The sequence below is a fragment of the Silurus aristotelis genome (assembly GCF_946808225.1).
Source record: "Silurus aristotelis genome assembly, chromosome: 9".
Classification (NCBI taxonomy): domain Eukaryota; kingdom Metazoa; phylum Chordata; class Actinopteri; order Siluriformes; family Siluridae; genus Silurus; species Silurus aristotelis.
Genome location: NC_139582.1, coordinates 28,222,050 through 28,294,138, shown reverse-complemented (window position 1 = coordinate 28,294,138; position 72,089 = coordinate 28,222,050). Strand labels below are relative to the sequence as shown.

The window sequence follows — 72,089 nt, the reverse complement described above, 5'->3', positions numbered from 1 at the left end:
ATCAGAGCCTGCCGACATCCAGACAACCACCATCACACACACACCACACGCATTCACACACGCCATGAAATGTACAGTACTCAGTAGTGATAAAAAAGGACTCTGTTTAAACAAGGCCTCAGGCTGCATCCAAATAATCAAAATTTGGGAATTTCCACTGAGATGACACAGACTGCTAGCATCCGTCCCCATGAGGCCACAAAGGGGAATCTAGCTGTGTTTGTGTGGAGGTTTTGGCTTCTGAAGCAGTAGCTCTGCTCTTTTCTGCAGAAATACTGGCTCCATCCCAAAATGTCATTTGTATTTCTTATTCAGAAGAAACGTCAGTGATTTTCCCATCAGTCCTCGGCATGCACACTGCTCAAGGCATATCCATCCATCTATAGGAATGTCAGTGTGCTTTTGTAATCTTTTAAATAAAATAATATCTGCACTTTAAACATCTTTTATTTTTAGGGGCCTGAGCACCAAGCGAAGTGCTAAGCCTCCCACGTCTTATCCTGTATCTTAAGATCTCTCCTAGAGACACACTACTCTTCGGCAAATGAATTCTGTGCCGTTTTTTGTTGTTGTTGTTAATTAAGCTCCACCCTCTTGTGTAGAATTAGCATTTATGGCTTTACACTACACACTAGAAACGTAACTTCAATAATCCTTAAAAACATTCTGCTATTCATAATGACATGGCCGCCCCACGCTTATCGCCTCTTCTGGGGCGTATTTTGATTAAACACATGGATTAACACTACACCAGTTCAAGCTCGTGAGGCTGTGTGCAAAAAAATAAGGTATGGTCATTTATAGGGGCTGGGTTTAGCTTTGAATTAGCTGTCAGTTTTAATTGAGCTGAAATTGAGTGTACCATCTGGTGTATCATCATGGTAATTTGTCGATTTCTAATCCCAAATGGGTTTCCTTAAATACATCGCGTTCTATTACCCAATCAGCTTTTAGTAAGGCATTTCGCAGGGTCACCACTGAGCCAGGAAACCTGAACAGTATGTTCATCCATGGTCTCAGAAGTATGCGATGTCACTTGGCAAGAACTAGTCATTTGGGCTTGCTATTTCCGAAAGGTGTTTGGACCCCGCTGATCACTGCTTCTTCACTTTAGGGTCATACAGTATGAAGAAACAGATTCTGAACTTATGACAAATGGAAGTGACAGGTGCTGACCATTTCTTCCCAGACAACAAGAACTCTTCCAGAGTACCACTTGGACAGCGCTACAGATTGTGATTTGGATTGAGTAGCCAGGTTTTTTTTCTTCACCTCGCTGTGATTCAGGTTCTCACTGCTCACTTTTTCCCATACTATGTCACAAAGGATCTAGCTATCCCAGATGGACGATGAATAGGAGCGATGTTTTCTGATTCAGTTCTCAGATACTCTGAGTACTTCCTTGTAATTTTCTTTTTCTCACACAACACAATCGCTATATACATAGGAACATGGAAAGTGAGTCAGGTGTTTTATGACTTGAGCCTCAAGTTGTATCCTAAATCTATTTCTGAGGTAACACAGAGCGAAACTGCTGGTAATGGACGAGTTATTTGGCCAAGACCCAAATAAACCGCCGGGAAGCGGTGGGCTCCATTAAACATGGCCATATTTGGCTGCTACTGTTGTTCTCTGTTTGTGCAGATATGTGTGTGTGTGTGTGTGTGTGTGTGTAGCCAGTGAGGCAAAGCGAAATAGTTTGTGTGAGTGAATGAGCAAGAATGTGTTTGAAAGCATGAATGAGTGAGTGGCCGATTTAATAGAAAAACCAATAATCTGCTCTTGATGGCAGAGAACCTTACATTTTCTAGATGCTTTTCATCTTACCACGGGTTACAAAGTGTGGTAATGTCCTAGTTACTATAGCCATCCTGTCAGCTTGAACCAAACCAGTCATTTTGTCATCAGCCTGATTTCACTCAAGGACAAGGAAGCAGGACTGCCATTCCCTCTTGTTTTTTGTTTTGCGCACCATCCTGTGACTGTTGTGGGTGAAAATTCCCAGGAGACTCTCACAAGGAAGAGTGCAGGGGCCAGTAAATGTATCAGATTGAATGTCAGCATACATGTGTGTAAAAGAATAAATGAGTGAGTTAATATACATATGAAGCGAAGGGTTGGGTGAGTGGAAAAGTGAAGATGAGTGCAGCAACAACAAATGAGTGCAGAGTGTAAAAAAAATGAATGAGTGATTAAGTAAATGAGGGCAATGTGATATTCTCATGCTCAGCATGATGGGAAGGAAAGAATTTTTTTTTTGTTTTGGCACTAACCCCAGAGAAGCTTGGCATGTTTGGCTAGAATTAGCTGTGTATGTGTACTGTGTGTGTGTGTGTGTGTGTGTGTGTGTGTTTGTGTATATGCAAGTATATGTGTTGTGTTCTTTCCCACAGTTGTGCTTGTTGCGGTTGTGTGCTGTGCTTCATTCTTTTTGGCAGTGTCGAATCTCAGGGGAGTCCAACTCCCATGATCCTTTGGTCCCTGGCTATTTTTGCCACAGTCATAATGAAGGCGATTTGCTTTCTGTGCCCCCCCCCCCCCCCCCCCTCTGTCACACTGCTTCCAGTCATGCATGAATAAATTTATAAACAAATTCATCAACGCTTATGCCTTTCATTTAGCCGCCTCCCGCCCTCCCACTGAGAATGCCTGGCATGTCTTACAGGATATGAAAACGTATCAAGGGTATTTTATATATATATTTCTGAACCCACCAAGCTAAAGAAGCACTGCTTGTGATTTGAATTTTAATTGCAATTAAAATACCTGTCTCTGAATTGTCTGCCTGTCTGTCGGGCTATGTATGTATGTACAAACTTCATAATTCAGTTTGCCTAAAGACATTAACCTGTGTACATCGGGAGCTGTGCAACTGGTTCTATTCTGTTCCCATAGAAGAAGATCCAGTTCAGTTTTGACACCATTGCTGAGATCCATGCTTCCAACAGAAGACTTCCAGGACACATTTCAGAAGTGGCAGGAACGTTGGGATTAGTGTGTTGCTGTGTAAGTGGACTATTTGAAAGGTGATGGTGTGTAAGTGTAGATTAATAAAGTACTTTCTCATAAACAGAGATGATGATACACAGATTTTGATACCACCTCGTATGCATCTATCTATCTATCTATCTATCTATCTATCTATCTATCTATCTATCTATCTATCTATCTATCTATCTATCTATCTATCTATCTATCTATCTATCTATCTATCTATCTATCTATCGATAATGAAACTATAAATGGAAATGATTATGAAATGGAAATCTCCTCCATCTTGGCTGATGGTCCAGGGATCTTGTTCTTGCGATTTTGCAAGTGGTGTCAGAGTTGTTTTGCAGCTAGATGTGGGTGAAAGGAAGAGTTTTTGTTTTGAGTGATGATTGTTCACAGTTTTTCCCAGACATAAAAGAATGCATGGCAAAAAAAAATTTACACAAAAATAGAATCCAGGGTCACAGGTTTAGTAGAGATTATGGGTTTGATGTCTGATGTCTAGAGCGAATTGCTCCTATTAGAGTTTGTTATGGTTTTGGGTCCAAAGACTTATGTTGTGTAGCCACCTTAACTATACCCATAGTTCTTCTACCTTTGTTTGCCTATTCTTTTTACTAATATTCTGAAATTTGTCAGACTGATTACTGAGGACCTCAGAAAAAATCTGACAAAAATTGGGCATAATTAATATATTCATGATAAATTATAAATAAGAAAGTTTCTTTTCGGCTTCTCCCGTTAGGGGTCGCCACAGCGGATCCTCCGCACGTTTGATTTGGCACATGTTTTACGCTGGATGCCCTTCCTAACGCAACCCTCCCCAATTTATCCGGGCTTGGGACCGGCACTAAGAGTGGCTGGGGATGGTTCCCTGACCGGGAATCGAACCCGGGTCGCAGCGGTGGGAGCGCTGCATCTTAACCACTAGACCACCAGGGGACCCTGATAAATTATAAATATGAATTATAATTAATTAAAATATCAATTAATAATGTGTCGATAAAGTTTTAATATTTAAACCGTGTATCCAAAATAGTAGAGCCATCCCTGGATTCCTTGGTTAACATGAATTTCTGCTTAATTGTTTTTTTCTGCCAACTTTCTCGCTACTCCACCTATAATTTTTGTCTAATCACCACCCAATTTGGCATCTTCAGTCTAATTGTCACAAAAACTATTAAAATATTTTTTTTCTGGTTTGCCTGTAATTGACAAATGAATGCATTGGGACCAAACTTGGAGAACATCTCTTCAGGACCATGCCCTGAGGTTATGTAATAAATGTCTTAAAAGCACAACCTACTGGTCAAAAGTTACAATAGTACAATCAAAATGCTTGACCAAATTTTGTCCAATCATCACCTGATTTGGGTTACACCTTCTCGACAGCTTGCAGTCCATTTGTTCATTTAGAATGTTCCACCGCTGTCCAATTTTGAAAATCCAACATGCTTTAAATACAAATCCCATCACTAAAAGTTGTGGCTCTGCCAAACATGCTTATAGAGATGATGCAAAGATGGCTTGTTCACTATATATTTGGCCTGGTTTTCGTATAAATCAGGCTACCAAGCTACCCAAACCACTAGCGCCTCTCCACCCACCACCTAAGCCCGTAAAAAAACAAGGGGTTCGCTTGTATTTAAAGTATTACCTTGACACTTATGCACAGTAAGACTTGTTGAAGTCCTAAAAATCTTTGATGTGGAGTGGTTTAGTGGTTACAGCTTATTTTGTGAGACTTCGTTGACATGAAATAAATTCCTTTCACTTCTCTTACCTTTGAATTTCACACCGAAAGACGAACTGGAGCTGTCGATTCTTGGGTGGCCATTTCTTTTTTTTCTTCTCTTTTCGTGAGTGTCAGGATCAGATGTTTTAGTGGATTCTTCCAGGTGAACCAGAATGTCATTTGCGTCAGTTGTGGTAACATCGCTGTGTAGACAAAACAGCATCTAACACGAAAGAATGTTGTGTAATGTGAGTCAGGTAGTGTGCACTTCAGAGAAGGAACATGGTGGCATCTTAAAAGCTTCAGAAAAAGTGGATAAAGTGTGTGTGTGTGTGTGTGTGTGTGTGTGTGTGTGTGTGTGTGTGTGTGTGTGTGTGTGTGTGTGTGTGTGTGTGTGTGTGTGTGTGTGTGTGTATGTGTGTACCTGCCCTGCCTTATCTACTGTTGTTTCAGTTACGGGACATTGCCTTCACCTCTTGATGGCCTTTCTCCTTCATCCCCATTTTCCTTCTACTATTGTCTAAGCTCACTTTTTTTCCTCTCCTCACATCACCTCTCTCCAATGGCTAAGTGTCTCTGGAGCTTCCTGTCTGGACCGAAGGGCACTGATTAAAGGCTCACTCATCCAAAATGGAGAAAGGGAGGGAGGGAGGGTGGATGGATGGATAGACAGATGGATAGATGGTGAAAGAGATGTACTCTGACACCCACTCCCTCTTCATTCCCCAGTTAGTCATTAGTCTTCTGGGGCCTAGTTATGATGTAAACACCAACTCAGATCTCAGCTATTAACACTCTCTTGTCCCTACGGAGACACTGTTAGTGACAGTAATGGGTCATCTGGACTGACTGTTTTTTTTTTTAATGGGTCAATACTCAAAACATCACTTAGTGTGCTGTTCATTTTGAGATGCCTTTTGTGCACAACACGATTGTAAAGAGTGGCTATTCGACATAACGTACCCCCATTTAAACCAGTCAGCTTGAAACATTTTGGCCTCAACTGCGATATCTGGATGATGTTATATGTACACAAACGTTCCTATTAAATTTGCCTCCTGGTGTAGCAAATTTTCTCAGAAATGTCCTTAAGGCTTGGGTGGTACCATCAAGAGGACATCATTTGTGCATGTATGTATATGTATATATACACATCATATACAATTTTCTCTCAGGATGAAAGGTGAGATATTGAAAGACCAATTTCTAAACTAACAGTTCAAGCTCAAATGAAGGCCATAAATCATGTACTTCACCTCCGCAACATAGAACTAACAACATAAAGAATCTATAGGCAGATGGTATCAATTTGGGGCTTTTATTATTTGCGCTTGTAATGTCATTCCTTCAAATTGGATATTTTCTCTTCAAGCCTGGAACACTAAAAGTTCAGCCATGATGTAGATGAATTTTCTTTCATTCGATGCTAGAAACTATAATTCAGGGGGAGGTCTCAAGCTCGTGAACGTTACAGGTATGCTGAGTGAGAGGCTGCGGGGGCGCGCACGCGTTAAGAACGGGAGCGCGCTTTCGTCACGGTTTTTTTATTTGGAGCCACGAAGCGTTCAGAGTTCATTCAGGACCAGACGGAGCTCAGTGAGCGCGCGCTGCGCGGCACGGCACGGGAAAACCCCCCTCCGTCTGAATAACAATCAGCAGACGCGCGCTCGCACCTCTGACCAAATTCCCAATTTATTCTGGATTTACAGCAAAGAGGAAAGATCGCTCTTCGTTACCAGAAGGATTCTTGAACACTCCTTTTATTTTTATTTTAATACATTACTTTCAATCACTCTGACGGCGCGCGCCATGCAGCGAAGATAAAAAAAAATTGGGAGCCTGCAGATAGATTTCTTCACTCCGGATCGCTCGGAACGCGATGAGAATCGATTGTGTCGCGTTCCGGGGATCTCGTGTGTTCGCCAGCGACCGTGTGTGCGGTCCGATCCTCCATGGGAAGCAGTGAAAGCGCGCGAGAGCGGAGATGAGAGCCGCGCTCTGCTGCCTCCTCGCGTGCTGCTGCTGCTGCTTCTCCGTGCCGCACGCCGCCGCAACCGCCGCCGCAACCGGGGTGAGAACGCGCTTCCGCACCGCGCGCTCCACCTGCGCGCCTCACTTCGTTCCGACGCACGGAACAACTCGTGTACCCGTGGCTCTAATGCGCGAGCTCGCGCGCGCGCGCGTGTGTGTTTGTTTGTTTGTGTGCCGATTAGGTATCTTAGACGCATAGACACTCATAAAAGGGTTCCTCGTTTTATGTAGAACCATATCTGTGTTTAACCTAGAACCTGTTCACTAAGTGTTCATAACCGACTATATGACTACATAGGGTCTAAATAATTATTAAGGCTTATCAAGTACAAATAAATCACCAGATGCATGTACAAGTATTTATATATTACTTAAAGTAAACACAAACACATGCAGAAAATATGCATTAGTTTAGAAGGCTTAAAGTACTTCTCTAGTGCTAATAAAGATAACTGTGAAAGTACCGATAATTGACTATATGCATGTAAGCTATAGTTTTGAAGGCCTTCCCTAATACTTATAACTATTATTAAAGTATGAAAGTATTTATCTATAACTGATAATTTACCATATGCATGTAATCAATTGTTTGGAAGGCTTGGATTAGGTATCTAGAACTAATAACTGTAATTAACTGTGAGAGTATTCTCTAGTACTAAATATCTACTATGTGCATTTAACCTATAGTTCTGAAGGCTTAAAGTACTTCTCTAGTGCTTATAACCATACTTAACTATAAAAGTACTTCTCTAGTACTAATAACTGTAATTAACCATAACAGTACTTCTCTAATACCGATCATTTATTGTATGCATGTAAGCCATAGCTTTAAAGGCTTCTCTAATACTATTAACTATTATTTAAGTATGAACGTATTTATCTATTTCTGATCATTTACCATATGCATGTAATCAATTGTTTGGAAGGCTTGTAGTAGGTGTACTGACTTGTACTGACTTGATGTACTCCTCTCATACTAATTTCCATTCTACTATATGCATTTGGCGTATAGTTTTGGTATTGAATACCTATCAAGTACCAATAACCTAGTAATAACAAAGACTAACAATACTTATACAGTACCTAAACAATTGTGTATATACCATAGGGTATTAGTCTACTTACCTAGTATTGCTAACTTTACTTAGTGCCAGATTGTACCACTATTATAATTCTAATGGTACTTGTTTAGTGCTAATTCCATATATGTGTGTACACAATCGATTTGTAGTCTAGTAGTACTAGCATCAGTAAACTACTAAATAGGTGTAGACCATACTTCTATAGGCTAATACTACGTAGCTAGTGCTAATAACATATTACATACCCCCAGGTCGTTAAGCTAACGGTGTCCGTAAGCTTTCTTAGTGCTAATAACCTATGATGCATGTGTAGACAGTATTTCAGGAGGCTAACAGTAACATCTACTTATCCTTAAGTGAAAGGTTTGTATACCCCTTTCATTACAAGGCATGACTAATGTCAGGCAAGTTTCCATGCAGCATAGGTAGGCACCGATGAGTCGTCGTTTTTTTCTGTCCAGAAACACCCAAACAATTACCCATGTTTTGGTTAAGCATGAAAAGTAACAGTCAGGTCAGCACTTTGGGGTTTTTCCACTTGCCGTTCACTCAGGCTGAAAATAGGCAGTTTATTACCTTCGCAAAGTGCAAAAATGTGGTGGTGGTGTCTAAGAGCCCCCTTTAAAGGTAACAAACGAAAGGTTTTCAAAATGTATAAATAATCCAAAGATGACTATAGATACGCCCCATAATGGTACTCAAGTACTGCAATCGAAGACATTTTAGCCAGCTGTGTGATAACTGAATTGCCAAGACTCCCATTTTTAGCCTTCACACTATTACATTTATAAATACACTGCACTTTATGTTAAGGGCCACGTCTGTCAGTGATCATCCATGCTAATTTAACAGTGTTTGCTTTTCAAGGAGGCGTTGATTCCTCGAGAGCTCATCGAGAGACTGTCCAACAGCGAGATCCGCACCATGAGTGACCTCCAGCAGCTTCTGGAGTTACAATCGGCCGGTAGGTTTTCTAGGCAATCTGCAAAGTTTGATCCGAATCAGTACATGCTGAGGGGCAGAGCACATACTGGAATCTAGGAGATGACATCACACATGAGTTATGGGAACTGCTGGCTGCATGCCATTGTGGGCACTTGTTTTCTATCTAGGAGGTGCATAGGGTTCTGTATATCAATTGCTAGCGTGTCTTAAATGGTCAGCATATCACACAAATACACACCTTCGAAGCATACACAAAGCTCTTCTTTTGTTATGATGTGCTTTTGTCCTTACTGATTTTTTTCCCCTCTATTTTCTTTTTTTTGGTTTCTTTGCATTATCTGTCACCTGAATCACCAGTCTTTCTATGTATAGATTCTTGCGTGTGCAACCTGTTCGTCGTCTATTCTTTTCTTGAAACTCTGTTCAAGTGCAAATCCTTGAACGTATTAACAAGTGTACCAGTACCCAAAATGCAAGTCTCCAAGAAGGACCTGTCTTTTCTCATCTAACCACATGTTGAAAAAACTTCACAGAACCGTCCAGTTGTGTTGATGCCAAGCGCCTTGTGGACTGTTGCCCGGTGACAGGGACTTCTGTGTTGCCTCTCAAGGCGCCGCAAGTACTGCCTGCGTGTGAACGTGTTTGACGGATGTCACCGTTTTGGCTGCTCCTCTGTTGTCGTCCTAGATTAGTTAGTGGCTGAGAAAGAAAGCGTGATGACAGGACGAAACAAAGAGGTGATTTAGAGTTGCAAAGAAGCAGTCTGACCTTTGGCGACGGTTGATGAGGCAAGAATTCTTTGAACTTAGCTACAGCTTTGAGAACTGAAGTCCTATCAGGTTTGTGTTGATGGTAAAACAAGAAATTAAACCTGCCAGCAGGGAGGTAGTGTTTTTGTAATTTTGGGGTTGCTTGTGTTACCAGGACGGTTGCTCTGATTCGGCTATCCAGCAAGTACCCTCAAGTAAAGCAAATGGTTTGGAGCAGGATAATGATGGCGCACACCAAAATTACGGCGCCTAAATAGCTGGGTTTTACTTAATTATCACTCACAGCAGGATGGCCCCAAAAGAAGGTAGAGTATTGTTTGCTTGAGAATGAGTCAGGAACTTTCCATTGTCAGCGACTACAGACATGTTAACAGTGATATGCCTGAATGATCTCAATTAACGTTCCTAAGAGCTGCAGTGGCGTCTTCTTCAAGAGTGAAGAGTGGACTAGGTTCAACCTGCGACACTTTGCTTGCACTCTTGATGAAAAAGTTCCACTCAAAACCTTCTATTCCCTGAAAACTGTCCTGTACCGATTAAGGACGTTTGGATAATGCTAACCAGAAGCAGTCGAGATCTTCACGAGCATCTGATAAAGAAAAGTGCACAGCGTCACCTCTCAGATTTCGCCTCTGGACGTGTAATTGAAATGCAAACGACTGCATGCGTAGCGGTGTTGCAGCTTGAGGGAGGTCAAGAGACTCTCTCCATTATGGCGTTGTCATGCGGCCTTTATGAGCTTAACAGGGCTGAATGCCAGCACTGTAATGTATTATTCATGTCGGATTCCTAGCGGGTGTGTGCGTCTGTGAGATTCCCGCGGGCAGTGGGTTTCTGGAGTCTGCTAACGAGTGTGTGAAAGGCTCAGCTAGTGTGCTAGAGTACTGAATCAAAGCTACCCTCCCTTTTACCATGCTGGGGGGTTGGGATGACGGTGACAACAGGGGCGTCGAACCTCGAAACCCCCATCCCCTCAACTCCGAAGTGGATCTGCTCTGGTTAGGCGTGTGATCGTGCTTATTTACCGGACTCGCTCTTCTGGGCTCGTTTTACACGCATAAAGTAAGGCGGATAAAGTTTCCAGTGAAGAATCCCTTTACACAGAGGCTGATGTTGAACCCCATTTGGAGCCAGTCACTCAAAGTCACCACCGTGGTGGTAATGGAATTCCATTGAGCTCCATCCACGGCATCTGCTCATCTCTGGAAATAGTTTTTCAACAACCATATTTTAGTCTGTCCCCAGGAAGAGCAGACACTTCTTTTGGTGATTTCTTGTGGAAATTTTATACTCAGTTGATGTCTGTAAGCACCAGGCAGCTACATAATCTCTTCAGTAAGATTTAACACGATGATTTATAATACAAACATTTCATTATTATTGAAGTGCTAATCATCCGAAGTACAAAGACTCTGGATTCTGAAGTTGATTGAATGCATTACAGTTTCTATAGTGACAGAACAGTGACATACAGACCAATCTCTCTAAAAAAAAGCTGATAAAGTGATAAAGTAAACCTCAGCAAACACTCAGGAGCATATTAAGGGGAATTAAACTTATAAACCGTTTAAAGGTTTACACCTTTATAGCTGTGACTTTGGCCCTCTGAATCTGAAACGCAGAAGCCTCGATAACGTGAGGTTAGGCGCTGCTGAAAATGTGACACTTAACACAAACTCGGCGTAACGATCGACGTCACGGTAACGGTAAAAGAATTTCGAATACGAATTGATCCGTAGCTATGAAATGAAAACAAGCCCATGTTCTATAGGCCCACGTAACCGCGTGCCAGCTGTTGCCCAGGCCTGTTCTTCGTGTGTCTGATACATATCTAATTGTTGTCAAGTCTAGACATGCGTAATATGATCTTTTATGACTGAGAGCTTATTCATGTGGTTTTTGGTCGACAATAAAAAAAAAAAAAAAACTAGAAGATTTGAAGCTCGTCAAAAGCGCACTAATCGCATGTCCTCGGGTTACAGAAACATAAACTCGTATCTGATTTAAGTGCGCTGTCTGATCGTGTCCTGAAGCCAAAATCTACATGATATGGGCGTGGCTGTCCTAACAAGCGATGTACCTGATAAAGGGTGCAGAAAGGTGCTCTAATTAGTGACTAAACAGAATCGACTGAAAAATGTTTACAAAGTATTACGCTTCATAAAGAAAAAAGACAAGGTGTTAATTGGACATCTATTGTGTTCTGTTTGTTCTGATTGGCGCAGAGAATGAGATGGTTCAGACGAAACGACGCTACGGCAAAGAACTTCTCGACCACAACAGCAAGAGAGTACACACACGGCTGAGACACAAGAGAAGCATTGGTAAGACACGCACATACACACACACACTCACATGCAAACACACACACGCACATGCAAACACACACACACACACACACCGAGCCTAGTAGGTGAAGATTCCGTACATGTCAGCGTTCATGCTGCAGCCTGTCAGACTCTGAACCGAATAACCTCCTTAGATAAGCACCGAATCTCTGTTAGATTAATGCGATGTGTTGATTCAGCTGGATGTTTGTGAAGCGATGCAAGCGTGTGCCATGCGTACGCGTCTCTCTTGAGGATATTACGGTATTAGTGAACGGGTGGAATTTCTTGCCCCTCATGCTCCTTCAGATTAACTTTTTTAATTCAAATATATTGTAGCGAAGTACATGGAGTAAGTTAGTTTGTGTATGTGTGTGTAGAGGATGCAGTCCCGGCCGCGTGCAAGACTCGGACAGAGGTGTACGAGATCCCGCGCTCTCAAGTGGACCCTACGGCGGCCAACTTTCTCGTCTGGCCACCGTGCGTTGAGGTGGCACGGTGCTCGGGCTGCTGCAACACCAGCACTATGCGCTGTCATGCTTCCAAAAAACAACACCGGAATGTCAAGGTAAAGAGAAAAACACACACACAATTACCTAACTACCTTGTACACAGACACAGAGCAAACTATACTGGCGGTACAAAGGTGAGCGCTCTCCTGTGTGCACACGCCCACTATATACTTATAGAAAACAGATAACAGCGTACTTTACGGTTTCCTCCCTCCTTCCCTCCTTTTATGATTCCCTCCTCTCATCTTTCCTTTGCTCTCGTTCTCCCCATACGCCTTTCATACGCAACCGGCTGCGCGGGTGCTCGGTTTACCGGCCCATAAAGAACCCTTGCGCATACACCCACGGCTCTGGGTTGTATCCCAGAGCCGGTTTTCTGGCGAAGGCGAGGCCGCCGATAAAGGTAGAACCTGACACGCAATTACACGAGCGGAGGACAAAAGCAAGAGATGGATATCATCTTCTTACACTGTACACTTACTTTCTCTTCTCTCCATCCCCCTATCGCAGGCAACTGTTATATTGGGCAGCTAATAAAGCCTTGACGTGGGCCATAGAAACCACAGCTTTACTGCTAGTTCTTTTTCAAATAGTTGAGACCGAAATACGCTACTCATGCTAGTTCTGTGTAGCACAACCAGCATTAGCTTAGATGCCACATTCCTTTATTTGACAGCAGCAGAATTAGCTTGGGATATATAATGTCCCATTTTTCACCTTGACAGGGTTAGCATGGACACAGTCCTGGCGCTAATTCTCCTTCCAACAGCTTTTATGCTAGGTTCGGCTTTCAACCTAAACAGAATTAGCTGGGGTCAAACAATGTTGCTAGTTCTCTTTTTCACAGAATTAGTTTGGATAGAGTCCTGTTGCTAATTCTCCTTTTAGCACTGACAAACTAGTTTGGATACAGACATAGTTTTATTTTAGATTGGGTACAATACAGATTTACCTTAGACAGAAATCTTCTTTTGACAGACACTGAAATGCAACTCTTATGATAGCTCTGTATTTAACATTGACAAAATTAGCTTGGACTCTGTGTTTAGCCATATAACGAAGGCAGAATTAGCTGGGGCTAAATCATGTTGCAAGTTCTCCTTTCAGTACCGAGTTAGCATGACTGCCCTGATGATTTATTATGACACGGTGGTACAAGAATATTTATTCTGTCAGGATTTTGGGGCTGTTTGATGATTACCCATTAAGTGGATCGCCACAGTGGATCATCCGTATTCATGATCCGCATGTTTGATTTGGCACATGTTTTTACGCTGGATGCCCTTTCTAACGCCACCCTCCCCATTTATCCGGGCTTGGGACCGGCACTAAAAGTGCACTGGATTGTGCAACCTTAATGGCTGGTTTCCTGACCTGGGATCAAACCCGGGCCGAAGGTAGAAGGTTGTCAATAATGTAAGTGAAGAAAAGGTAGTACGATGCAAGCCGCTAGTCATCGATGCGTCATTGTCTCTTACAATACGCCCATATACTAACTGTGGCTGTCGACAGCCACTCAGGCCTTGGGTTTGTCTGGTGTGTTAGAGCTAAGCCTTTTTTCATAGAGCCTGAAAGGGTTTGTTTGCATTTAGCGTAATCGATTACGCCGCTTTCAATAAGCGCTCCAGTTTGCTTACAGTCCTGACATGAGTGCTTCTCTTGGCTTCCGACATGTTGACGCTTGTTCTGCAGGCTTGTACTACTGTAGAGACTTTTTCTTTTTTTGAAACTCAAGTGGAAAGGCTTTATATGTCTGGCAGAGGAAAGGGAGGAACGCGAGGATTTCATGGCTGCTGAACTTACTGGGTTTCAGGCCAAAACTTCCCCTCGGGAACGTTCAATAGCGTTAACCTCGCTTGAACCGCGGGGGCCTGTCTGTCTCTTTCTGTGTTTTCCAGAGCTGTTCTCTGGTTTGTGTGTGTGTGTGTGTGTGTGTGTGTGTGTGTGTGTGTGTGTGTGTGTGTGTGTGTGTGTGTGTGTGTGTGTGTGTGTGTTGAGACATGAATGGAGTTCTGTATAATCAGGCCTTCAGGGGGTTGGCGCAAGTAGTTCAGGAGTGCTTCAGTACATGGTGTGTGTGTGTGTGTGTGTGTGTGTGTGTGTGTGTGTGTGTGTGTGTGTTAGAGAGAGAAAACTCACTTGAGGTAGATTCTGCTGCATACCATGTGCTTTTTCTCACCTGGACTTACCTCTCTACAACACCAGAAATAAATACGGGTGTGCATGTGCATGTGCATGTGTGTGTGTGTGTGTGTGTGTGTGTGTGTGTGTGTGTGTGTGTGTGTGTGTGTGTGTGTGTGTGTTCTTCACACAGCTTTGATACTTACAAACTCTCTCTCTCTTTTTCTCTCACTCCCCGTCTCAGGTGGTTAAGATCGAGTATGTGCGTCGCAAGCCGAAGCTGCGGGAGGTGCAGGTGCAGCTGGAGGATCATCTGGAGTGTGTGTGCGTGTCCAAACACCACACAGAGTCACGCTTACACACAGGTATACAAACTTTGCTCAACCCACAACCCATTTTCTTCACCCCTTCAAACCTGTTCGGTTCCACAAAGCATTAAAGTCTCTGCTTTCCTGTAGCTCTGCTATTTCTACACTTCTTATGTTTGACTATTGAGTAGACTCCAGTCTGTCTTTCCTTCTCTTCCCTCGTCTTCCCCACCATCCCTCCATCCACAGGCCACTCTAGGGCAAGGGCTAAAAAGAGGAAAAGGAAACAGGAAAAGTCAGAGACAAACTCGGAAAAACTCGCACACACTCTCTCTTTAATCTAGCCTTGCCGCTGGACTGAGGGGAGCAGGTAGGAGCAGGTAGCGAGTGCGGGTGTTTTCCAATCGACCAGATCGGGTGCTCAGTTGGAGGGAACGTTCTGCAATTTCGACGGGTTTCATCCGTAACTCGTAACATATAAAAAAACGATGATTGAGGTGGTTTAATTACTAATGGGTGACTACTTGATGCTGACGTTGGTGGTACTTTTCACACTTGAGTCCACTTGGGGGCGGGGCTTATAAGCTGAATTTTAGCAAAATTTGTGGATAAACCATTTACAAATTTACCAATAATGAGCCCAGGGATGGACCGTCAATTTCCATTGAATGTGTAGAGCAGGCAAAGATTCGCTTGGTCTCAAAAAAGTGTGAAAACATCCTCTTTCATTTATCAATACTTAATTTCGATGTGTGTTTGCGTGGCCACACCCACTGTGAAAAACTAAAATGCTTTGTTAAAGAATTACAAAAATACAGTAATACTATATTCTCTGTGTTTTTTTTTCGTTGGCTTTTACAGATGTTCGATGAACCTAACTGGATAAATTTACAGAGTGTGTGGTGATGATGAAGGGCCAGCCATCGTTTGTCCAATCAAAATCTTGCAGCAAGAAAATAGGCGGGCCCCAGCATACCATCACCGCAATTCACTCTACCTGGCCTGGATTAAACAAAACAGAAAGTTGCAGGGCTTTCAGATTGTTGGACTAGATGTCTCTTGGACTTGAAAAAAACTGAGACATAAAAAAAAAGACATAAAGGAAGCGGAATTCGGATCACGGATGGATTGTTTTCTTTCTCGGCTTCAGCATGGAGTCTGAACGCTCAGAATGGACGCTCCCAGGCTTGGATCTTGGATCTACCTTATATAACGGACAGACACAATTATTCACTTTTATAGCAAGATTTCTTTTTTCCAGCAAACACTTTTTTGTTTTTTTGTTTTTCAGTTATACACACTTATTTTTGTAGCCCCATTTTCTATTGAGACTCATTTGCTGTATGTACAGTAGAAAAACAGCCTTTATTAGCCTTTAATAAACTATTTATAATTGCAGTGATGTTTTGATATACATTCATAAATACACAGACTATAAAATCTTAATGGTTTTTGAGCATCCCATCCCACATTGTAGACCCCATTGTAGCCTTCACTTTTTTGGGAAGAGATCTGTGCTCATTTAGCTACAAATGTGTTAACTTGTAAGTCAGGTACTGATGCACGTGAAGTGAAGAGGTATTAGGTGCAGTCAGTATTCACATTCATTGTGTACAATTGGGATGAGCTCTACAGCAGGAGATCTTCCACTCCAACCCATGTAAAGCATATGTTCATAGAGCTGGCATATATTCATGGAGATGGCTTTGTGCACAGGGGCATTGGCATGCTGGAACAGGTTTGTGTGTCCTAGTTCAAGTAAAGGGACAATTTCACACTACCTCATCCATAAACACATCCTATACAATTTTTTGCCTCCAAATTTGGGTTGAAATTAAAGATCTCCTGCTATAGAGCTCAACCCTATTCCAGTGTCCCAATCTTTTAGTCCAAGCTTTGCTTTAGTAGATAACATCAGGCTACTGATGCTTTTACTGACTCAAGTACAAACTGAAGATGTTTCACATAGCCAAGTAGAGTGCTTCTTTTGCCCCCTATGAATGGTCCTGTAATGTCTGGAGTATCAGACCTACCGTAAATACAACACATCTACCATAAACAGTGTTAGATATAAATAATTTCATTATGTCATATATCATTATGTGCAAGTCACAAATGGGCATGCCTTACAGTCTGGAAAAATGTTGTAACTGTCAATGAGTCAACGAACAAGAAAAGAACGATAGGCAATAGAAAGAAAAAAAAAGAGCGCAGAATTCCTGTGTGTTAATGTCATGCAGTTCAGCTTGCACACCTGTATGTGTGTGTGATTGATGTGAGATGGTAAAGCCTATAATCTGTAAAGCTTGGAAGATTGGGACTCTCTCCACACACACATACACACATTTCTGAAGAAAGAGGAAAAAAAAACACAACCAGGATGTCGTGCTTCCCAGTACACAAAGCCATGTAATCAGTGTGCATAATTAAATTAGCACTGCTAACAGGATTTACGCGGCAAATGCAAATCGTGACATCGCTGACCAGCTGCGTGTTCGCAACCGGACGTTATGTGGATGTGTTAGCATGTGGTTAGGAGCCTGAAACCCCAAACAGTTGGAGCGCCATAATGTCAGCGCAAACGATTTAGCATGTTTTCCCACACACTGCTGTGCGGAGACGCGTTATGTTTCTGAGCATATCCCCTTCACACACTTTTTTTCAAGGATGAAATGTGTGTTTTCTTTTTTTTTCTTCCCAAAAAGCCACAATAGAGCCTGTGTGCTTGTGGATGTGTGTAAAGGGCCGTTTTCATAGCTGGCACTGGCTTTGTGGATCTGCACCAGTGTGTGTGTGTGTGTGTGTGTGTGTGTGTGTGTGTGTGTGTGTGTGTGTGTGTGTGTACCAGCTGACCCTCTTATGATAGGAAAACTTGAATATACAGCGCATTCAGAAAGTATTTACACCCCATCACTTTTTCCTCACTTTGGAACAATAGAGCCTTACTAAAAAAGTTCTGGTGGGTTTCTTTCACTTTTTTCCCCTTTATTCTTCCATGAAGCGAAAAAGACAAGGTTGTGCACGTTTATTAAAAGCGAAATGTCACACTTCAATTTGAGTTTAGGGATCATTCTTGAGTTCCTGAAAATTTTAAGAGAAGGAACAGCTGTTTGAGTTCCAATCGTTACAGCAATAAAATAGTTTTCAGGCTACACCAGGGGGAGATTTACACTAAATTAACAAAAGTTTGTGGACACCTGAGCATAAGACTGGTGTATGATTTTTATTTTTTTTAGCAAATCCCATTCCACATTTGCTGTTGTAATAACCTTGACTCTTCTGGGAAGATGTTCAGGTTCAAGTCAGGTACTAATGTATGTTCAAATAAATTCTGATAAATTGTATTTCTAGAGCGCTTTAAACAATTGACATTGTTTCAAAGCAGCTTTACAGAGATATAAAAGAGGTTATAAAGAATGAACAAGATCATTCCTCATAATTGCAAGTTTGCCCCTAATGTGGCGACTGTGGCAAGTAAAACCTCCCTGAAACGATATAATAAAGAAACTTTGAGAGGAACCGGACTCAAAACGGAACCCATCCTCATCTGGGTGACACCAAATGTCCATTCCTCAGAGTTTCATCATTGTAAGGTGATGCAGGAGGAGGCCTGGGTAGGTGTTCACATTCAACCCAGTAGGTTTGGACTTCTTTCACTCCAAACCATGCAAAACATATCTTCATGGAGCTGGCTTTGTGCAAAAGGCCAATGTCATGCTGGAACAGGTTTGGGTCTTCTAGCTCAAGTGAATGTGAAAAGGTAATGCCATCTAAAGACGTCCTATACAATTGTGCGCCTCTGACTTTGTGATAAAAGTTTGGGAATGAACCACATATGGGTGGAAATGTCAGTCATCACAATACTTCTGGTCTAATAGTGTATATTGTTCCATGATGCTTGTTTAATTAAAGCTGTAGTGAATCTCATTAGGACACATTTTCTAGTGCAGTGAAAGTGAAAAGCAGGTTCAGTGAAATCTATCTCACAGATAACATGATTACACAGACAGTTGTGCTTCTCAAGGATACATATTTTTTTTTTTTCATTTAGGGAGATCTATTCTATACTTTCGCCAGTCTCCTCTCTTCTCTTTCTCCGCAGCAGATGGTGTGAATAAGTTCGAACCGATCAGGCTCCCGGGATCGGTTTCTAACCTCCGAAACCGGACAAAAGGCAGAATTTGTTTCTCATACTCGCATTTCAAGACCACGCTCTTTTCCTCTGCGTGACCGGTTTTCAGACAGGCTGCAGAATGAAGGCTGTGCCAAGGATAAGCAGATAAGAGCTAGCGCCTGTGCTGCAGTGCAGAGGTGGTAAAAGCACACCAGCTCGCTACGCTGGTAAAAAGAGTGATTCAGTGAATTCAGTGAGCAGGAAAGAATCCCAAAAGGTACATTATTAAATGGTACAAGTAACAATTTAAAAGTTTCAGTTTTCATCAGGCTAGATTATATTTGATAAAGTAAGTGGCAAGCAAGCGAAAACATTCTTATGTTGATCTAGAAGTACTGTAGCTAGATTGTTACCTTTCATTTACAACATAACAAAGTAAAGATTTAGTAGCTGAAATTATTAAACTGTTATTTTAAATGAAGTAACAAGTTAGCTATGTTTGAAACATTTCTAATGTTATCATAGAAATTAAAGAAATAATTACTTTAAAACAAACTGACTAAGAAGTTTACAGACATTAAGCGTAAGTAGCTAGCTTGTTACCAATACCTACATCAATTTTCAACATAGCAAAGATGAGATTTAATAGTTGAAAGTTTTTAAGATAATATGTTAGCTTATTAAAATTCAGCTTAAAGCTAAAAAGTTTAAATGCAGTTTAACAAGGAGCTAGCTCGTTACAAATAACGGAACTGGTTACATTCAATTTCATTCAAGATTCAGTAGCTGAAGTTATCCAGCAACAATGTTAAACTAAGCTAGAATGCCTAGAATGAATATATAAAGGCTTACAAGATGCTAGCTTGTTATACATAGCTAAATATTTTACCCTTAACCAATAACATGGCAAAGTAAATATTCAGTAGCAGAAATTCAATTATCAAGCTATAATTTTAACTAATAAGCTAACTATCTTTAAAAGTCAGAAGAATTATAGTTAAAATATTATAAAATATAATATAAAAGTTATAATATTAAATAAAAAACAACAACTCAGAAACAAACAGGCTAAAGTTAAGAAGTTTATAGACTGTTATACAAGGAACTGGCTTGTCTTCATTACCTAACATTTTAAGCTACAATTTCAACCATAAAAAAGTGGAAATTTAGTAGCTGAAAATACAAGTTCTCAAGCTAATAGGTTAACTTAGTACAAACTAGGTAATTCTTGAAAAACTAGGTAATTAGCTGAAATATGTTAATAGGCTACACATTAAATTTAACTATCAAGCAAATTATCTGAAAATCATTTACAATAATAATAAAAAATATTTTTTAAACAATTCACTTGGGCTAAAGATATTCAAACATTTATAAACACTATACAAGGAGGTAGCTTGGTATAAATAACTAAACTGGTTATAATAAATTTTTTACAGCACAAGCAGAGATTTTGTAGCTGAAAATACGTTTAAGCTTCAAGCTAAGATATTGACCAAGGTAACTAAGACATTTGCATGAAATTATGAAGATAGGATCATTTGGAACAATCTAGATCAATCTAAAAATATTATTTACAGATTTTCAAGTAGCTAACTTGTTATAAATAGCTAAACGTCTTACCTTCAATTTTCAACATAGCAAGAAAGAGATTTAGTACGTGAATTAAAATGATTACCAAGCTGTTGGTTACTACCTTGTTGTAAATCGCTAAACATGTGAATTATCAAAATTAGTAGCTGATTCATAAACTATTAAGCTAAGTTAGCTTAGTAACAAACTAAGAAGTTTCTATCCAGTAGCTAGCTTGCCAAACAATATATCAACTAGCTGTTTTTTGTTTTTTTTTTATGTTAGAGTGTACAGGGTTGAAACAGGGGGAAGTATGTGTAAGAAATGCACCTTGTATTCAAGCTTATACCTACTTATGCCCTTGGTATTGGATTCTGCAAACACAATGTTCACAATATGACCCTGTGGGAAAGTTGCCCGAACTGGTCCAAAATCTCGAGTTCACGTTTGAATGGACAAAGATAAACGGCTCCTACAGTTCCTACCAAAGGAAGACATCCGGAGAGCTACTTTTCAATCGCACTGCGGAATGTGCTGGAGCTGTTGAGGCAAGATTGGGTTGCTTAAGTTTGAAAACTCAAGGCAGAGTGTACTGAGCGTGAGTTTTAAGCCCCTGGGGCCAGGTTAAGTCCATTTCCTGTTTCCTAAGATCACACCTGCCCATTTCCTGCAATGGCAGGAAGGTGGAAATGCAGTCCGCTAGAGATGAAATCACTATCTAATACACTGTTAAACATGTCTGCTTCATAGGTCATGCCCTGTCTCATGCTCAAGCTGTTTCTCTTCTGCATTAATTGAAAATCAGTATGACACTGGCTTGACATGGTGAAGTAATTGCACACACCCAGTGGAAATCCCTTTCCAGATGTTCCTCGAGGAAGCAGAGGCGAATCAATCTGGTGTGGCTTTATCTCTGAAAGAATGCAGAATCATGCACGGACACGTGCGAACACAACGGCACGATCAAGCGGCTTTCTATATGTTTACGTAGCTGCCTGTCTTGGTCGGGGATTTGACAGCTCTCAAAAGAAGAAAGAGGAAATCCTGGAGAAGGCTGTTGCTCAAGAATGGGGGCGTTTTTTTTTTTTTGTTTGTTTTTGTTTTTTTTTTTGGGGGGGGGGGGGGTATTTCTATTTACACATCCAGCCGCTTATATTTATCTGTCTGTTCTTCAACCTGTACCTATACTATGTGGAAAACGTAATGGCAAATCAGACAGATCCAGACATGTGTAGTTCTTACTCAAACTGCTATCACAAAGTTGGATAAACACAACTGTAATGGACATATTTTGGTGTGGCAGCATGACATTTTCCATTCGCTTGAACTAGGAGATCCAAACCATTCCAGCATTACAATGCCTTTGTGCACAAAGCCTGCTCCATAAACAGATGCACATATGCACATTACATGGATTGGAGTGGAAGATCTCCTGCTATAGAGCTCTGACCCTCAACCCTATTGAATAATGAATTGGAACACATACTGCACCCGCAGGCCCCCACACATCACCTGCATCAGTACCTTACCTCACTAACTGGCTGAATGAGCACAAATCTCCACAAAATGTAGTGGAACATCTCCCCAGAAGAGTGGAGGTTATTATAACAAATGGGGACTAAATATGGAACATGATGTTCAAGAAAGCACATAATCCTATGGTTAGGTGTCCACAAAATTTCGTCCACAAAGTGTATGTACAAGAGATCTTTTCCGTTGTATCCCTGACTATTTTTTGTGTATCAATGTGCTTTTTCTAATACTTTCTTTTAATACGGATAAAAATATGGTTGGAAGGAGTCTCCAGTGTCAGTGCAAAATACTGAAAAAATATTCCTAAAAGCAATTGTATAAAATGGTAATCAGTGATTAATTATTAAGGTGAAACAGGAATAAAACATTTAAACCGTTCATGTTTTTCTGACAGTGACACCACCAGGCTTATTTATTTTTCCTCCACACCTCTGACTTCATAACATCCTAATGGGGTTAAAGTGGGGACGAAACCAAGTGCAGGCTGTGAATGGAAGCAGGACTGACAGGTAATGAGCGGGTACCGAGTGAGTGTTTACACCTGTGTGTGGTTAAGCAGAAGATTATTTAAACTACTTGTTTTCAATTGAGTGCTGGAACACCAGCAAGTGTGTGCAAGTGTGTGCTGGTGTTTCCCATGGAGTGTGATGCTGTATGCATGTTTCTCGGTGATCCTGGCTCTGAGTCTCCGCTGGCACAAATTCGGCGCTTCCGTTTTGTAAGCCTTGTGAAACCTGATTTGTTACGGGCAAATCAGGATCGGGGTTTCCTTTGGTTCTGCTTTATATATATATAAAATACTAAATGGATCCTTTTATGGTTTTGCAATCACAAAGTAAACAATCCACCAATGGTCCTAAACTACCCAGATTGCATCTAAGTATATACACACACACATATACATACGTACATACATACACTCTCTCACACACACACACTCCATTTAGGGATTACAGGGTGCGTCTCGGACCTCTTTTGTTCATCTTTAGATTTAATCCTGCGGATTCTCCAGCACAGAGCCATTAAAAGCCAGCATGACACGAGTGCTATTCCCACACCGAGCAAAAGATAAAGAAGCCTTGCATAACTCAAAAAATACTATGTTGCACATGTTTGCATCTCTGGAATTTAGTTTGCACATTTGCATGCCTGAGCACCAATGATGCTAATGTACAGTAGCTGTGGGACAAAGACATGCATACTGTATAGAATATAAAAAACAACTTTTGAATTGCATTGAATTCTATTTAATAGTTGGCATTGGCACAAAGCAGCTTTGCATATGTCTAGGCTGCTATTACAAATTTTGCACGGCTCAAATCATAGCTGTGTGGAAATGTTTTTTTTTCCTCCTCCCCTCGGGGACAATAGAACGAAGGAGTCGGTTTGAGAAGGAAGGATGGCCAGAGCAGACAAAGGGGAAGGGAGGAGGAATGAGAGGTAAAGGAATGAGTGGGCATGGCTTGGGGTATCTGGGGCAACGGTGTGTGTGTTTTTCCTGCTGAGTTATAGCCAAGGGTCAGTTTTTACTTTGCTGAATGGACAAAAGAAATAGCTTACGAGCTGACAAGAGGAGTCTCTAAATCACTGCACTCTCCCTTTTTCACACACCGAGCAGTTGCAAGGAGTTTGTTGTACAATGAGATGGGGAGAGCGATGACCTTTCCAGACATACATTCTGTCAGATTCTAATGCTTAGCAGGAAAATAAGAAAGGAATAAAACACTTGGTGGTAATGTAACCAACATAGAGTTGTTTTTTTAAGAGACTAGAAAGTCACAGAGTCCTTACCATGCTATAGAAAGATTTGCCCCTTCTTTTAAAAATGGGTTGCTGACACTGAAGACTCCTTCCACAAATGTAAAGTAAACATCTCCTTAAGCATGTTTTTCATCTACTTATGGGGAGCACCCAGAACATGCACCCCAAACTACCATCACATTTACAGTACAGAACATTATTTAGCATGTTGACCAATCCAAATCAAAAACTCGGCAGCACTATGGTATACTGTAATTCTGATATAACCAAAAAAGACCCGTTTTCTCTTTCTTATTGCTGCCACACCAGCTCTACATTCCCTTCTCTGGTCTCCCCCACCTTCATACTTAGGTTTCATTTCTCCGTGGTGGCTTTAAGTGCTGGACCCAGTTGAAGGGCAGAAAGAATAAAAGAAAAGAAGACAGGAACCGAGCGGAGGAAGAAAGGTGAATCAGCCAGAGAGAAAGAGAGAGAGAGCCTGCATCCTTTTAGAAGACACCTTGAAACAGCACCTCATCTCAAAGGAGATGCAGAAAGACAAAGAGAGAGAATAAAGTGGCCACTTCACAGAACAAGGGAGTCATGTTTAAAATGAACAACAAAAAAAACAGGTTGGGTGGAAAAGAAAAGCAAAAACATTACACAATTCAAAGCAAGCAAAGTGTGAACTTCCTGAACTCCCCGATTGCCTGAGGCAAAGGAAACCGCAGGCCAGATAGGCAAGGACAAAAGAGGGAAACGACAAAAAAGACTCAATCAATCCAGACCTGCATATGATTCTTTAAAATGTAACTGTATTGCGGCTATTTCATGGCAGAGTTTTGTGCCGATAACATTAGCGCGTCTATATTGTCCTTGAGGTCAGTCAGGTCCAATGATAAAGTTCTGGGTGGTCAGAAAAGGACTAAACCATCTGCTTTCTTGCAGCATCAATGGTGGAGGCCAAGTGTCCATTTTGCACTGCTTTCCATATATATCACGCAGACAGAAAAGAGCAGAGTGAGAAATAGAGAGAGATGGAAATAAAGGGCAGTTAAAAAGACATAAAGACTGATTTTACTGCCATATATTCTTTGCCTCCCCCCACATAAGGGTTCTATTCGTGACATCTGACCTTTGACCTGTGACACCGGCTTTTGTCGAGCAGTCAGGTGCCGACTAGCCCCTGCATTGGGATCAGATTCCAGCTTGACATACACACACACAAATGCCAACACAATGCATAGCTTTGCTATATATACATTTACTTTGTGTATATTATCGTTTGTGGGGGCATTTTTCACATTTCACATTCTGTGTTGACAGAAATCGGCCCCAGGCACAAGTTAACACTATCTCTTCCCATCATGATGGGCCTTTTTTTTTTTTTTTCAAAGAAGTCAGTCAGAAATCCCGGCATCGTCCATAAGCCACAAGTGTGGACTTGTGAGCTTTTTAGAACAAAGGTTCTGATTTAAGTGGCTCATCTTTGCTCTCATCCGGGTTCGGCTGCACTCTCTGACTCTTTGTTGTGCGTTTACCCCCGCCTCATCCACCCCGTACTCCTCTGGGCCCCTTGAGGAGGATCTGAGGGCTTACTGAGAGGGATCAAACAGTGGCAAGAACGGAGCCTTTCAACTCTTCATCGCAGCTAAGATTAGGGGAGAGACGTCTGGGGGTTTATAATAAAAGAGTTTGGGAGCGCCTACAGGGTACAGCAGAAAGAAATAAAAAGAGGAACAGATCGCAAGAAACATGCCAGCTGTTGTTTTTATATTATACATCATTTTCTTGAAAGAACTTGCTGAAGTCTTCGTGGAACTACACAACTTGCTGCTGGCTAGCAACCACAAACTACGACTTTGGGTACTTCAGTAACCTAAGAGGAAAATTCTGATGCAGTGCAAAAATGATATATACTTCAAAGTTACAGGAGTAGCAACACTTTGGATTTGTTGAGAATTGCGGATCCATCTAGCACCCTTATGGGCTGCTTATCCCTCTGGGGCACAGATTCAAACTTGAGGTCTACACTGCCTTGTTTTATTTTGACCTTCGGAACACAAAAATATAATAAGACGGCCTATTATTGCAGCTGCCTTCATTGTGTATGCAGGCATGGAGTGCAATGCTGACCCAACAAATAAATGTTTGCCATAGAAATCATGACTTGCCCATGGATGCCCACAAGTATATGTGGGAAGGATTCAAAAGAGCAATAGTTGACCATGCAAAACCATGCATGACCATGACCATTAAGGTTTCATCACTTCAATCAGTCAGAATGACAATTTAATATTGGATGTAATGCTGCAAAACACACAAAACTTGGCTTCATGTGTCTCTGAGGAAGCATGTTTGCCCCACCCTTTCCAGTTATTAGTTATTGTGTGGTAGCAAGACCGAATTGGGGTTAAAAATGATTAATTTGACTGTATTGTTGAGTTTGACGCTCTTGCTTAGCCAGAACCCTAAGGTTTTATGTAGAACACTTTCCCATTCCGCTTTCCAAATAGAATCCCTTTACGAACTCATGACTATCCATACCCTGGAGTATTCTTCAGAAAACTAAAAGCCAATAGTCTGTACAAAGCATACTACTTTACTATTCCTGAACCATAAAATCATTCTGGCTGGCAATTTCTGCCAATGTGTTAAGCCTCTGTTGGAGAGATTCCTGAAGTCTTAGTCATTACAGACGATTTGTCTTTGATAAGAGGAGGCACATGAAGAGATAAGCTCCTGACTTATGTCTAATATGCCAAAACTGCCGAGCACACATACCGTATATTTGTAATGCAGGCACGATATCCTGTGATTTGAAATGGCTTACACTTCAAAGGGGCAAAAACGTGTGCTTATATAATGATTCTGAAAAGGTGAGACAGGTGAATTTATTTGGCAAAGTTGTAGGGGTATTGAAAGGAAAAGCCCGGGGATGCAGATGTAAGAGAGGGTGCGAAGTGAGAGATTGTAGTGAGTGGTAGTTAAAAGTAGGGGAAAAAAGAGCAGTAAAATAAACAGCACACATAGAGTTGAAAGGAGGCATGTGTATAGAAGTCTGAGGTAAGGTTTAATAGGGAGCAAATATTGGTGAACTGGGAGAGGAATTATGAGGTGGGGTAGGGAAAAAATAGATTGAAGCAGGCATGTAAAGGTGGGATAGAGTTACATTTGAGTACGGGCAGGTATGTGGCAAGCCACACTTTTAATTTCCTCTAGAGAGTCTGGTACATTTCATCATTAAACATTAACTAAAGAAGTGACTAGCTTCGTAGGACTGACCTTGCAAATGGCAAACTACATTAACTCACCAGTCATTTTTGTTAACAAAATTCTCATGTACCATTAGAGATTTAATGCTGTAAATTTGTCTTTTTGATTTAGTGACTATATCTTGCTCTGAGAAGATGTGCCACAAGCTGGATCAAAGGTTTCAGGTTCCAGCATGTAAATATGGCTAGCAAATCAGATTTGCAACCTGAAAGATTTAAGGCTTGTGGAGCTGTCAGTTGCTTTATGAGTTATAAAAGATTCTGAGGCTAGGAAGAAGGTGAAGATACAAGAGGTGGTTGGGAGTTTGAATCTGGACTGGTCCGAGATAGAAGAAGAACAAACAGCCTAAGAAACAGAGAGAAGTACAGTCAGATGGTGGAAGGTATAAAAGTCTGTAATAGTGGTACAGTCAGTTGGGCAGTCTAAAACAAATAAAATTAGATGGGGGACGTGTATAAGTTTGAGACAAAGGTACAGTCAAAAGGACATGCATATAAGAATGGGAAAACGTTAGAAGTTAGACAGAGCAGATAGGTAAAACTGGTTTAGAGACAAAGTATGGAAGTATGGGTAAAGGTGGGGTGAAATAAAAAAAAATTTAATCAAGTACACAAGGATAAATGTCTGGATAGGAGCAAATTCTAAAGTTTGTAATCAATGGGGGTGAATGAGATCATATATTTTATGGTTAGACAGGGCAGATATAAAGTCTGTGATAAAAGTAAAGCTGGATGGGGCAGTGGTTTTGGGGAGACCCAGACTTAATATAGAGGTATAAATTCTTGGTAAGAGTAATGTTTGATGGGGCAAGAGATAAAGTAGAATAGAGTTCATTGGGGTGTGGGATGACTAAAGGGGTAAAGAAGATCTGGTGGAGAAAGATAAAGCAGAGATCTACAGTAAATAGCTTTGCAGTAGGGAGCAGTTAAAGTTGGGCTGGGGCAATTGATGGGGATAGTTTAGGGGGAGTTGGAGTCCTAAAGGTTTTCGATTTATTTTCCCACCAGTTTTCTGTACATGGTCACGGTCAGCCGTGGTTGTTACAAGTCTCTCTCCAATGTCATTTTTATTTATTTTGGAGAGCTTTGTGATGAATACCATTTAAATTAACAGAAGACAGCACTACTGCAGAAACATTCCATTGTGACCAGACCCTTAGCCATATAAACTAAAGAATTTGTGAAAGCTCTTAGCCCCCCAAGAGTGTATGTGTGTGTTGGTGGGTGGTCCAGCCAAGGCTCTCTTCTCGGTTTTGTCTCGCCTCAGCTGCTCTCTTCCTCGCCGCTAGTTTTAGTCTTCATCGGGAACTGCAGCCGCTATTACAGCCACTTCAGATTTTATAATGGAATGTAAAAAGGTCCCTGGTGTAAAACCTTGGCAAGCTTAAAAAGGTATCTAAAAGCAAGACTCCTGCCCGAAAGCGTTGAACACATCGCAGAGGCTGATCCTTCTTTGGAGAGCTGAATCCACAAATCTCATGTTTGAGAAAGAGAGATAAACCCAGGATAATGATGAAGATGATGATTAAAAGATTAGAAGATGGAAAGGATCCAAGGTTCAGCTTTTGAACACCTGTAGATGATCTCTACCTGTATCTTTCATCTTATCTTACCAAGACAAGCATCAAATAAAAGCAAATGATTTTAACACATTAGCTTTATATGAGGTATGTCAGCTGTTAGCAGGTGTGCTTGTCCAAAAATCCTCCATACATTGCCATCATTCACTTAACCTGGGTCGCTGTGGTGATTTTGAGGGATTGGCCCCAGGCTTGGGCTAGTACGGCTGTCTCCTGCATATACAGCTCTGTATTAAGGGCTTACATTTTATGGCCTGCCGTTAACCCGGGGGTCACCTTCTTCTCACATACCTAGCCTCGGCCAGCTAATCCGGCTCACCTGTGCTGCCTAGATTGTCCGAGCACCTGCGAGCCTGGACGGAGAGGAGGACCTCTGTTCAAAGGTATAAAGTGTTTCTGACTTAAGTTCCTTTTCGTTTGTCCACTATCAACAACCTGTATTGTTTCATTCTCAAACAACCATTAAAATAATATTTGCCCGAAAGCAGTAGCAACGATAACACTTAATGCACAACGCTTTCCATTAATGGAGTTCATATCAGGTGTAAAGTGTTGACATATAAAAAGCAAGTTAAGCTGTATATTAGGAGCAGCTGTGCGAACATTTTAGGAAAATATACAACGCACTTTTCAGATCTTTGTCATTAGAAAATGCGATATCAGTGAGTTTGACTTTGGCCTGATAGTTGGTGCTGTTTTTTGAGCGCTTCAGAAACTGCTGACCACTGTATATTTTCACACATTTTACACATGCAAAAAAAACAAAAAAAGTTGTCCAAGCGAAAAATACCATTTTGGTTCGATAAGAGGGATTAGAGGAAGGCGGCCAGATTGGTTGAAGGCTACAGTAACTCAAATAGCCACTCTATACAGCTGTGTTGTCAGTGGCAGTGTTCATTCCTCAGGGGGTTGATGGTACCACAAGAGACCTTTTGTGCGTTAGTGTATGATTTCAACATTCCTCTATAGGAAAAAGTAATATCATAAATTTTTTTTAATGACGCCTTCTTGCTCATAAGAGAACCCTCTAGAAATATATTTTTTAACTAAATGTTAAAGCACACACACTCAAATAGCTCCTTTTATGAAATTTTCCTTTACGCTCATAGACGACTTGGGTCACAGAGCCTCAAGTTTACGTTTGGAAGGTTTTTTTTTTTATTGGTTTGCACTTTTGCTGTATTTCATATACAATTGCTCACACTTGCAGGGCTGGTTGGTGGTAACGATGGCCCGTGCCTTGATCAGAATGCTATGGTTATGTGGAAAAGCTGTCATTAAGCAGAGCAGAGATATATATCAGACTGTAGTAAGTGCGTATGTATGCTTAATGAGAACAGGGCTGCATTGGGTATACAGCCAGGGACAACCACTTTGTTACTCACCCTAATGCACCCTAAAACCCCATATGCGATAGCTGACACACACAAACACACACACACACACACACACACACACACACACACACACACACATACATTTCCACCAGAACGAACCATCAGTGGTGATTCTGTAGATTTTTTTTGATGTAATAAGCCTCACAAAGGACTCTTTCTCCCCTGGAAAGTTTAAGTCTGCCCGAAATGCCAGCAGTGCCTTGAGCATGTTCTCCGCATCGGAACACACGCTGCTATTCAGGGCTGCCTGGTGATGTCAGAAAAAAACGACTGGGATAATGACGCAGAGACAAATGTACTGCGTGCAAACTAAAAAAAAAAAAGACAACAAAAACATACGCCCCTTTTTGCCCTTTAATTGATCCATCATTTACCTTGTATCTGTTTACGCAGGAGTTTAAAAGCTTACTTTGCTTATCTGTAGCACTATTACCCTAGAAATCCAGGTCTAAAACCCCTATTGAATGACTTAAAGGTGAGACCGATTACTGTATAGCTTTAAAGACCCAAAGACGAAAGCCGAGCTTAGGGGTACAACCGGAGAAATCTTGTCATCTGACCCCTTAAAGCTCGATCCCTTCATGTGATGGTGGAAATGATGTCACCGTTTACCTCAGCTTAAAAAAAAAAAAATTAAATAGTGCAAACACTTATATAAGAAAACAGATCTCGACATGCAGGACACTGTTGCCACTGTTCGGCTGTAGCGCTGCTTTCAATACCTCTGTGTTTTTCTTGTTCCTCTGAGGGACTGCCCGTATTTTAAACGCTGGATACACTGATGACAGAGACAATCTCAAGTGAAACCTTCTCAAGTGATTCCTACCTACAAGAATTCAGAATCAAAATCATGCCCGGCTCCAGCAGAGAAGCCAAAGCAGAGTTCAAGTATAAAGTACAAGTTTAATGCCTGGACTTTGCCCAGATGGAGTAAAGACCACAGAGATATGACACATAACTGTGTTAGAGGTCTGTGAGAAAACCGTTAACCTGAAAAAACACCACCACCAACAACAACTGTTTGACGTTTATAAACTGGCACAGTGGGTAGCGGGTAGTGTTGGGTCTCTCAGAGATCCAGGGTCGAAAGTTTGAGCTTTTTTAGAGGTTCAATTGTAATCCATGTACCTGGGTGAGACAGAACCAGGATCAGGTGGTTACTGATGATGAGGAAATGAAAGATAATAAAAGTAATGATTAAACACTAGGTGGGGAAGCTGTTCCAAAAAATTGATCCATAACAAACCATAAAAATGTTATGTGATGCAGGCTGACAAAGTTGTCAAAGTGGAGTAAATGTCGGGGGTTACACTTGACTGTGTTTTTACAGTCTCCATTACGCTATAGAAGCTATAAACGCCTGGTCTTCTACTACGAAAAAGCAAACACCCCCCCCCCCCAAATATATATTTTATATATATATATATATATATATATATATATATATAAAATCCAAAGCAGGAGCAAATATTCCGTGATAGCGTTTCAACTTTTGAGACACATAAACCTTACAGTGCGACAACAGAATACCACAGTGTACAGTGTCTAGGCTGCCAATTTAAAGCCATTGGTAGAGAACATTTTCTTCATTCATAGATTTTCCACCGTTTTATGGTTCCCTCTTTCTCAATCTCGCTCTCGGGCACCTGGTTAGCCTCAATGCTAAGCTGCTCAACGTCTGGCGCGCAGCCAGATAAAAATAGACAGCTTCAGAGGAGACACAGGCACTACACACCTACTGTTTTGGAGACAAGCTCAGTTTGGGTTTATACACAAGAGCTCCTACAGTATTTGATGTCCCATAACCTCACGGCTATAAAAATTTTTTAAAAAGCCAGACCCAAGCCCAGTTTAGCCCGAACCCATGAAAAGAACCTTTAAGAACTTTTTTCGCTCCCATGGAAAATGAAACCTTTGACCCTTAAGCTTTCTGTCTATGAAAAGTACAGGATCCTAAGGCGTGAAAAAACCTCTGAATTGATAGTTTGCTTTGGGCCTGAGCAAACTGAAGCTTTCGTTTATTTTGAGACATGAAGAGTTGGTTTAAAAAGGGATGAATTCAGAACATTTAAGACATTTATCTCCAAAAACAAGGTAGCTAGGCAAGCGCAGGTAACTAGCTGTAAAAAAGAAAATTACATAAATTAAGTAATTGAAATATTTGTTTACTTTTTCAGAACATACATATAGATATATCCTTAGGGATTGTAGCAACCATTTTTTAAATACTTGACAAATTAAAAAACTGTTATGATTATATTTCTGACATAAAAATGCATTACATGTGGAATAAAACCACAAATTATATAAGTCAGTCAAATTCAGGGCTGACAAGACGAATCTGAATCGTTTGTGGACGAGTCGACTCTTCGAAGCGGCTCTTTCAAATGACACTTGGGCGTCGACTCATGACTCGTGTGATATTACTTAGCATTTAGCACATTTTTGAGGTGTACGGAGGACAATTACTCACTCTTTCATTCATACGTGTTCTATAAACGCTTAAATGCTTCAACTTGGAGACATCTTAATGGACTTAGGTCAAGTGACGAGTCAAATAATTTGACTAATTGGAAAGATCCGTAATTCCTTCAAATATGTTGAGTAACCAATGTCTTTGCCATATTCATTTAGGTTAATGGTTGTTTCGTTTCGTTTCTTTTCTTTTCTCGGCTTTATGCCGTGCAGAAGCAAGTGCGCCACCTAGTGGAGCTAAAAGTGAACCCCAACTTCCAAAGGCTATTCTAAATTCTAATTCAAAATCAGAATCATTGACTTACATTTGAATATATTTTTGTTTATGAATATGTATTAAAAGATTCTCAATAGTCTATTATCAATTTTTTCTTCTCATTTCAGGCCTTTTCAATTGGTTGCCCAATGGTATGTTTTGCTAATGTGGGTAAAAATCAGAACCTAGTTTTAAGGTGGACAAATGTGCTGAATGAAGTATATTTTTTTTGCAGACACCCTGTATACTTAACATTCAATGGAGGAAACCTGACAGCGAGAAGAACATGTCCACAGTCCACACAAACCTGTAACCTGAGCTCAGGATCGACCTGGGAGCCCTGAATCTTTCCCATGTGCTTGGAAATGAAAGATGACTGTGTCAGTCACAGCTGCTCAGCCAAACCTCCAAAAATAAATAAAAAACAAGCACCGAACCGTGTAAACAAGCCCCATGGTATGCGAGTACATGCCAATAAAGATGTAGGTGGGATAATTTTCTTTTCCTACCCCTAGACCTATTCCAAGCAACACTATAAAGAAAAACACTTGGAAACAGGCCAGCATTTTTTCCCCCTTTTCCCTGGTGACCACTGAACACTCAACACTCAGGTTTTTCCTCCTCTACACACCCAATAGATGAAAAATTCCAGTGTTATCTTGCTGACATTTGGACACATTACGGTTAAGTTTTTTTCCAGTACTGAACAACAAATTTGCTTTATTTATTTTTTGCATAAAGACATCAGCTACATTAATGAATGCCTAAACGCAAATTTTATCGATATGAAAATTTAGGAACGCCCCCTCCCTACAAAGACATGCCCCACATACGAAGAGACGCCCCCCTTTATTAGCAAAAATGATTTTCGTAGGAAATTTTTGATGATGCAATAACGGCGCGTGTTTTATTTAGGAAGTTTGAAGTATCGCTTCAAATCAGAGTAGAAAAAATATATACCTTTTGTCCTTTTAATCGACTTTGTTCGGGTTATATAAAGTCTACCATTCAGAAATATATAATAACCCATTCAGAAATTTTTTTTTTCCAGCCCATTTGATGATATTTTCACCTCTTCCACGTCAAAGCTACAATCAGCCGATTACTTGTGGTTATATGCCACATCACCTGGAACTACAGCAACAGTGTAATTTGTAATTTTGGAAAACATTAAGCGAAGGAGAACAAGCAGATGGCTTGTGTCCTGATTCCTCTACGCTACCAAAGCACAGGATGTGGTCTGAGTCTGTGTGTGGGTGTGTAAAATTATTTTTAAGCCAGATATACTTGCATTACTCAAGCGCAAAGCTCAAAAAGCAAACACTACACTGTGTGGACAAAAGTTTGTGGGCACCTGACCATAAGATTATGTGCTTATTTGAACATTCCACATTTAGTCCCTATTTACTTGTATAAAAAAAAAACTTTTCTGGGAAGATGTTTCTCTAGATTTGTGGAGATTTTGTACAAAAATATAACATGGTCTTTTTTTTTTTTTTTTTGCTGAGTGGGCGGAGCTTAAAGCCTAGCGAGCAGAACAAATTCGTAAAATGAAAATTTTTTTTAATTAATTTATTTATTAACCAAGCCATCATCCAGCAAACACATCATACTTTATTCTTCGGAAAAACATTTAAAGTTGTCGAACATCTGGGGGGGAAAAAAATCGTAGTTCCAGTTACGTCATTCTTTTATAGATTAGAAAAATTCCTGTTAACCGGCAGTTTTTTTGAACATGTGTGATTCCATTAATCATAAATAAACTATTTATTGCGTTTTGCAAACAGTTACATCTCTCTTTCTCTGTCTCTCTCAATCACTGTCCTTTCTTTGTCTTCTTGGACACCTGACTGGACAGGACTTCTGTGCATCCGAGCTCTTTCAGGTATTTGAATGCTTTTCACCTGGATACAGCAAACACCACTGAGACTGAAGTTTAACATAAAGACTGCGTTTGAGACACGACCGTCTTTACAGGCAGCCTCCTTAATCCCCTTCAGGAAAACATCTTTTTCAGTTTGGAAAAAAATCCACCTTCCTCCTCCTTCTCTGGCTGCTTCTCGTCACTTTTCGGATCCACTGTGGATTCCTTGGATGTATGCTGGGAACTTGCTAAATGCACACACACACACACACACACACACACACACACACACACACACACACACGTTGGTTCGTTTCAGTGTCTTGTTCTGTCCTGTGCACTCAGGATACTGGGTCACATCACTGAAACACTAGATTTATTTATTTAAATTTTATCATTGGCAATCTGAAAAAATGTTGCATCATTTTAATTTAATAAATGAACACACACATACACACCGTACCTGGTGCAGATCGGGTCACTCCATTCACTGTTCCCTCTACGTCTGTCTCCTCCTCAGCGTAGCTCAGGACCAGATCCCGCTGTCTCCGGCTTAACGTCCTTCCAAAGATTAAAAAGAAAGGCCGGTTTTATTACAGAGAGTAAACTTTCAGGAGGAAACTATTATACGATTCTTACGATTTTAGGATGTCATATTTAAACCGTGTGTGTGGGTGTAGAAGTGTCTTACTTGGGCACTTTGACCTTGATGTGGACGTAGTGGTCTCCGTAGCCGTAGCCGTTCAGCCGGGCGATCCCTTTACCACCCAGACGGATCTTCTGGTCCACTTGAATGCCAGAAGGAATCTGAACGACAAAAAAAACAACACATGAGTGCGATGGCACTTGGTGTCCTCCCGCACCCTGATGGCTTACTAAACATTTCCATAGCGGTTTTTGTTACATAGTTGGGTTGCTAGCCCAAAGCCCAGGTCTCAGACTGTCCACGGTGGAGTACTTTATCCCCACTCCTACAACTGAGCAAACATGGGGGGTTAAGGGCCTTGCTCAAGGACCCAAGAGTGGCAGCCTGTTATGGCCAAGACTCAAACCCACAACCCCGGGGTCCAAAGTCCAATGCCTTAACCACTAAGCTACCACAATTAATATCTTTCCTGCAAAGCTGGCACTTCATGTGGAATTCATTTTGGATAAAATAACTATAAATGTAAAAAATAAATATATTATAATAATAATTATAACAGTGTAACATTTATAGGAACCTGCAACTTAACCCAATACTACCCTCTAGTGGCCATATGGGTCACTGCACAGAGATAGATGAGGTCACGTGTGCGACGGCATAAAAATGATGTAATGCATTGATTTAAAAAAAATAATAATAATAATAAAAAGGGCATCAGGTGTAGATTTGTTCCTGCTAAATAAATTATTTTCCGCTTCTGCTATGTGAAAAATGCATCTTAGTGAAGACAGAACAGGAAAAGAACGTATGGTTAATTTAACCCTTTTCTTTTTGCACTACAAACGCGTGTTTGTGAAAGGGCCACTTGTTAGAAGCCACTGATGATTTGCTGTCTGTCTGAACCAAAGCAAGGAAATTGAACGGTACCAATACTCAATTGCAAAGCACCATATTTTCTCCGTATTCCATTGAATCGCATTGTGTTGAATCAAATCAAAAATAGATCGCTCTGCATCGTAATAGGGGTGAATCTGAGAGTGAACACATCTCACCGCGATGTCCACCGTCCCGTAGAGCCCCTGAGCTCGAGCCGTCCCTCCCAGGATGGCCTGAGCAACAGAGATCATCACATCGGAGTGGATGTCGGGTCCGTCACGCCGAAACACGGGACTCCTCTGGACCTGGGATGCACATAAACACAAATCTTAAACACTGGTCCTACTTTTCTAATTGCTCAAAATATAGAAATATATGATTTTGACAGTTCTGTGTTTGAGGAAACGGCTAGACGTGGCTAGGAACTCACTCGAAATGTGATGTAGATCTGCTTGTTTCCTAAAGCCATTTTGACCGTCTGGCCGTCCTCCACTCCTACACACACAGTTACATTTACACAATTATTGAAAATTAAAGAAGGAGTCTCCCGTGTCAGGAGCGATGATGTTGCCTGGATGATAGAAGGTGATCAAAAGTACATAAAACAACATGACTATATATAAAAACGATAATAACCTGCTGCAAGTGCACTGACCTGCAGGTACAGGCACCATGAGGCTCTTTTTCTGTTTGGTGAGGCCTGTTCCCCGACACATCACACAAGGTGTGATGATGATGGACCCCCGCCCACCGCAGCGCCGACACGTGGAGCGCATCATGAACGGTCCTGTGTTCACCGACTCCTGCATTCACACACACATGCGGTATTAAGTCACGACAAAAATAAGTGCAATATTCGAAATGTTCTGTGGAGACGGTTGCTACGGCGCTCTCACCATGCCCGTGCCGTTGCAGTAGTGGCAGTGTGTGACTTTGGTGCCCGGCTCGTACCCTTTGCCATGGCAACGCGGACAGTCGTCCTCTATGTTCACTGTGATCTCCTTGTTCACTCCTTTGGCTGCCTGGGTAAATGTCAGCTCCATGACATACTACACACACACACACACACACACACACACACACACACACACAATTATTCATGTCCAGCACATGAAATTAACGCATTCTGGTGAACGAATGTTCAGGAGCCGACCTCGAGCGGATGTTCGAAAATAGAGCTGAAGTTTCCAAAGCCTTGAGCACCACTAAACTCCCCAAAGATCTTCCTGAAAAGCTCCTCTGGGTCCACGGTGGTGCCGGCCCGCCAGTACTGCTGCCCTGCCCCACTTGCGCTCGGCCCCGCCGACCCGTACGTATCGTACTGCTTTCGTTTCACCTCGTCACTCAGGACCTGCTCACACACAGGTTAAATCGGGGTAATTACCATATTCGAGGTGGTATCAAAAAGTAGTTTTGTAACCCGCCAACAGATGGCAGCACAGGGTCGCACGCACAGTCACACAGGGTTAACCGACCTTCATAAGTCCTGTGTACAGTGGAAGCTGTGCAACCAGTGCCATCTGACCACCAACATGACCTCTGGACTGATACCACCTCAAATAGAATGTGCGTTTAATTCAATTCGAAACTCCTTGAACCTGACCTCATACGCTTCCGCTAGCTTGGCGAACTTCTCCTTAGCCTGCGGGTCGTCTTGGTTTGTGTCGGGATGGTATTTCTTCGCCAGCTGCAAGAAAACAAAGAGCAACACTCTTTACGAAACACTGAGAAAATTCCTGTTCAAGATTTTCAGCCCCGGTTTACAGAGTTGCGTTAACCCCACATTCAAATATATTGGAATCTACGAACCAGGTGGGGGAAAAAAACAACTGCAAAATCAATCATGATCTGACGACTCATTCAACAAATCACTTTGACAACTCCAACATCCTTTCCACACACTTGGTTGTCACCTGACCTGATAGTACGCTTTCTTGATCTCTTTCTGCGTGGCGGTGCGCGGGATTCCCAGCACGCTGTAGAAATCCTGCTGCTCATGACGTGCCGAGCTGGCGTGGAAGGAGCGTGAGCTGAAAATACGGAAACTCTTAGAGCCTGTAAAACACACACACACACACACACACACACACACTTCAAGTACCTGACAATGAATCTGGTGTACAATGCGAGAAGAATTGCATTATTATTATGATATACTTTCATTATGGAATGCATAAGTATTCACCAGTGACTAATTCATTAGTGAATACTAATCTGGACATTTTATATCATGCAATAAAAATCACTTTGAGGTTTTAACAGAACAGAATGTGTCAAGTGAATTATAAATTGCTGTCAAATATCAAGAGGAAAATAAAAGGTAATTGGGGATCAATTGCATCATCCTTTTGCACAATCCCTGCTTTCCAGACTCAAGAGAAAAACATAAGTATTCGTGGTAAAATTACACTTTCAAAGACATTTCTTTCCATCAAAAATGTCATAATGGCACAAAAATGCAAAAAAAAAAAAAAAACACATTTTCCAGTTGCTCCGAGTCAATGCTGTCTAAATCCAAATTGCGCCAACTATTAAATCTAGTGCACTAGGGTAGGGCGCGAGCCGCCATTACTGCCTGTAAAGAAAGAGTGCACCTAGTTAGTGCGTATCGATCCGTTTGCTATTGAGCCCGTGTTCAGCGCTTACCTGCACACCCCCTCAATGTCACACTGTTTTCTTCTCTCCTTCGACTCGTGTCCAATCCAGAAACGTAAAAACGACACCACGTTAATGTCGGACCGGAGACGTTTCCATTTTTACACGAGGTGACTGGCGGCCAACATGTTTTAAACCGGGGTAAAGCGTTCGACACGCAGCGAACTGAACGGCACACTGTGGACGCCGCCATGTTGGTTTTTCCAAACGCCTCTTCCAACGCCGGCTCGCTGCTACGCATGCGCAAGAACAAAACACTCGATATAAGGAAATTAACATGGCCACAAGATGGCGGTGTGCGCACGATTATTGAAGTTGCATTAATCCCCATTAAGCCTGATATGAAATAAAAAACAGAAAAGTATGTTGAAATTTAGATGTTTTTACAAACTCTTTAAACAAATAATAATATCAATTATTATCATTTACAAATCAGATTGTATCATATTTGATACTCTGGACATTTATGGACATTTGCCATCCATAAGCGTGCCGATTACAATTGTCAAAAATCACATAAATATTTCATATCCACTAGTATGAAATCGGTTGAAAATTATTTGAAGATGACCATAAAATTTGAAAATAGCTTAATAAATTATAAAAAAAACTTTGTATACTTTGAAATTGTGGCAGGAATAATGCAGATTGCATCATGAAATTCAATACATTGACTAAGCTAAATTACCTAAAATACCTGCTGTATCATAGTTGATACCCATATTTTCAACACGATTTTACTATAACATTCTTTAAAAAAATATAAATTAATTATTAGATGCTTTCAAAAAAAAATCTGTAACAGCATAAACTTCCTTTTTACCACTACTTTTTTTAAAATCTGAGTCAGTTCATGAAGGCAGCCATATTGGAAAACGCTGCCTAAAGCCTGCTATTGACTGCAGAGCATAGTTAAATCCAATAGGGGGCAGAAGACTTGTATCCAACAAGACTGCAGAGCATAGTTAAATCCAATAGGGGGCAGAAGACTTGTATCCAAAAAGACTGCAGAGCATAGTTAAATCCAATAGGGGCAGAAGACTTGTATCCAACAAGACTGCAGAGCATAGTTAAATCCAATAGGGGGCAGAAGACTTCTATCCAACAAGATTTTGTTCAACAGGTTTTTGAGGAAAGTATTGTTAACGCAAGTGTGGTGCAGAGGTTCCAGAAACTCGTGTATCAAATATACGTTTGGCGTTATAGTGTTTAATCTGAATTAAAGATACACATTGTATACATTTAGGAAGAATATATCGTATGTTCCAAAATCCACTGAAGGGAAAGACAGCCAATAAGGGGTTTGTTTAAAAGAAAAATGTCATACCATCTTCACTATTTAATGCACTAATTTGGAAGACTTTAAAAATATATACCTGAAGGCACAAAGTGGACCAGAGATACAAAATGATGATACATTTACTATATAGTGCACTGATTTGGTAGATGTTCTGGTCACATAATGTTTACTCAGTTAATGTTAACATAATGCTAACATGCTAACATAACACTTCTTATCTAACTCTAAAAGAATGCTAACTTTTACAGTTCCTAGGATTTCAAGAAATAGCCAAAAATGCTAACATGAGGAAAATGTCACGCATTTGCTCATCAGGAGACTCAACATACCCAGAATGCAGTGCGACGGGTGAATTTGCACGTGGTGATTAAAAATTGATAACGCTCAATTATTTGGGGAAAACCTTTCCATGGACAGAATTACAACTTACTTAGAGTTGACTCAAGAAGTTTATTTATTTATTTATTGATTTGATTTAATCCCAGACAACCAATGGAATAGCATTTCCCTCCAATTTAGTTCACTAGGGTAGTTTATCTAGTGTATAGGAAACTAGAAGCAGCTCTAGATCCACCCCAACCCTGACCACGATGGGATTTAGGAATCTTTTGGTGCGAATCCATCCACCCACCAACCTGCTTCCCTGCCAAAACATCTAGGAAATCTGATATCCAAGACCATTTTTGTTGGATTTTACAAAAAGGATGCTGGTTGATGACTTTTGAACCTGCCAACTATTGGCTGCTACACCCAATATCCTTTAAAAACATGTGGTTTGCTTTTCCTGGACCAAGTTGTGCTGGACATCTCACTATATTTCTGTAATGTGATTCCACCAAACCAGCATACCAGGTTTATCAATGACTGCTAAATCAACCCCTTTTTTTTTTATCAAAAATGTATAAATCATTATTAGTATTTTTGTGGATTAATGCTACTGGAAACAGAAAATACATTTGTTTGATAAATACGACCCTCTGTCTCAGCTCCATTTCTTAGACCGTCAGAGTTCGGTTCATACCTTGGACTCAAACCTGGGGTTTTCCAGACTGCTGAGGTCTGAGGAGGCACAATTTATTTTCCCCCTAAAATCAGATTCAGGACTTTCCCAGAGTATTTCTCATCACCAGTCACTCTGTGTTTCTCCCTGCAGGTCAGCTGGAGCCTCGTGTTTCGCTCGGCCATTCCTGTGGGCTGCGGCGATCTGGGCGTCTCTGCCACCGTAATAAGTGTCGTGATGACCCTGGTCTCTGATCGTACGCAGTGAAAGTCAGCGTGGTAAAGTTTACGGCGTTCACCGCTTATGTATCTCTGTGGATAAAGAAGGGGGTGGCAGTCTTTTTCTGGCTGTCTTTGCTTCGATTTGAATTCAGCCTGATAAAACTATGGAAAGCAGAGAACAAAGAGACGCTGCAATTTGACTATAAAGGGGGCGTGGCCTAAAGTGGAAAAATAGGAAATATAAAGTGAATTAGATTTTTAAATCATACAAATAGGCGATTTTCCGATGTACAAGTGTTTTACATATAAATCTTTCTCCTCCTTCTCTTCATTCCAAAAAATAAAAATAAAACGATTGCCAGGTGGCTGATTTGAGGAAACAAAACCAATCCGTCTCCTATGTTCCGTCCGCTAAGCGCTGCAATGTGCCCTTTGACCTTTAATTAAACTAGAGTTTAATAGGAAACCTCATTAAAGCTCAGCAAGGCCTGTTTGATTGTTCAGCTGCTGCAGTGTGTGCTAATACCTAAAGGTGAATGAACATGTCATTATTGCAGTGGTGGAAATGGGGTGTGTGTGTGTGTGTGTGTGTGTGTGTGTGTGTGTGTGTGTGTGTGTTGGAGGAGTTGAAAGAGTGTTTGCACACTGTTCTATTGTGACTGGGCTTTGTTTGACTCAGGGTGGGTTTACTCAGGTTCATCAGTCTCTGTGTGCTTTTTTCTGTTTCAATTTAGTCTACTATACATGCTGGTATGTGTGTGTGTGTGTGTGTGTGTGTGTGTGTGTGTGTGTGTGTGTGTGTGTGTGTGTGTGTGTGTGTGTGTGTGTGTGGGCTGCCAGTTTCAGGAAGTTGTTGCTACGAGCTTTGGACTTAGTTAAACAAGGTCTGTGAAACAGCACAGCAATTTGTCAATGCAGGGGCTTATTAAAATGAAACAACATTTTTATCCATTTACTATTTAATATTATGGGATGTCCACAACACAATTTACTCTATAGCAAGGTCTTGTGATTATTATATTGTAAATTGAGTTCATGTCTATGAGTATATTGTGTGTGTGTGTGTGTGTGTGTGTGTGTGTGTGTGTGTGTGTGTGTGTGTGTCACAATCTGGTATCCATTACCTTCCTCTCTCATCACAGTTTCTACCGTCTGATTGGCTTCGATCACTGCCACATGCGGGGGTCGCCTCGGGGAGGTGGGGCCGAGCCGAGAGTAAAGCCAGGGGTTGAAGGTCATAAGGATGTCACCCATTTTGTAAAATTGACCCCAGTTCAGCATCTGATTACGGAGATGCTGAACTCGTCAGATGCGCTGTTCACGAGATCAGACCCCGTAGAAGGTCCCGTTCCGGAGAATATCCATGAGGGATGACGTCACAGCCTGTTCACATATGGATCTGATCTGAGGCTATTCGTGCCCGTGGCTGTGATACGTATATAAATACATAGGAGGCGAATATTTATATTTATATTTATAGCTATTCATTTGAGCTGAGGAACAGCTTGGAAATTATGTCTCAGCGTTTTTTCTTCTGATGAAGACAAGGATTCTTGAATTTGACAAGTCTGAGGGTGACACGCTATCAAACTTAATGAAGTCTTTCCTTGCCACTTCTATCAAATCAGAGTGTTTTCTGATTTTGTGCTTTTGATGCTTGTAGCCTGGGAGGATGTTCGTTTTTTTATTGATTTAATACTTAGATATTCTGCTTAATAGACTTTGAGGCCCCTCACGATATTGAAATAATTTGTGGTGGAGGATCTAAATCTAGATTTTTGCCATACAGTGAATTAAATTCATATCTTTTAATAACAGTTATTGTCATACAGCAGCTCTAAAGAAAACCTACAGAGACATAAAGAGACGTTTTGTAAATATCGTATATCAAATTATGTATCCTGATTGATCCCGACTGACCTTTCGATCCCGACTGACCTTTCGATCCCGACTGACCAAGCCAGAGAATACAGTAGCAAAGGAAAACTTTGACTTGAAACCTATCCCATCTCACTTTGAACTTTACCTGGCTTGTTTTTCCTGAAAATATGAACAAAGTCAGTTATCCAGGCTGTCCTGAGACAATCACCAGGACAGACAGTTACTAGAAATGAACAAATGAACACATGCAGACTATCTGTTTTTGGATTTCTGTTCATGTGTAATTCCTGCTGTTCATTCCCGCTGATCGTGCATGTGTGTGTGTGTGTGTGTGTGTGTGTGTGTGTGTGTGTGTGTGTGTGTGTGTGTGTGTGTGTGTGTGTGTGTAGTTCCTGTCCGATTTTAAGTTCATGTGCACCGACAGGAGAACATTATGCATTTAAACACTAATTAATCAAAGATTCAACATCCACCTAAGCTCACATTCCGGATAAATTCAATGGAAAAATTTTAAAGAGAAATTCAATTTTTTTTATTTTCCACTGCGAGGTGGAGCGCATGGGTGGATCTTTTTTCTCTCATCTTTCAGTTCTCATTCCCCGAGCGAAGCGAAGGGCGTCTGTTTTAAACCGGTTGGATTAGACCCAGGTGTGCGTTAGTTCAAGTTCTGGCACAGCGTGTGATCGCAAACTGTAGCTAAATCTCACCGAACTACGAATAAGTGAAAAAGAATATTTCGAAAACCGAGGACTTGATCGAATCCTTTTTGGTTCATTCTTGCTTTGAGAAACACGCTAATCATAAGAGAGGAAATAAATAAAAAAAAGGAAGAATGCTTAGTGAAAATCAAAAGCAGTAAGCTTTTCTGGATAGCATGACATGGTCTTTGTAGGCCTGTTATTTGGGCTCATTGAAAACGTGTAATTATGTTCAGACGTGGGGGGTCAAAGCCAGGGCCGTAATTACGGCGAGGGTAAAATTAGCTGCTCTTTTGTCACCGCCTGGTTCGCCATAGTGTAAGGTGACATGTGATAAACCGTCCCGTGTAAACCCTCGGGGTGTTTTTCCTCGTTTTCTCATGCTCAGATGTGCAGATATTTACACAGAATTATTTAGCGGTATTAGCAAAGGACAGACGAAAGAGCTAAAGTGCTGCTACATTGCTCACTTGAAGAACGCATAATGTAGACCTTACTGCACCATTATCACCATTGTTGAGCCTAACCACTACACAATCTCTTAAATCCCTATACAGGAACGAAGCCCGAACCACAAAGCAGCACCGTAGCCACTATCCTGAGCAGCATCTGATACTTTAATACCTGTTTGCCTGTGAGGGAGCCGAGCTGAATGGTGCAGTGTGTAAATACCAAGCTGCATGTGAGTGTTCGGAAAGAGTGAGCAAAGGTCATGGAGGGTTTTTTTTTGTTACTAAACCACCTTTCGAATCCAAAAACAGTAGGAATGCAAAAATGGATTTGATACCTGTTGTTTTTTCTGTATGTACGTAAAATTCAGGAGGACAAAACACTGGCGAAAATCATTACTGTATAGTAAATTTGATTTAAAAAATACGTCTTATAAATCTGTCACCTCTAGACCAACCCTGACCTCCATGCCCTCCCAGGGTTAGGGATTGGGAACGCTGCTGGGTTCCCAACCGAGTCTCACTTGTCTCAGGCGAAAGGGTCAGAACTTGTGGGAACCCGTGCATGCTGAGTTTATGGCACCAAGAGGAAAAACTGGCAATGGTGACCTTGTCCTTATCTGTCCTCATCAGATCGCTAATCTGTTTTGCTGAAGAGTTGGGAAATTGAAGCTAGCCATCCTCTGATTGACAGGAGAACACACAAGAACAGCACAGCAATTGACTTTGTGGAATTTGGTCAAATGTGCAATGCTACTATTTGAACTATCTATCTATGAACATGGAAAGTGGTAGTGAAGTGCGTAAAACATTGGACTTCTGAACGAAAGGCCATGACTTCAAATCCCAGCACCACCAAGCTGACACTGCTCTGTTGTATAAATGAGATCATTGCAATCCTTCTGGATAAATGTGAATGCATCTACAAATCGATCCAATTCTCAACCCTAAGGATGTCCAGACCCAAACTGAGGCCCGTATCTTGCTTTGCGAGCCAATGACAATGTCGAAGGTAATAAAAGTAATGAGGTTAAAAAAGCCCAAAGCTTTGGAGAAAGCAAGCCAAAAGCCTTTTATTGGTAGGAGAGAAATGACAAGGCTATGAGAAAAGGGTGACGCGTGAATTCCGAGCCCCTTAGACCCTATTATTTATTTTAGAAACCTGTGCTGTGAGTAAACATAGCAGTAGTCTAGGTGCTTACATTTATGTGATATGAACTCAGTCGGACACGTGCGCACATCCATCACAGCCAATCAAAGCGATGAAAACATTTCAGGCCTAAACTATGACCTCACTGCTTTTTTAACTGGGATGACTGATGAGGAGAAAGAATAACAGTGTGAGTCAGAGTCATCCGTCTAGAGCTCAATGTGACAAAAACGAGCTCTCAAACCTTTTTTTTTTCCACAATGTCCACACACCATCGCTCGCCGAAGCACAGAGGGGGAAGTCAAACGGGGTGTGTCGCAAGAGCGCACGAGTTTTCTTCTGGACTTTAGGGAGCAGGCCGGGCCAAGAAACATCACCGAGGTCATTAAGTACCGGGAGTTGATTTATGGACAAGTCATGGAATCAGAAGCTACAATTTCAATGCAAAACCAATATAAACACTATGAAAAAGAATTTGTTCTATAAGTGATGCTTGATTTCTAAGTTTCAGGACCTAAATCTGCAGAATCGATCGCCACAGTTTCTTGGTCACGTGACAAGCTGCAGTACTGAACTTTAAATGTAATATAAGCCACTTGTGTTTTTGCAATATTTTCCAGACTAATTCTTAAATATTCAGGTAAAAAGTATCATGACCTGCATTCACTTTTTGGAACAGGACTGACAGTAAGGGTTGGGCATCAAAATATAATTTTAAATAAAATACCAATACCTTAAATTTAAGTGTATTGAAAATAAACTACAAAATACAGCAGCTACACCATGCATCAAAATAGTTACTATATTTTTGTATTATAAAAATACTAAAAAATACTCTTACAAGGAAGCAGGAAATTTCTTAGCAAACCTGCCATCAATTGGCCTGTTTGATCTGTTTCTTTACCACTGTACCGACTCAGTTGATTAAGTAAACAATGTTTGACAGCAACAGCTTTTCTCTGGGTCAAGTCACGCAATAAATCTGACATCTGATCTGCAACCATATGCAACAGATCAAATATTCACATAGAAATTCCTGTGATTTCCCAGATGAAGGTTAGTTTTAAAGTAACTAACAGTTTAATGTTTAACAGTTTGCGAATGACTCATAATTGTATCTTTATTTAGTTACTTGGTGTTTGGTAACGAAGGGCTACTTTACATCAGCAACACTGATTCATTCATAAGCAACTAGTTTCCAACTAATGAATCATTTGATTGTTAATATTATATATAATATATTATGTTTCAGGCAGTCATTCATGCAGTGGTATGCAAAATTATGATGCTACTAAACAGCAATTAGGGTACAATATTCGGCAATCAAATATTTATGTATCGATCATTGGGCGACTATTTAAAAGCTGGCAGCATGTTTCTTACCTTCACCATATTTTTCCATATAGATACATTTTCTGTTCTGATCTAAACAAGTCTGGGGAAAATACTGAGTAGGCACCAATCAGAGGCATGTTGACCTCTTATAAAAAAATGTACAGTGTTTTTAAAAATACAAATAAATAAAACAAGTATTTTCATACAAAATATAAAGCAAATTTTATTACCCATTTCAAATACAAAAAACCAAAAACCTATTGTTTATTTAAAATACGTAATTGAAATACTTGTAGCCCATAAATACTGCTTATCCCTGCTGGCAGTAATATTTGTGGATACCATCATTCATTTTGTGTCGTTATAAAGTGTGGGACCGTGTCTATTTGAGACAGTGTTTTAAATCGCATTTCCAAGGTACCTGAAAGAAATAAAGACATTTAAAGCTCAGATAAACCTCTGAGAAAACATCAGAAGGGAGAAGAAGTCTCCTGTCAAATGCAGCTAACTAGTGTGTGTGTGTGTGTGTGTGTGTGTGTGTGTGTGTGTGTGTGTGTGTGTGTGTGTGTGTGTGCTTGAGAAAGGTAGTGGGTGTTCTAGCAAGACACACACTACTTATTTTTTCCTGTTCTTTCTTTGTCTCAGCAAAGATATTCTGTTGTAATTCGTTATTAATGAGTCCGGTATGCTGTGAGACCCAGTGCCGCCACCGCTGTCTCTCTCTTTCTCTCTCCCAGTGTTTGAACTGGTAACGTTCCAGCACATTCTCCTGTATACGAGTTGTTCAAAGCGAGGACATTGTGTGCTGAGCCGTTCATTTAGGAAACAGTACCTGTTCCAGATGTTCGATAAATGTTCGTTTCTGTTGTATAAAGCTCATAAAGCTGCTAAAACTTGGCAAAAAAAAGACCTTAAAAATGCAAGCTAATCAACAGCCTTGGGTTTAGTCTTTAGCATACCAGCATAGCATCTTGGTTTAGAAAAATGCATAGAGAGGCAATGCATCGCAGAAAGCCAGAAGCAGATTCCGATCCTGTCAGGTTTTTTGTTAGGTGTCCTAAATTGACTTGAAATGACAAGTAAACAACATTGTTAGCAAGCTAGCTGACTACTTATAACACCGATCATAATGAAATCAAGCATTACTTATCTATAGCAAAACAAGCGGACTAGCTAAAAAGCTTGCTAGCTAGCGGATGAGAAATATACACTACATGGATAAAAGTATTATGACGCCTGGACTTTTCCAGCCATGTGATTCTTCCACAAACTGCTACAACACAGCTGGAGGCACACAATTATATAGGATTTCTCTGGATTGGGTAGCATGAAACTTTTCCTTCACTTGAACTACGAGACCCAAACCTGTTCCAGCATTACTATGCCCCTGTGCACAAAGCCAGCTCCATGAAGATATGCTCTACATGGGTTGAAGTGGAAGATCTCCTGCTATAGCACCCTGAGCTCAACCCTACTGAACATGATGAATTGGACACTGATTGCACCCCAGGACTACATCAGAACCTGACTTTACTAACACCCTTGTAACTGAATGAGCACAAATCTGCACCAAATTTATTGGAACATCTTCCCAGTAGAGTGGAGGTTATAATAAAGTAAATAATGACTAAATGTGGAATGGTATGTGGAATTTTTGGCCATAAAGTTAGTAGTATGAGTGCCTGCTGGCGTCTGCTGTGTAGCAAGTTATTCACAACTAGTTCATCTATTTGTAGCTCTACACATATGTGTATTTGAAGTAGAAGAATTAAAGTAGTTAAATGAATTTGGACGATAATAATAACCTGCATTGTCTCAAACGGTTTAATACTATTCTGCTTTCAGAAGTGAAGAATCGTGAGGAAAATCATCAGGGGGTAGATAATATGCTTCACATAGTTTTAACATGACTACTTTGTTTAAACTGGAGGATTCACCGATAAGCAGTGGACCAAAAGGTGAACCATGTGGTACACTGTAAAATCTCGATTTCTCCCAAACAACCCAGGAACTAGTTCTCTTATTCTTCTGAAGCACCAAAAAAGATTTCATGAAAATTTCTTCCTTTTTTGAACAACTCACAACTGACCTAGGGGTCGTGAAATCCTACGCCATTAATATGCTGTTTTCCAAGGAAAATTTGGATTCCAGTGAATATCGGTGGGACTTTTATTTACTATTTATTAATATTGAGCTACACATAGACCAGTCATCATTTGTGATCTTTAGTAAATAGTAATGTCATGGTGGATCCTGAGTCTATCCATGGAATACTTGCAGTGTGGGGATATCCGCTGTCAAGCCACTGCGAACACATATACTCAGACAATTATTGACAATTAGGGGCAGTTTTGATTGGCCAGTCCAACTTTAGCATGCCCACCTTCTACTTGTTTTTGCAAGGTGGAAGGAAACCAAAGAACACAGTTTATGTGCAGCCTTGGTAAATGAGGTTCAGTCGACATTTTGGGTTCTGTACGTGGTGACTTCTCCTGTTCATTTTAATTAAGACCCTTTACTACGTTTTAATAAATGTAAATTGGTGTCTATAGGACAAATCTTTGTCTGTTTTTTACGTCCAACCAACAGACAAATGGAATGAAACGTTCCCATATAGTGGAATGTTTCAATTACAGAAGGAGACTCAGCATTTGGAGGAAAAGCCGTTCCTCATTTTAAAAACAAATTCACCATGAAAATGTCCCCAGGACTAATATTTAAATTCTTAGAGGTGAAAATACTTGCGTTAAGCCACATCACATCTGCCTGTCGTTGATTCTTTTCACGCCCAATAAAACATACTCTCATGGAGAACTATATAGGCAGATGACAAAAAGGCTCTGAGACTTCGCTAACATCCTGCAGGTAGCTAATCATTCACAACTTCAACCTGACCATAACCTGTAGTGAATCGTGATGCGAAAATCCATTACAATGATTGAACGAGGCTTAAGAAAACTTTGGTCTCTCAGGAGGCAGCGCACACAAAGCTTTCCAGGAAGTGGATCTTATTGGCTGGCTCTCGTACGTCTAATCCATTCTCTCTGTTAATAATCACATGAGTGGGTTGTAAAGGGGGTACAAAAAAATAAATATGTGTCTGTATTGAGTGAGAGAGAGAGAGAAAGAAAGAGAGAACGGGGAGCAATCAGGGTTCAGTGATCAGTATTGTTATAACAGCTGTGTTTGTGTGTGCAAGAAAAAGAACGACAGAAAGACAGACCAAAAAAGACAAAGAGAGAAAGAACGTCTGGTGTGATCGCGGTAGATATATATTTATAGTATAATTAAGGTTTAAGTTTGGTGCCTTGTGTGACCTTTGACTTGAAAAATGAATGATTAGGGGAACGTGCCAGATGAAACACAGTGATGCAGCGAGATTGCAGTCATGGAGCTCACTGTTGTTTCGGGAGAAATTCCAATAAATCTTGGCTTGATTTGTGACTGGAGTGCAATAGAACCACAGAGCTCTGGCACAAAAACTCCAGGCTTAATGGAACTGTGTGTCAAGAGTGCGTAACTGTTTTATAGGTAAAATATGAATCATGGAACTTGGGAAAAGTGGTAAAAACGCTTTAGTATACTTCTCACACAGCTTACCCTGGCTCACTCTTTGAGCTAATTTTCCCATCATAAGTGCATTTGTGTACTCGGAATACTGCTTTTGGTGGTGATTCACAGATAAAATATTGCCTTGCAATGCAGAAGATTCTAGAATGAAATGTATTGGGTTCTTGACTCTAGGTTGAAGAGACTTGATAACACAAAATGTTATCAATTTCTTGGTCCCTTATTTAAGTCACATACTGTATCCAGGTAGCAGTAAAGACATTTCTCACAGCTTTGTCTATTATTGAATATCGTTATTGGTTAACATTGGGCCTTTATGATGACACATTGGAAAGAAACCAGTTGCTCTATAAAAAGATATTAAAGAGGGAACAGTTCAGGGGGGGGAAAACAATAGGCCGGCGACCAGTTTCAATATAACCAAGTTTCTTTATTTGATTTTTGCACTTTCAGCAACACGCACGCACACACGTCTCTCTCTGTATCTCTCTCTCCACCCAGCATGATCCTGGACCCAGTGTTTAAACCTTAAATCCTGCTTAATTTACACATCTGGTCCAAATCAGCAATATGGGTGGATTCCAGCTGCAGGCGAGTTCCTAAAACAACCCAAACCAATCATGCTACACTTATCAATCTTGATGGTTACTAGGCAGAGCCTTATTATGATTACTAATGATTACCAAATTCCTGAGCAGCTGTAATGCACTGCACTGTTTTACGTTTTACACACCCATGCAGAAGCCTGATCATCTCAGCCAGATGTGCTAGTGCAGAAACTTTACCCTGTTGTTTAGGGCTAGGGGGATACACAATAATCATGAATTAGGAATGATGAAAAATAAGCTCTGGCAATCGAGATTGATATCTATACAACTGATTGGTGCCAGAATCCAGAGGTATGTCTGATTCTATCCAGATGTTGGAACCCAGCAGGAAGTAAAGTATATTACATTTACATTACAGTGTATTATACTCAATCATCTGGACGATACTTTCATCCAATGCTAGGAACAACCGAGGCACGGTTCAGGGACCTTTCTTCAATGCTAAAGGCAGAACTGGGATTTGTAATTCTCAATATTCTCATACTAGGCCTGAAATCTAATGTTGAATGAATATCTATCACTTCAACATTAATAAAAGCATGTCATATTTGATTAAACTGACGATATCCACTGACATGGTGTAGACCTGAATAATAAACCAGATATCCTATTGTAATTTTAAACACCTTGCCCAGGGGGAGTTGTGTTGCCTCACAGCTCAAGGGTCCCCAGTTAAAAACGATGCATCGCGATACAAATGACAACTTGTATTCGTTGTATGATGTTAACTTTAATGCTGATGGACCAGTGCGAATCGGTGAATCTTACTACATCCCTAGTAAATGATGCCATCTGATTGACTGGAATCACACCCAGGGTGTATCCCAGCCTTGCTCCAATTGTTCCCAAAGATTCAATTCGGAAAATGGTTAGCTTTTCCCATGAAAATGTCACACAGAAGCAGTATAACCACAACAGCCTGGTCAACAACTAATCTGCCCCCTGTGTTTGGTAACACATTGGTGTGCTTCCCTTTTTCCCGTAGCTGTAAAAAGAGTCTAAAATTACTCGAGGCAGAAACATTTTCTGTTTGTCCTGTGCCATTGTGTTTGTTTTTATGCCTGACAAAACCCGATAAGATCTCAGGTGCAATCGGGATCATAATCATTGTGTATGTATGCAGTATATGATTGTATGATGACTGTGCATGTGTGTGTGTGTGTGTGTGTGTGTGTGTGTGTGTGTGTGTGTGTGTGTGTGTGTGTGTGTGTAGATTTCTGAGAGTGCTATCTCGCCACGGTGTGTGAACCCGTAGCAGTAATTTGTTTCTGTTTGTTCAGAGTGTGAAAAGCAAATAAGGTAAGACCTTCCTGTAAAATTTTTTTGCTCATTCTTCCTTATGAGGACCATTATTGTGTCTCGTGGGAACCCTGGATGTCATAGGACCAGAAACCCAGAAAAAGCATCCAAATGACTGTAATTAGGACTCTCATGCGAATTTTGACAACGGTCCATGAGGGCTAGTCCGTTGTGTATGTGTGTGTGAGTGAGTGAGAGAGAATGTGTTTATGTATTCAGCCTTTTGTGCAGACCAAAATAAGACAGACCAGAAAGGTCCTCACAATGATAGGATACGCTCATATGTCCCCATAATCACCCTGGCCCTGACAAAAATATGTTGTTTTGGTGCAAGTGAAACAATGATTGTATGTGAGTCTTTATTGAGTCCATCACATGCTTGAGTCTCCACATAAAGTATGCAGCAATGATGTTTAATGTTGTAACATAGACATGCTGCAGGGACACTCCATCATAACTGGATGGCCAAACACGAGCCATTAAACGCAGTGCACTGGTCATAACACACGCATGAACACAGAAGGAGAGGAGTGTGTTGGTTGTCTTTGAGTAACGCAATGAAGCAGCAATCGCGCCTTTTTTGTGTATTGCATGAGTTTTTATTACGACAGATGCAGATTTTCTTCCGTGGCTCTCCAAAAAAAGGGAATCCCCAAAGACTGCATGAACTCCAGCATCTTTAGCACTCGTACCAGTTTGTCATAAAATTGTGTGTCCAGTGTCAATGGACTGAGCTATTGTTTCCCATGGTCTGTTGATGGGAAAGCTAAGTGATCCAAGCATACACTAACAGAAGCTGTATGTGTGTCTGTGTAGTGTAAATACTTGGTCGGTTATCCTTTATTCCGTGGTCAGTTCCTCAAAACACAAAGCTCTTCTTCCACTTTTCTCTTTTTTTCCATTCTCATTCTATTATCATTCCTGGTGTGTACATTTTGTGTGTGTTTACTTAATACCCCAAACTTGTGCCTTGTGTGTGTGTGTGTGTGTGTGTGTGTGTGTGTGTGTGTGTGTGTGTGTGTGTGTGTGTCAGTGTGTTATCCATTAAGCTTACATTGGTGAAAACAAGAGTATTCCGGCCTTCCCGCTCGCTGGTGCACTTTTGTGTAGCCCGGCCAAACGTTTTGGTGTTCACTCGCTCTGGTACATCAGTAACAGTAGTTTTTATATTTTCCAATTACTCAACAACTTTCCCTGGATGATTCAATGCAAGTGCATGATTTTGGTCAGAGGATCAATTCACATCATTTTCATCCTCATCCAAATTTTTCCATGATCCCTCATGCATTGTGGAAGGGGGAGAAGGGGGAGAAGGTCAAAGAGTCTCAAGTATAAATACTGTGATGACGGCCAGACTGGTTCGAGTTAACACTATAGCTAGGTTAACTCAAACAGACACCCATTGAATTCGTGGCGAGCAGAAAAGCATCTCATGGGCTACAATAGCAACAAAAAAAATGCATCATGTTCCACCCCTGTGAGATGAAGAACTGGAATCTGGTTGTCAGAATCAGGGTCAAAGTCAGTGTCATTTTCGCACACACACACAGCGCAGTGTGTTAATGACATGTCACAAGGACAGAGGATGTGTTTATATTCTCTTACATGTTGCAGGGAATATTTTGGAAGCTCCTCCTCCTCTGTAATTTCCCTCCCCACTTTCTCGACCCCACATCTCTGACGCAAATCGCCGGGCTCCTCGGTGAGGCCGTGGGAAGATTCCCTTCTGGAAACAAAAACCCAAAACACTAAACGAATAAGCAGAGTCTCTGGGTGAACCATACACACAGTAGCTATATATATCTTCAAGCAAGGGCTCATCCCTCTTTCTTTCTCTCTTTCTCTCTCACTCTAATATGATCCCAAAGGTAAAGAGTTTCACATTACCACACTTAAACTTTAGCACCAGCTTATTTTAGACAATAAGTGAGATACAGGAAATACTAGAATTACAGTAAAGTGTGAAGTGTGTGTATTATCATTAAGTCAAGACCTTTATAAATATGTATGCAAAAGCTGCATATAGTATCCCTGGATAGCTGATTGAAAGCTGATAAAAGGTTGTGGATCGACATCTTTGACTTTACCTCTAATTTGTTTTTAATGTACAATGACTCTTCTCCTGGTATAACTTAATTTGGACAATGGAGTACTAGCATGATGACTAGCTAGCTAACATTGTCAGCTCATTCTACTTCCCTAGGCATGGTGAGTAAGGTGTTGCACTTTGGGAAGGTCTTGATTGTAAATCCCAGCACCACCACGCTGCTCCTGCTGCGCTGTCTCTGAGAAAGGCCCTTAACCCCTCAACTGCTCAGCCGTAAGAATGAGAGAATTGTAAGTCGCTCTGGATAAAGGTGTCTGGTGAGTTACACCAATCAATTGGCCAATCAGTCAAATATTTGAATACGTACACCAGTAGCCAGCATCATCCCATTCAAAGTCAGCAGGCTTCTCCATCTTGTAAAGACAGCACTCGACTGGTCTTGTTTGCCATTTAGAAGTGGTTTCTGAGCAGTACGATTGGAAGTGTGAATGGTACCTGACTGATTGCAAGCATGTAAATCGCATACTCAGGGTCAGTTTTTTTTTTTTTTTTTTTTTTTTTTTTTTTTTTTTATAGATTAGATTACATTACATTAGATTCATCTTTTATTGCCATTGTGCAAAACACATGTACAAAGCCAATGAAATGCAGTTAGCATCTAACCAGAAGCGCATAAGCGGCCTATTTACAATAAATAGCAATATGTTAAACGAGTGTAGGGGTTCATACATACAGGGGTGAGAGTGATTCATTTACAGAAGGTGCATAAGATATTCATATACAGTATAATTGTGCAAAGATTGTGCAGCGGTTAAGACGATAACATGCTCAAATAACATGGTAAACATATGTACGCATGAATGTTTGTATGATACAGTATAAACAGAATAAATAAAGGTGGAATATACAGTGCGATGATAAACGTAAGTTATGGATGTTGCAAAGATACACAGTATATTTTCAATGCAATTAGATTTTTTTGCAATCTAGTAGTGTTTTCAGTGAAATCTAGATTAAATTGATTCTTTTTTTTTTTTAGATTGGCATGAAAAATAAAGAATCCTGAGCAGGAATTCAGTTTACTGTTGATGAAAGAGGTCATGAGGAGACATGATCAGGCTGGTTCGAGCTGACAAGAAAGATGTGGTAGTCAATGGGCACAAGTGAAATCAACCAAGAACAGGAATCGGAGGTCACAGTGGGTACAAACTCACCCAATCAGAATAGTTGACGGTTGATCTTGAACTGTCCAGTCGAACCTGATGTACAATTCTATTTCTATTAACTAGCCTGTTTCCCAGACCATAGCAAGACCAATAAAACGAAACTATAAGTTGCTTTCCAATTGCCTCGTGAGAACTATGGATTTGAATTTAAAAGCGTCTTGTTTAAACTTTTCCACTTCGCTTCATCATATCCAGACCGAGACACCCCCACGTCATGGACATCTAGCGCCACCATGGCTAAAACACTATTCATTATCCGGCTCCGTCTTTCTTCATTCTCTTACCATAAGGAAACGGAGATGAACAATTGTGGTGACTGCTCTGTAAAAACCAGTTTGCAAGCTATAAATATCGTGTCTTGACCGACGGAACTGAGGAATGCGAGAGGATGGGTAAAGCGGAGTGAGGAGCACGTGTGCGGCGAGCATTAGACAAGCAGGGAAATGAGTGGAGAAAAAGGGATGGAGGATGAGCTAAGAGATATAGGTGAAAAAGAGGAAAGAGACAGAGGTCTGTTTCCAATTTAGTGAGGGCGAGATGGTGAGATAGGGTCAGGAAATGAGGCAATGAAGGAGAAGGAATGCCTGCGGATTCCTCCACACGTTCTCAACTCCCACTCCCTCCTGTGTTTTGTCAGAAGAAAAGGGGGCACGTGGGGGTGGACAGGAGGATGTAGAGGGGGAAAAGAGTGAATAAGAGAGAACGAGAAAGCGAGAAAAGAGAGAGAGAGAGAGAGAGAGAGAGAGAGAGAGAGAGAGAGAGAGAGAGAGAGAGAGAGAGAGAGAGAGAGAGAGAGAGAGAGAGTTGTGATGGGTGGAGTTCAGACAGCTGGATATATAACATCCCATATGAGCTATGAAGAACCACACGGAGAGGGAGAGGACAAGGGAAAGTACCTGACTCTGTGTGTGTGTGTGTGTGTGTGTGTGTGTGTGTGTGTGTGTGTGTGTGTGTGTGTGTGTGTGTGTGTGTGTGTGTGAGCATGCACATGTGCACACGCACATGTAGGCGACTGTGTATTTACACAAAGTGTTTTGGAACAAAGTGTTTGTTGTATCTGATGAGATCTGCAACACCCACTCTGTGCTCGTGCCTCTCTTTAGTAACCCCCTACACACACACACACACACACACACACACACACACACACACACACACACATGCAATTACCCAATCTGCACACTCATACTTTCCACACCAATCTTTATTCAGATTACTAACACACTAACATATTATCTACTCCTACATTAGCATCCTGCACACACACACACACACACACACACACACACACACACACACACACACACACACACATCTGACCCTCATTTGTAATAACATTCCAACTTTGGCTTGGCTATGATCACTCTTCTTATGTGTGTGTGTGTGTGTGTGTGTGTGTGTGTGTGTGTGTGTGTGTGTGTGTGTGGGTGGGTGTGTGTGTGTGTGTGTGTGTGTGTGTGTGTGTGTGTGTGTGTGCTAGCTTTCATTTTAGACCAGGGCTATGTACATAGACACAGTAATGGTACAGCTAGCATGAACAATTAGCTTTGTCTTCGATAAGGTTGTTTCCTCACAGAGCTTTTTAGGAGTAAGGCTGAGTAGCGTTGCATTGCGTTGCTCATACAGCCGAAGTTGTTACCCGAACGATAAGTAGTGTTCTGACTGAAAACACACCGCAGTACAACTAATCAGCGCGTTTGCATTTATAGTCTTGCTGTATACCGTAATATGCAAACGTCTATTTCGGAAAGGCTATGCCATCAAGCTACCGGTACAGATGTTACACACGAACATTGTTCATCCCGTAAAAAAGAATTACGCTCGAGAATGTTGTATTGGGGAAATGTTCTGAGCTGTCAGGATGCTTGTAAATGTGATGAAGAGGAAAGTCTGGTGGTATTCAAGAAGCATGGTTTTCCACATCTTTACAGCAAACAAGGCTGTTAAATGATGAGTGTGTTGGGATGTCGGGCGAGTGGGAGTGATTTCGCAGAGCTTTTAAAAGAGAAAGCATCAGGAAAGAGGAAATGGTGTACTGCTGTACTGCTACACAGCACTGTTAGCAGGTAGAAAAGGGAGAGGGAATTTTTACATCTCCCTGTTCACCTACGATTATGACATGACATAAAAGTTAGAGAATGAGATCACTTCCTGGTGGGAAAAACTGGTTATTTTTGTAATTCGTTTGGCCCTTTCGCTACGTCTTCAGTCTTCCTTTCTTTACATGTTCAGCAAGACATCCCATAGCCATACCCTTGATGTAATGGATGGCCATTTTACGCTAGGTTCTATCATCTAATATAATATATTTCTTAGAGAACAGCGTTTCTTTGCTAATATGTTTTCAGAGACTTACCATGTTTGGTGGTCTTACAGTCTTACAGCTCCTTTACATTTCCATGATTCTTTGGTAAATTTGCAAATCATGCTAGCAGCTATTTAGCTTCCTAAAGCAGTTCCACTTGGAACCCACAATGAAACATCTCTTCAGGTGAATTTTTATTTGCTTGGAACCATACATAAACATAAAACCATTAACGGACCACCTGATAAACCCTTTAGTGCTTTTTTTATTAGCGAATATAAAATGCTTACAGCTTTCCAAAGTTGTTCTACTTGAAATTTAGGCTAATTGTAAAGCTGAATGATATGGGATTCTTTATAGAACCATTATGGAACAAAGTGAAGAATTTGCCAGATCTTTTTGTATAGATCCTTTTTTTTCTATAACTAATATTTGTACAAATTTTGGAGAATGAAACCCGTGTTGCAATTTGATTTCTGAAACAAAAAAGAGCGTTCTTGAAAAGCCATTTGGTGTTTGCAAAAGAAAAAAAGAAAAAACATAACAGGAGACATTTGTGAAGCAAGCACTTTTCACTTTACATTTTGAAAGAGAATGTTCTTGCGGTTTTTGCTCAGCGACGTCGGTGGATAAAGCCCCACGTCTTTCTGAAATCGGCACAGCCATTATTAAGCAATCAGCTCGTTACGCCTGAAATGGGTAAAGTCTCCATAACGTAAGCGAATGTCTGAGCAGTCCGGCTCCAGACTCATCAGCCTGATGTATTTAATTATCCTTTGCTGTGTGTTCGTGCCTCAGAAATTAAGCAGAACATGTCATCATCTGACCCCTGTTGTGGGGCCAAGGTTGCGGGGTCATTGGCATGGCTTCATGCTAAATAAAGCCTGACCACATCGACCTCTGGAGTAAAACAGCCCAGCTTTTACTTTAGCTGACATTTGGTTTATTCTGTATACAATGGCTGTATAGATGGCGCTATCTGAGCCATTTAGCAACAGTATTTTTCCATGGCATAGTAGTATGAATGTGTCTCGAAAGTGTCATAGTCTGCTAGGTGATGATTACATTTTTTTAATGAGACTGAACTGTTTCCAGATACTGTATAATAGTCAAACAGTTTGTCCTTTATGCTACAGTTGTTTCTTGCCCTCTTTTCCACTCCTTCATCTCACACTTCCTTTACTGTATACTCGGCTCCCTTCTGTCTATTCCCCGTTCACTTATCCATGACACCTCAGCAGGGTTCTCAGCACCATGGCCCCCTCTTTTCACGCTCTACAAAATGATGGATTAGACAACTCAGTTGACTTTTGTACCTTCGCTCGTCAATGGTGGTGATCCCACTGGATCTACTGGAAACATTTAGTCTCCATAAGTCCACAACTTTTAATAAAGGCACAACAAGTCTGAGTTCTGGCCCTCCAGACAGACCTGCATAGTGTTTTCAAAACTGCTTGGTCCAGGAAAAGCCGGGGTCACCACTGTGTGGGCCCCTAGGTGGAAGAATTCCTCTCTCAACATTGGCATGTCAGTGTCACCATGGACCTTCTTGTTATCTTAGACACTCCTGCAATTCTTTACCTTTTACATGGCTCCACATCAGTTATTTCCTGTCCTCCAGGGTCTTATTTGACGACTAGCAGAACATCTCTTGGTCTTGCATGTTCACTTTAAATAATATAAGGAAGGGCGTCCATAATGTATTTGTGTGTAACGTCATGTCTAGTCAGTTGTCTTAGCACTTTTTTAGAAGATCACATTGGCTGGAATTCAATCGTCCACCGTGAAACCTCTGCTCAATAGCTCATGTTGCTTTTTATATCATTTGGCAAGAAGTATCTTAAAACTCCTACATTTCAATTTCTCTTATCATGCATTATCTTAAATATCTTTGACTGCACTTATCTCTACCTTTAATATTTTATAGGCTTTGGCAATGCGCTGAAGTGTCCTCTCTCACCTCCTACAAAGTCGCAATCTCAACTATTTTTCTTTAGCCTGAAATCAGATCCAGTATGAAAGAATGCCATCCTCAACTCAACCTTTCCGGGAAAACACTGCGCCTAGTCCTGCAGTCCATCACATCACTATTATGATCAGTCCAATGTCAATAGCATCCACAGTGTCAGGCAGGAGCCTCGTATTTTTTTCAAGACTAACTGGCTGTCATAACCCATGTTGCACAAAAAATGGAGAGTGTTATAGTTTATTTTCTATTATATATATAAAAAAAATTGTATTACCTGATATTTACACTTTTACGTTTATTTTCTTATTCCATGGTTCTTCTGCCTTTTTTGTTTTTTAGAGAAACCAGCTTTGCTTTGTTCTTTTTCCCAGTGGAGAAGTTGGACTAATGTAAAATATGGAAGTTCGAATGTAATGCTAATGTACATGTAATATATTTACAATGTTCTTATTGTTTTATATACAGTATAATACTGACAAATCGCCCTTTATGTTTACCAGAGCTGACTTGTTTAAAGATTGTTGATAAAGTGCCAACATGATAAAATACACATTCTATCTTGCTCTTGAGAAGAGAGAAATACTAACTTCCCTCGATTTGGTCGGAAGAAACATGAAAGGAACTGCCTGCCGTCTTCCACATACATGAGCTGATAGAAGTCCAGCTATTGACTGGTTTCTGGTTATGGTTCGACATGGAAAAGTGTGCATTCCACCATCCCCACCCAGAGAGCATGGCCAATTGTGTTTTCTTGTACTTAAAATGATTTAACTTAAATAGCAGAAAAGCATCATTTTCTATTCTCACCTGTATAACACTCTACTGAAAACTATAAATGCTTGGAATAGACCATATTTTCACAAAACATTTAAAAACACTATTGTGAAGACTATTGTGCCATTCTAAGCAAGTTAATGATACCAAGTACCAAACTAATGGCTAAACTTTAACCATTTTCATTTAATTATGATGATTTTTAAACTACAAAGACATAAAGTTTAAACAAACATAAACAAATTCAACTCTATTTTGTATTTAATCCCCCCATAGACACTTAAGTTCCTGCTTAGATCTTGGCAGGTCTGCCAGATCGCATTGTGGCAGGCAGCTCATCAACTGATGCTTTATCCCAGCATAACTGACCTGCTGTTCATCCCAGTTGATTTATCTCCATGTCAAGATCTTGTGATCTCCATGGGCTTGTGAACTCTCTTATTTTCAGTCACTGCATGCAACCTTGGGGGTAAGTATGGACAATCAACTGTTCTATTATTTCCACATTGCTAATCTAACTATCTCATATGGATTTCTTCATTTCAACATCAGGAGAATTTCTGTCCACACAGGCCATTCAGTCCTTCATCACCCTAAGACTGGAATATTGCAACTCACCCATGGTAGGTCTGCCTCTGAAAGACAACTGATCCAGAATGTAGCCACACAGTTAGTTTTTAACCTTTCTATGCTCTCCCATAGCCCCCCACTGCTACGCTCCCCCATTGGCTTCCCAGTGCATAGTTGCTGCATGAGAGTAAAGATTCTGGCTCAACTACAAACCAGCACCCCTCTACCTCACAGCACCATGGTCCCACAAATCCTCAACCACTGCTTGATTGATCCCAACAGGGTACAAGGAAGATGAACTTGCACTTGATGCCTGAACAGCTAAGTCTCTAGCAGTCTTCAAACAATTTCTAACAAGAGTTCTAGCACATCTCTCTTTCTCTCCCAACAGAGTTTTAGACATATGGTAGTTTTAGTCTGTTTCCTATTAAACCAGCATCAGAACATAGTCACTGATGGAGACTCTTTGTCTCGCTGGAGACAAAAAGGTTTTCATTTCCTTTTTAACAGTATACTTTAAGTTTCTAATCATCAATGCGCCCTTAAAAATCTGGTAAAAATTTAATAAATGAGCTACTAGTTAGTGGGAACCATTGAAGGAAAACCAAACAGAAAGTGCGACATGTTCCGATTTTCACCCCTTTTGTCACACCGATATATATCAAATAACACCTTTAGTGCAATTCCGACCTTTGTTAAAGTAAATGGAAACAGGTTCTGCAGAGGAAAATGTGTATGAAGTGTTCATGAAAGTGTGCTTGGTGTGTGTGTGTGTGTGTGTGTGTGTGTGTGTGTGTGTGTGTGTGTGTGTGTGTGTGTGTGTGTGTGTATATGTGTGTTTTGGGAGCCTCAGCAGCACATTCTCCATTGCACATGAGGCATGACTTAAGGCTCCAGCGTTTTGGATTTCATCATCTTAATTAATCGCAGGCACTGGGTTGGCTTTTTTTTTCCAAGCCCCCTGCCCACACACACACACACACACACACACACACACACACACACACACGCTTTTTCAATCATTTTCAGGACCTTCCATTAAAATGAAAATTGTAGGTACTTTAATGCTAGATATAAAGCTAACTCCTATATGTTTTTTACAAGGACTTGGTAATTGCAGAGAAATATACAGTATATGAGGACTGGTCTCGGTACTACGGTAACATCTTACTTGAGACTTGAATAAGGAGATTCTAAAACGCTAACGTGAAAAAAGCTTGAAGGGCTTAAGTTTTTAAAAGGCCAAACTCAGTAAAATATGTTCAAAAAGGCAGTTTGGTTTACCTTGGTCTTTTGAAAACGTGTGTGTAATTAAATGCGTGAATCGGTCATATTCTGGACTCGTGCTTGTCGTGCATTAAGCCACGTTTAGCTTCCTTGAAATTTTCCATCACTTGAAAATCTATAGATAAGTGGAATCGACAATTTTACGTTTTCCTGGTAACGTGACTGTTGAATCTTTTCATAGAACAAGCAGACCCCCCAGTGATTTTTTCCCCCTACATATAACACTGTTACATCACTGTGAGGCCACTGGGTCCTTTTGGGGCCTCATAAAGGCTAATTACATGCACACACACACACACACACACACACACACACACACAAATGTACACACACATACACCAGTGACTCGTGTATGTTTCGTTGTTGCGTGTGTTTTTGTTCATGACCCTGTATGGAAATTCCTGCAGGTAATGTTTACAGGTCAGGGGTCACATGGTATGTGCACGTGTCTGTGTCAGTGTAGTGTGTGTATCTGTGTAGTCTCTGTGTGTTTGTGTGTGTTTCTTTGAACCATGTCTTGTTTACTCAGGTGTAATAAATATATTTCATCTTTCAGACACACACACACACACACACAAAATTCATTCACATTGACACACGCAAATATCCTTGGTACATTGACTGCTTCCTGAACGATACACAACTTCCTCACACTTACTGCTGATTGTTCCTCTGTCTTTCAGTGAAACTCGGATATGCTTCTTCCGGTTAAATCAAAGCGGTTGGGGACTCTAATGCTTACTGGATGTGTATTAGAAATAAAATCCTGTAAAAACAGAATAGGTGTACAATTTTTTATGGTTATCAGGCCATTTTTCCTTAATGAACAAAAACTTAAAAACTTTGAAACAGGATCAAATATAGCAAAATAATTAACTATACAGTACAATATAATAAAACTATTGTACAAAATGGCTATGATGTGGCAAACATCATTTTATATATATAATGAATTAGAACACTCATTAATTTCCTTGTTTGACTTTTAGATTAAATGAAATCCAGGGTTTCAGGGCTTATAGCACTCTGCTGCTAAGGTGTTGGATAAATTTGAAGGTCACGGGTTCAGAAAGAGGATTCAGTTGAAAATGCATGAATGGCTGGAGTCATTTGCACCACGTAAGCAACATTCGGTACCAGCTTAGACTATAAAAAAAAAAAAAAACACCTCAGAACACTGTTTACTATTGAACCAATTAAGGCAATCAGTGCTCACTTAGAGTCTGCAATGTTTCTTTCTTGGAGAAAAAAACCCCACACACAGGCCTGCTTCCCATTTCTCTGATTTGCTCTTGTTTCCTAAACACTCCACCATTATTGTTACCTTCTGTAGAACACCCGTGGACCTCAGAGCAATAGATTACAGATGGAGGTATCTATAGTGCTGAGGATGCTGGTTAGAAAACGTCCAGGTTCTGTGGAAACGAATTCCTATACTACAGGTACTTCCTGTTCGTATTTATATATTCCCAATTTTTTTAATGACCAAAAATGTAAATCAGAATGGTATTTGGATGTGTCTGTGCAAGGGCGGTAATTTTAAAAGGGGGATGGTGGCCACTATATAAACATAAAAAGACAGCAGCTATTTTTGTGTTTGGCTACAATGCAGACCGAAAACTCTCCATTTTCAACTTAAACGCAAATGATGACATTCCATGACTAAAGAAATAAATTAAAAAATGCTACTAAAATGTTTCTGCAATCTTCAGACCTCAGTGGTGGACCTTGTTGTTTCATTGCTCCCTCTAAGATTGCCCAATGAACAAGAAAAAGGGCAATTGAAGATTGTAAGGTATTATCTTCTTCATTTCAATGATGAAGCCAAACCACTGGTAGCTTATAAATCTGCACTCTTTTTTTTTTTTTGCATGTTGAAACGCTCAGGGTACACGTGTACATAATTCTTTTCTGTATGTGTGTAAGGTTAAACACATCTGTTTCTATGTTCCAATCTTTTGGGTGCCATTCCAACGGTTTTAGCGTTTCATCATCAATCTCTTCCAGAGAAAACACTTAGAAAACCAGTTAAGGCCGTATACATGTGCCCTTTACCCAAAAAAGTCCAGTTGTGTGACTTCCAGAACTGCAAAACCTAACAAAGGTAGCGACAACCACGTTTAAATAAAGTATAGTTATGAATTTGGACAGAATTTGATAAGTTGCAGGGGAAAAAAATTGTCCTAAAAATATAAAACAATCACACATTTTCTGCTACTATTGTTTGATAGCAAGCTAACTCTTCCAGCGGCTAAATCATTTTTTTTAAATCCAGCATTTCCTCTAAAGCTAATACACACTTTGCTAATCAAAATATTTACCCGCAAGCTAATTAGCAACCGGTCTGTTAACAAACACTGCAGGCTAATATTTTCTGGGTAGCTATAACATCATTCCTCTTCGTTCCTCTTGCCCATGTACCCCAAAGTTCAAGTTTGGTGAAATCTGACCTGCCAAATTCATATAACATGATCTGTTCAAAAAATATAAGATAAAGATACACCATTGTATCACCATTGTAGGTCAGAAAATAATATGCTTTGTTTATAAGCATCGCTAACATTATTTAAACTAGCTAACCACTTGATCAAGTACCTACTCTATTGATGTCCTATGTGAGGAAGACAAACTCCCTGCTCTCTTGCTTAGAATTTACACTCCATAAGTTGAATAATCTAGTTAGAATGTGCAAAAAGACCAAATTTTAACGTATTACTAATGTTGTGTCCCAAATTGCTGAATTGTCACAAAAGCTTTTTTTTTTTCAGTGTTAAAACTCCAGACTGTGAGATTGCAGTAATGTGTGTGAAGCATCAATCAGGAAGTTGCTAGAAGACCATTATATAAAATGGCTAACATTCTTGTAAAAAACATAACAACAAAATAAACACTCAAACTACACATTAATTATTGTTAGGACATGTGTCAGTGCATGTGTGTGTGTGTGTGCACGTGTGTGGGCAGTGCACACCAACAGAACACTGTCATTCACTTTTCATAGCCTAAGCCATGTGTTAACTCACTTTTCATTTGGCATGACAAGTGGCCATAAAAAGGGGCGTTAGCCTCGAGTTGGTTGAGCTTTAACTGAAGCCTGAGGAGGAGCTTGAACACCGTGTACAATTGTACAATTCATTGTAACCCTATGAAGCCTGACATTAATAATGATCATTTCAACACTGTATTTTTATCAGTTTTATTTTGCTAAAAATACATTCAGAAAATTTTTTTGTGTATTCTGAATTTCTTCTCTGAATTGGTAAATAGAACATATACACTATGATGATCATTTATTTGTTTTACTGCAATTTAATGTTGTAGCTTGCAAGTAAACAAGCTACAACATTAAATTGGGTGTACAAAAATCACATAAATATTCCATTTCCACTAGTATTGAATTCGTTTAATATTATTTTAAGATGATCGTTACATTTTTTATTAGTTTAATAAATAACAAAAACATTGTATTTGGCATTGTGGCAGGAATAATGCAGATGACTAAGCTAAATTACTTTATATTCCTGCTGTATCATATGTGACCCCTAATGGGAGAAGCCAATAGAAGAAGAAGATCATATTTCATTCACATATCTTTAACACGATTTTATTATAACATACTTTAACAAATATACATTAATTATTAGTTGCTTTAAAAAAGTACATATTCATATAAAAAAAAATCTGTAACCGCATTAACTACTAGCTTTAACCACATCTTTTTCAAAATCTGCAAAGATGTCCCTGCAAAAAAAATTGAAAGTCAGTTCATAAAGGCAGCCATATTGGAAAAGCCTGCCTTAAGTCTGCAATTGACTGCATAGCATAGATAAATCCAATAGGGGGGAGAAGTCAAGTCTCAGAACTTGTCTATTGAATATGATATGTTTGGCGTTATAGGGTTAAAACACCCCGGAACTACCTTGATCATTAGCACTTTAAAACTACCACACTGGTTCAAAGTTGATTTTTTAATGGGTTTTCAGATGTGCTTTTTGTTTCACTAGAAATTTTTACTCTAAAAGAAGAACTTATATAAATTGGGAAAAAGAAAATAATATGTTAGCAGACTGCCTCACCCCCACAGTCAAACATGGAGGTGGAAGCTTAATGGTTTGGGGTTTTCGGGAGCAAGGAATATTGGAGACTCATTAAGGAAAAATGAAAGGAATCCTGAACCAACATGGCTACCATTCTACACTTCAACACCATGCAATTCCATCTGGACTGTGGCTTATTGAAACTGACTTTACCGTACAAGGCAATGACCCGAAGCGTACGTCAATGCACTGTAAGCGTTATTTAGAAAGCAAACAATTGGCTGGAGTGTAATTGACTATTGAATGGCCTGCCCAGTCACTGCACCTAAATCCTGGGAGCTCTGGGATGTACTGGATCACAATAAAGAAACTTGTCAACTTTAGCAAGTTTTTCAAGAGGCATAGAAAAGAATTTCAGATGAATGTTTGGAGAAACGAACTGTCCGGATACCAAGAGTGTATAAAGCTGTACATTACACTTACACTTAAATGACTGGGGTTGTTGCATAGAAAAAAAAGTAACATATATGTATATCTCAAAACCCATTATACATTTGTACAGTTTCCACACAATGCTAAATAAAGCAGACACAGGGCTCATCAACACTAGCTAACAATAATTAACTAGCTAGCTCCATAAATAAAATTAAAGAATTTTCTGAAGATGTTAGCAAGAAGGTTAATATAAAGCAAGTCTTTTTTACCTCTGAGATCAGGTAAAAAAAAAAAGCTAATAAAAGTTTTTTTTGTTAGCTAATAAAAAGTATGAGTAAAAATATTAGCTAATAAAGGCATGAGAGTAGGACATTATTTAAACTGTTTCAAGTTGATTGTGCAATTAAGAACAGCAGAAAATAAATTAGCTAACAAGCGATAATGATTTTTAACATGATATTACAACCACAGGCCCAATTGTAGTTAACGAACAAAAAACAAAAAAAACAAGCTGGGTTTACTAAAAATGAATTATAATTCATTTACAATTTACAATTATGAAATATATATTTGCATGCGAGCTAGCATGAGGTGAAGTTAGCTAATTATAAGATAAAAGCTGGGTAATTATGTATTTTGCATTCATTAGCAGGTTAGCAAAAATTACTAAATACACGAGAGAGCATGAGGTAAAATCTAAGTAATAGGAGTTAGGAAATTATATATTATGTATTTGCTAGGTAGAATACTGGGTAAATGTGTATAATATATTTGACATACTAAAACTAAAAGCTAACATGAGGTAAAGTTTTTTAATAAAACTCAGATAATAATGTATTATGTATTTAATCGCAAGCTAGCAAAGTTACTAAAAAAAGAAGCTGACATGAGGTAAAGGCTAGCTAATGAAAGCTAGACAATGATTTATTATACACATATATAGCATATGGAAATATGAGGTAGTGTGAGGTAAAGCTAGGATATAAAATTTTCGTAAATAAAGTCATGTATTCGCTAGCAAGCTACCAAAAATTACTAAAGAAAAGAGCTAACGTGAGGTAAGAGCTAATCTGTAAAAGTCTGTTTAACGTTTTTGCTAGTAAAGGATAGTAAAAATGAGGTAACATCTTACCAATAGAGTAATTAGGTATAATATATTTGTTAGCAAGCTAACAAGCTTCTTTTATCATGCAGTTAAGCTTGCTAATAAACGTGGAGTAATTACGAATTATCCAATAGCAACTAGCAAGGTGACAGATTGAGGAAAAAACTAGTTTTGGGATAAAGCTAGCTTTGTCTTCTAACATATTATAGTGAATAAAAAATAGAATCCATTGCTGTATTTTGTGTAATTCACCTTGTATGCAGACGTGTGTGTGACAGGCCACAACAACATACTCCACTCCTGTGGGTCAAAGGTCATTTTTAAGGTGAAAGGTGTGTGTGTGTGTGTGTGTGTGTGTGTGTGTGTGTGCGTGTGCGCGATTTCAGCTTTGAGTTTATAAGATCAGACTGCATATGTTACTCTGGTGTTTGTTTTTATAATTACACTGATTGTAGACGTGTGTGTGTATTTGCGTGTGCGTGTGTGTGAAGGCAAATCCCATTTTATCCAGAGCTGTCTACTTGTATTATGATATCACACTGCTGGTGTCCCAATCTCTTCTCACGTCCTTTAACCTCTTTTTCTTTTTTCTAGTTTTTGCTTTGCACTCCCTCGCTTTTTTCATTCCCCCACTTTTTATTTCATTCCTTTAGTTCTTGGTCCCATTCTCCTTTTTTCTTTTACGTCTCCTTTTCCATTTCTCTCCTGACTCAATTTCTCCATCCTATCCTTTTTCTCTCTTGTTCTAAGCACGCCTACATGTGTGGTTCTCTCCTAACTGCCTAGATGGGCAGGGCATCCAGGCGATCACAAACTACAAGACAACTTCACCAGCTTGTGACCATGTCGCCTTGCTCCCAGTTGCACTAAACCACTTCTACACCCGTTTTGAGGTGCAGAACAACGTGGAGGCAAGGTAGACCACTCCACTATGCAGAGTTAGCTTACAGAAGTCTGCTGGACCAGACAATGTTCCTGAAAGAGTGCTCAGGGAATGTGCAGAACAGCTAGCGGATGTCTTCACAGACATCTTCAGCATCTTCCTGAGCAGTGCCGTTGTTCCTACGTGCCTGAAGACAACAATCATCGTCCCTGTGCCGAAGAAGTCTACAGGCTCCTGCCTTAATGACTATCGTCCCCTCGCACTCACACCCATCGTAATGAAGTGCTTCGAGAAGCTGGTCATGAGGCACATGGTGACCCAGCTTCCACCATCACTGGACCCCATGCAGTTTGCATATCCTCCAAACCGTTCCACGGACGATACCATGACCCTCCATCTGGCCCTCACCCACCTGGACAATAGGGACACAAACTTACGAATTATGTTCATAGACTTCAGTTCAGTATTCAGTACAATCATCCCTCATCACCTAATTGAGAAGCTTACTCAGGCTGAACACTTCCCTCTGCATCTGGATCCTGGACTTCCTGACAGGGAGACCACGACCACACTGAGCACTGGGGCCCCACAAGGCTGTGTGCTCAGCCCACTGCTGTTCATTTTGCTGACTCACAACGTTGTAGCACAATGCACAGCTCGAATCACATCATGAAGTTCGTGACTGTGGTGGGTCTCATCAGCAAGAACGACGAGTCAGCATACAGAGAGCTCCATCACCAAGAAAGACCAGCATCACCTCTACTTCCTGAGAAGGCTGATGAAGGCCTCCCTCCCCCCATCCTTACCATGTTCTACAGCGGGATCTTCGAGAGCATCCTTAGCAGCTGAATTACTGCCTGGTTTGGGAACTGCACTGTCTCGGATTGCAAGACCCTACAGAGGATATTGAGGATGGTCGAGAAGATCATCAGAGTCTCTTTCCCCTTTATCATGGACATCACTGGAGAAACGTTATCTCATTTTACTGGGTAGTGTGTCAGCTATATATGGTTAAACTGACAATAAAAGCTCCTTGACTTGATTTCTTTTCCTCACACTTTTTTAGTTCTCTCTTTATTTTTTCTTCCCTTTACCTGTTGTATTTTTCTGCTTTCTTGCTGTCTTTCTCTCCCTCTCTCTCTCTCTCTCTCTCTCTCTCTCTCTCTCTCTCTCTCTCTCTCTCCAACAGGGCAGCATCTTATCTAAAACGCTTCCTCCTGCTGTTAGTCATAGTCTATTTCCCATTCACATTATCTAATTCTTTCTCAAATCTAACGAGGCATTTCATTTTTTATCTTTCTTTCTTTCGTTCGTTCTTTCTCAGTTTTTCCCCCTCTCAGACTATGTCGACTGGCTGCACATGGAGTTTGCGAGCCGTATATCTGCCAGCGCTTGGCTTAGTAGGGGACACAACGTAAGCCATTATCAAACCCAACCATCAGTTTCCACTTGAGTTTCAGCCCCTCCTCCACTCCACCACCTTCTTTCCTCCCTTCTTTGCCTCTCGTCCCCACCCTCGCCCCCTCGCTCTGTAACTCCCAATAACCCTGCTCTCCTTTTTTATTAACACCAGCTTTCAGCTAAATAAATACCAATTTCATTCCTTCCTCCCACTCCCTTTTACATTCCCCCCCAAAAAAGAACCCCAATCGTCTTCATCTATCCTGCAAACAGCTCTTTAAAGCTCATAAAAGTCTTATTGGAGTTATTTTGCATGAAACGGTACACATTGTTGTCAAAAGGCTAAACACATATGGCTTCTCGGAAGATATGAGGACTCCAGTGTTGGCATATCATCAGAGAAAAAAAGGCTTTATTGTCTTTCCGTTGGTTGAACTCGGATGTGCAAAGCATGTGCACCATGTTTGACTGAATAAAAAAAAGAAGAAAGTAAACAACTTCACAATATGTTTTTTTTTGCTTTTGTTTTCCCGAGCATAGATAGATAATAGCTGCAAGCAACCCAAATATCATTACCATAGTAACATTTAAAATTTATTTATAGGCTCAGAACATTTAAATTAATGCTCCATGTTGATAAACTGAAGTTTTTCAAATGCACTTCAACAATACATTCAACTTCCTTTGGACATTTTCAGCAGCCACATTGAAATGACGCTCTGATTAAGTTACGAATTTCAATTGAACATACAAAAGTCATGTTTTTATCCATTTATAGTAACATTTATTTATGCCATGTAATGCTCAAAGAAACTTCCTGTTCCCACTTATTTTAAAGAAGTGGTAAAAATTCATTCCCTCACCAGCTTATCTTTCTTTTATTTTCTTTCTTTACATTTTTTTCTTATTTTTTTATTGTATTTTTATAAAATTTTATTCATATTCATATTTTATTTTCCAAAATAAGTTAGGTTAGTTTGGTTAGTAGGTTGGTCAAGTTACAAAGACAGTGACAGTGGAGACTCTACTTAAAATCATAAAAAAACTGACTTGTATGTGCTTCATCTCCAAACTGTTACTACCAAGTTGGAGGCACACAATTGTATACAATGTCTTTGGATGGAGTTAAACTTGAACTAGGAGACCCAAAAAAATGTCCATGTGACATTTTTTTGCAGAAGAAATGTCATTGTGAAATTTAGTTATTTTCCTGAAAAGTCATCGTTTCAATGGAAAACGCAGTTGTATATAAAGCAGAAGTGACCGTCAAAGACGTTTATTTATCGCTTTTATCTGTAGGAGTCATCTCTAAAACTGGTGCTTTGTGAAAGGCTTAGGTGACACAGGAACATTTCCTTTGTTTTTTCCGTATCCACATATTTTATTACCTAAAACAAGTTGGTGCAGGAAGAACAATTCAAACTGAAGCGATACCTTGTTTCATGGACATTCCGCAACATTAAGCGTAACTATAAACGGATCAAAATTAAGCGGAAAGACTACATAATGACGTCTGTTTCCTTTGTGACACTGCGAACCTCACACCTTACTTGAGTAAAATTATGTTGCTGTGTGTGTGTGTGTGTGTGTGTGTGTGTGTGTGTGTGTGTGTGTGTGTGTGTGTGTTTTTCTGATGTCATCAGGCTACAGGAAATCCAAATATCTTTCCGCACATTGACCTTTTGACCATTGACAGCCATTTGTTCCGTAAATTGGACAGTAATAAATCCG

At 40.3% G+C, this 72,089-nt stretch overlaps 2 protein-coding genes across 3 annotated transcripts; one reads left to right on the top strand and one right to left on the bottom strand.

Moving 5' to 3' along the window:
- Window positions 1-6,271: 6,271 nt before the first annotated feature.
- On the top strand, window positions 6,272-16,223 carry pdgfaa (platelet-derived growth factor alpha polypeptide a). 2 transcript variants are annotated; one of them, XM_083550197.1, is made up of 7 exons: window positions 6,272-6,800; window positions 8,710-8,806; window positions 11,783-11,881; window positions 12,265-12,452; window positions 14,762-14,882; window positions 15,075-15,195; window positions 15,687-16,223. In XM_083550197.1, exons 1-6 carry the CDS (start codon window positions 6,714-6,716, stop codon window positions 15,167-15,169), a joined length of 687 nt encoding a protein of 228 aa, XP_083406323.1. In that variant the 5' UTR covers window positions 6,272-6,713; the 3' UTR covers window positions 15,170-15,195; window positions 15,687-16,223. The 2 variants fall into 2 exon arrangements, with proteins under 2 accessions (XP_083406323.1, XP_083406324.1); XM_083550198.1 differs by lacking the exon at window positions 15,075-15,195 and having other exon boundaries at window positions 6,274-6,800.
- Window positions 16,224-34,361: 18,138 nt separating this feature from the next.
- dnaja3b (DnaJ heat shock protein family (Hsp40) member A3b) lies at window positions 34,362-39,041 on the bottom strand. The gene is made up of 11 exons (XM_083549655.1): window positions 38,800-39,041; window positions 38,072-38,208; window positions 37,757-37,840; window positions 37,307-37,504; window positions 37,050-37,202; window positions 36,809-36,956; window positions 36,584-36,648; window positions 36,330-36,458; window positions 35,323-35,438; window positions 35,095-35,192; window positions 34,362-34,879 (listed from the first exon to the last, which is right to left on the bottom strand). The coding sequence occupies exons 1-11, from the start codon at window positions 38,999-39,001 to the stop codon at window positions 34,764-34,766; spliced, it is 1,446 nt and encodes a 481-aa protein (XP_083405781.1). The 5' UTR covers window positions 39,002-39,041; the 3' UTR covers window positions 34,362-34,763.
- Between the last annotated feature and the right edge of the window lie 33,048 nt (window positions 39,042-72,089).

Coding starts and splice junctions, on each gene's coding strand:
- pdgfaa (XM_083550197.1), top strand. CDS start 6,714: ATGAGAGCCGCGCTCTGCTGCCTCCTCGCGTGCTGCTGCTGCTGCTTC. Junction 6,801..8,709: donor CAACCGCCGCCGCAACCGGG/GTGAGAACGCGC, acceptor TTGCTTTTCAAG/GAGGCGTTGATTCCTCGAGA. Junction 12,453..14,761: donor AACAACACCGGAATGTCAAG/GTAAAGAGAAAA, acceptor TCCCCGTCTCAG/GTGGTTAAGATCGAGTATGT.
- dnaja3b (XM_083549655.1), bottom strand. CDS start 39,001: ATGGCGGCGTCCACAGTGTGCCGTTCAGTTCGCTGCGTGTCGAACGCT. Junction 37,505..37,756: donor AGCTAGCGGAAGCGTATGAG/GTCAGGTTCAAG, acceptor GTGTGTGAGCAG/GTCCTGAGTGACGAGGTGAA. Junction 35,439..36,329: donor ACGGGACGGTGGACATCGCG/GTGAGATGTGTT, acceptor TTTGTCGTTCAG/ATTCCTTCTGGCATTCAAGT.